The sequence below is a fragment of the Platichthys flesus genome, chromosome 23 (assembly GCF_949316205.1).
Source record: "Platichthys flesus chromosome 23, fPlaFle2.1, whole genome shotgun sequence".
Lineage (NCBI taxonomy): Eukaryota > Metazoa > Chordata > Actinopteri > Pleuronectiformes > Pleuronectidae > Platichthys > Platichthys flesus.
The window spans coordinates 15,734,214-15,806,302 of record NC_084967.1 but is presented as its reverse complement, the minus strand read 5'-3'; positions in this window follow the sequence as shown (position 1 = coordinate 15,806,302).

Genomic DNA, 72,089 nt, shown 5'->3' with positions numbered 1-72,089 from the left:
TGTAATTGCATTTATTAAAAGAAATTACATCCCTCTCAAAACTCCGCTGCTGAAGCCTGAGCTGCCTCTGTGGTGGGTGATGGAGTGTGTGTGTTTGTGTGTGTCTGTGTGGGTGGGTGTGTGGGCGTATGTGTGTGTGTGAGTCTCAACGAGAAGCAAACATCTCCGCTGCAAACTGAACGGCTCAGAAAACACCACTTCAAGCTAACCCCTCCTAACCCACCAACAACTTGTATTTTCCCACATTGCTCACTAGAAAGTGGACACACACACACACACACACAGACACACACACAGACACACACAGGTTGTTTCAGTCTTCTTGATACCGAGCGTCTCTGCAGAAAACTACATTAACACATCAGCCAATTTCTGAAGAGATTAATCTCACAAGGTGTGTGTTTCTCACTTATTCATATACTGTAATTCACACACACACACAACCACGTAGTATATAGACACACCTTGGAACACACAAACACACACACACATCTGAATGTGCAAACACGTTCATGTGTGGCTGCAGGATTATAAAGAATTCAGAGGCATGAACAACAGGAGTGTCTTAAATGGTGGACACATGTATGTATGTCTGTGTGTGTGTGTGAGTGTGTTTGTATGTGTGTGTGTGTGTGTTGGCACAACGTCAGCCACCTTAATCCTGCGCCTGCCCCCCCCCTCCCTTAGCTTGGCCACAACTAAAACAGGTAATATACACTGACTCCATCTGAACACACACTGCAACCAAAACCAGACTCTCTGTCCCTGTGTGTGTGTATGTGTGTGTCTGTGTGTGTATGTTTTGTGTGTGTGAACAGCTATTTTGGAGAGGGATGTGTTGGCTAAATAAGAGGGAACATCTTCTCACAACAGCGCAGGTGCCACCAACAGTCTTGGGTGTTGTCCAATTTGGTAGCAGGCTGCTTGTCGGTGTGTTTGTGTGTGTGTGTGTGTGTGTGTGTGTGTGTGTGTGTCTGTGCATGTGTGTGACTCGTACTATGTGTGACATGACCTAGCTGTGGTTAAAAGCAGGAGTTGTCAGTGAAGTTAATAAAAGCGTTTGGAGCAGCGTCTTCCTCTGGTGGTTTGATGCCCCTCTGCTCTGTTTCCTTATTTTAAGCCTGTGTGTGTGTGTGTGTGTGTGTGTGTGTCTGTGTGTGTGTGTCTGTGTGTGTGTGTGTGTGAGGAACACATCAACACCTGATCACTGGTCTGGGGGCCCCAGAGTTTCAGTTTCTCAGTCTTTTGATTTTCTTCCTCTCACCTGCACGCCACCTCGCCTTTCTTCAGTTTGAGCCAAGAAACAATAGCACTACAATATTTGAGAATTAAATTCTGACAGATTAAAGAATATCTCAGGATTTAGATTGGAAAAATAATAATTATACTATGTCACAGTGGTTAATACAACATCATTTCCTTTTCAAAGATTATCAACATGTTATTATCTGCAGGAAAGGTCTTGTTACCGATTCTTCTATTTACTGTTTGTGTGTGTTTAGGTTTGGGATGAAGATTGATATATTTGGTATTTACCATCAATCCTGCTTATCTCCACAGAGGAGGTTGTGTGTTCACCCTGGTGTGTTATTCGTTTGTTTGTGTGTAACATCCTGAAATAAGGGACTGATATCTATGAGTGTGTGCGACTTGGTGCAGATCCAAATGAATCTGGGCACTGATGTCTTATTTGTTGTTGTCTTCGGGAGGAACCCACACAGGCCCTCGTCTCTCTGGGTTTTTTAGGGGATACAGATGTTGCGCAGGGTTGCCTGCACACACACACACACACACACACATACACAAATGCAGACAGTACGCACACATTCACATCATAAAAGTGTCAGTTTACCTGAGCCTGCTCATCTTATCAGTCTGTATATCTCCCCCCCCCGCAGGCTCGAGTTTGGTCAACCCAATTACCACAGAATCACCGCTAATGAGGGCAGATTACCCCCGTTAACCTCACCTGGCCGCCTGCCTCCACCACATTTCTGACTCTGATTCACCCCGACAGGTAGCGACGGAGCAAAAAATGCAGCCCCGCCCACCCCCGAGCCACCGTCCACCAATCAGAGTGCGGCAAGATATTGAGTAAGTGTAATTAGAGCCACAGGAGCCTGGAGTGATCAATCAGAGCAGGAGGATCACTCAGGTCAGTAAATCTTAAAACAATAGAGACGCTCTGCAGAGGAGGGGCTTCATCAGCAGATCACATAACTGAGGTTTGGATGAATAAACATCTAGATCATGAAAAAGACTTCTCACGTGAATCTAGTGAAAAGTGTAAACACTGTTGAGACGTGTTGTTGTTTACAGAGCATCGACTCCGACGTGGGCTCTGTGTTCACACCTCCAGCCCCCTGTGGAGGAACTCCTGAGGATCTGCAGAGTTCAGTGCACGTCTGAGAGCAGCTTCTGATGACTCATGTGCAAACACTACACTACTTATGTCTTTAAGGGTCCGTGTATTTCATTCAGCCGACTCTGCACCTTCACAGGGACATTAAACACATTTACTTCCATTTGATCTGGTTAGTTTTGGTTCCACATTGTAATAAGGGCCCTAAAGAACTTTGTATAACATGCATACATCCTGACGTGGGCCGCGTACACCTATAATTGACCTAGATTGTTTTTTTCCTAGGACCGCATCATAAACACAAAGTACCTGGATTTGTTTACACTCTCTTTATCAGCCCCGATGCTTTTTTCTGCTGATCTGGACGATAGTTTTGAATCGTGCTCAGCTCGGCACCGAAAGGCAGAGCCGCTCGGTTTATATGCGGTTGCCTCTATTTACTCTGCCTGCCGACGGTGAGACATGACATGACATGCAAAGTGTCAGGGAGACAGATTCACTCCTCTTAGGAGGTGCAGGGAGGAGGAGGCCGTTGTGCAGGGAGGACGCTCGGAGGACAAACAGGACACATGTGCATGAAGGGACAACGTCAGAATATCCACACCTTCCCCTCTTCTCTCTCTTTTTCTATTTCCACCCGGTTCCTCTGGGTCCCGGCGTGTAGGGAATGAAGAAATAACAGCACTAGTTAATTCCCCCCCCTCTGAAAGGTGCGACATGTTGAAATGTAATGACTTGGCTTGCTGAGCTGAAACCGAACACTGCTTTAAACCACAGAGGTGTCGTGGATGGGAGCCGAGAGAGAAAAGGGGCACGGAGGCAAAGGTTCCTTATCCAAATTAATACAGAGCCTCGCCATTCTTTATTGAGTAATATAGACTGTTCCAACTCACAAAGGCTCTTTCAACACTCTCTTGGCAAAAGACTGCCGCGGATTCGTGTCCTCTTCTTTTTTTTTTTTTGCACAAACATTTTCCTTATTTCCTGCTTCTATCTGGGAGCCGGCTCCTGCTATTCATCTATTCCCCTCGCATCTCGCCTTTCTGGAGCCATCTTTTCACGGCCCCTTCATTGACAGTCTCCCACTCCACCACCTCCCCTGGTCACCGGGGAGCTCATTCATCGCCGCACAAAAAACGTCCGTCACGGATTGCCTTCCTCCCGTCCGCCTGTGAATTAGCCGTGTGATTACACTGAGCCGGTGGGGTAAAGCCCGCGGTTGGATTAGGGGCTGCACCGGCTCAGGCCTCTGATTGGAGAAGCCCGGCAGAGTACAGACGGGGCCGACCGACAGACGGGGCGCACGCTAGCGGGCTAACTAGCCACAGAGGAGCGGCGGGATCCGAGCGGCGTGCAGTTGTCGCGTTGGCACATCGCACTGATACTGGCTGCGGGGAAAGGCCAGCCAGATAGAGCGGCTGCCAGGAAGCTGCAGAGAGGACACTGTTTGGGCTGCGGGTCGTTATTTGTGGTTTTGGATGAATGGGGCTGGGGCTGGGGGGGTGGGGGTGGGGGGGGGGTGGCTGACATTAATGTTAAGTGGAACTAGATCCTTCTGAGCAGTGAAGTTCGTCCGACAAATTGTTATTGTTTGTGCTCCGTCATGTTCAAATGTCAGGGAATGATAAGTAGGTGCAGGAGGTCAACAACCGGCCAAACGCTTAAAGAGCATTTCTTCTGTCCGACAGCCACATGTGCAGCATCTGTGTGGGCGTTTAGAACGTTGTTGTGGCGTTTCTTTAAAATAAAGATGGTGCTACTTCTTCCTTCATGGCTACACATGTTCTGCATTTGTGTTTGGTTGTGTGTTTGCCAAGATAATGACCCTACGTATCAAGAAGTTGTGTAAAATCACAGGATGCAAAGTGAGAAACCTTCTCTGCAGCGATGTCGACACAGTAACGCCCCCGACCTTTGGTTTTTTATGAATTAAATTAGTGAATTAACGCACACACCATTCAGTCACATGACTACAGTGTGGGTCATAAAGCCTGTATCCTCCATGTTAGCGGATGGGACACATAAAGTCACAATAGCTCCACAAACGTATTTATATTCTTTCTTTTCTACCCTCGAGCTAAACCGCTTTAAACCTTCTAGCTAACTGCCAGTAAACAGTTTAAACAGTTTGTTTTAATTACCCTGATTCCACTGAGTTGATTTCACAACAACATATGAAACCCAGTGGGACCAGTCTCCTGACACCAGCAGTGGAGATTGCACCACTCGTCAGACAGAGACACAGTTTCAGGGGAAAACAAACCTGTAATTCTGTAAATGGTAATTACTGTATATTCAGTGGTCAAAATTACCCTGCCAGAGATTTGTTGAAACACTAATGCACGACTTCTTTTGAACTTTACAGGCAATAAACTCTTAAATTGCTTCTCTCGTTCTCCGTGTAAAGACCTCGACTCCCCTCCGACACCGAAGAGAAAGAAGTTCATCCGTTTCTCCTTTAATTAATATGCTTAAGACTTTTTAATAATGCGCACATGTCAACGTCTTATGTGTCAAACGGCTGAACCTCTTTGAAAAGTACAACTGTGAGATTTATGGCTTTGGGAAGGTGCAGAGTGGATCAACGTGCCGCGCCACTCCCGCAGTGTAACCTCCCTCCATTGTCGGTCCCATGATGCAGAGCGGGAGAAAGAAGAGCACTCATTTTTATTTTAATGAGTCTGAGCCATAAATTAAGAAGACAAATGAAGTTGTGTGCTTGTCTGTGCATGTGTGTGTCTGCTCGGCTTCACGGCTCCCAGTCATCAGCAAACAGCGCTTTGGAACACGGGGCATTCTGGGAAAGGGAATACAAAAAATATAAAGCCCATGCTGACCCGTCTGACCTTGGCTGAGAAACGGAGGAAGAAAGTGAGGGATGGGAAGAGAGACGGATGGAGATAGAGGGAGAATGAGAGAAGGAGAACGAGGAGCAACAGCCACAGAATCATTCCTTCAACATCAAGGGCAACAGCGATTATGAAGCTTTCCCCGGCTCTGGCAGAGCAGTGAAGTCTGTGTAGAAGTACAATAAAGATAGCGAGTTATGACTGAGATGTATTTCCCGCCTGCTGAGAATGGGTATCAGTGAGGAGTCCATTTGAAAAGCTGCGTTCATTACCTCACGCAATTTGAGTTTTGTGAAATCTAAGCAGAATTTTTAATGGTATGCCACACTGCTCAATAATTCCCCTGATAAGAGCCGGGGAGAATGGGAGTGCAATGGCCTGTGTAAATCTGTGACTGAAGACATTGTGGTTATCGCTCTCTCTCTCTCTCTCTCTCGCTCTCTCTCTCTCTCCCATCCCCTCGCTCTGTACTCATCCTTTCCCATCCTCCCTTCTTCTCCTTCTTCTTCCATCGCTCAGGTTATCCATCCCTCTCCCTCTTCACCTCCCTTCCTCCCTTTTGTGTCTTGTAGCGACACACCGGCCTATACATGCCCCCCCCCCCTCCAGAGCGTCTGGGTTTCGCTCTGTGATCGATTGTCCTTGCCTTTTAGACGAGCACATTTAAATACGTTTTTTTTTATCTCGTCCGAAGCGTTTCCACTGCTCGTTGTCCTCTTTTTAATAAAACCAGATAAAACCAGGCTTCATTAAAAAGGTCACTGTTTATGCATTGTTGTTGTTGTTGTTGTTGCGGAGGCGGGGGGCTCGCACAGGGACCTTGGGGGTATATCAGTAACAATCAGGCAGGTGGGGGGGGGGGGGGGGGAACCTTTCATTACACTCCTATACTAATAATGTTAAAAAGCACACACACGCAAAGGAGGAGATAAGGCTCCCCCCTTTAAAAGCGGATGCATTATTTAACACAGCCGGCTAATGGCCCAGATTGTCCTGTAACAATTGAATAACATCGGCAGATAACGGCGAGCCTTTGCTCCGCGCCTCTTAAAGGATGGACCCTGTGAAACCGTAGATAGTGGCCTTGAACCGATGAAGAGGAGGAGGAGGAGGAGGAGGAGGAGGAGGAGGCCACAAAACACTGCTCCATCAGAAAATAAGATCACCGCCAGAGGTCCAGAGCAGAGACGGAGAAGAGGAGGGAGAGGGGAAGGTAGCGCGGGGGGGGGGGGGGTGGAGGTGGAAATCAATAACATGTTGGTCAGTATTAATGTGGCATCAATACAGCCTGTATCTTTTACTTTTCATGGTAATGGCTCCAGTGATCTTCTAAAGTGCCTCTCAAGTGCTTAGAGGGCGGCTGATAGCATCTTATCAGGGCCGGAGGAGAGCACTGGCCGGGGGAAGGTAAGAGCAGTGGGGGTGGTGGTGGTGGTGTGTGGGGGGGTATAGAACCAACAGGGTCCTGGGACAGTTAACAGAAGGCGGGGTATGGCCTGATGGATCCTGGATGGCAAGAAACTCATTTCTCATGGCGGCCCGGGTCATATTTTGTTTCCTGCAGGACGGACAGAACTTTTCCTTTTGTCTTTTCAGGCTCGTCTCTACGTCCTCTGTGGTGGATTTGCTGGGAGGACATCGAGCTGGGTCCCAGTGGCTCTTTATTGGGATTACGGATGATGTTCTATCTTTTTTCTGGTGCAAATCAATTGACTGTGCTCTTGATACGGAGGCTGTCAGTTTGTGATAAGTGTCGGTAACAGGCTCTGTTACTGTTTTAACACGTGTGGTGTTTGGATTCATGGTGGCGAGGGAGAAACTACACAGAGATTACGACCACTTCCTTTTATTAGCTGCCTTTCTGATTGGCTCCTTTACAAAAGGGATTTATTTTACATATAGGCTTAAACCCACAGACTGAACATCTGTATCTACCTCAGCCAAGGAGCTTGTTTTCACCTGGTTTATTTAAAAACCACCAAACATTGTGGCTGTTGGGCCTTTGCGATGGTATAAGCGTCATAGTGGTTTCTTATCATAGTGTCAAACCGAATTATTAAATTAAACTACATAAAGAAAATAGTTCTAAGTGACTGAACGTAGCCACAGTCACTGTTCTATATCTGGATTTGATTTAGATTGAATATCTCAAGAACAAAATATATTTATTTTGCTCTTCTTCCTCTTCTTCTTCTTTTAAAGTGCTGCACAGAGACGTATTAGCGCGAGCAGTTGACGGAGATGATTCCGATGCCAGTCCTTTCATCAGATATTTGGCGAGATGACGAGCTGCTGTTTATTCTTATAGGAAGCTCATGATAGTCACAATCATTTAAAGTGTTCTTTACAGTTCTGCATCTGGGGATTAACTCGTCTTGGCCCAGCGGTGAGGTCTCACTGGCTATGTAATATGATTTTTTTTTCTTTCCTCCCCCTGAAGCCATCATCCATCTGCAAAAAAATGGAATCCCAGTGCGACCAGTGTTCTCTGACTGGCTGACGGGGAGTGGGGTGGGGTGGGGATGCTCGGGGATGTGGTCCACCCTTCAGGGTATATGTGGGATTTCTTCAGGGAGGAAGGCGGGGCAGATATAAACGGTGTGTGTGTGTGTGTGTGTGTGTGTGTGCCAGGCGTTGGCAGTGTGCCCTACTCACTGATCCTGTTGGATGCCTTCCATTGGCCCTCTTCCCCTCAACTCCCCCATTCCTCCCTCGTTCTCTCTCTCTTTCTCTAGTCCTCCCTCTTTTTGTGTATCTCACCGGCGGCTCTGGTGGAGGCCCGAGAGTGAGCGGCACTCCCGCCTGTAACATGATGAAAAACAAAACCTGAAGAAAAGCCACAATTAAAACACTATTCATCTTCTTTTGGAGACGGATAGAAAAACATACATGCTCGACACACACACGTTTATATCGCACAACGTGTTTCTGTTTCGTCCGCGGCCAAGTCTTGTGCAACGCCAGTTAAAAGAGAAACCCAGTATGATGACGACCAGTGGGATCTCCTCTCCTCTCCTGTGTCTTCTAACAATGAGAACACTCGGCTGCAGAGGCCCAGTGTTTGGCCATCGCTTTAGGAATTACTCCTTCGAGCTCCTTTTGTCTGGGGGCCGGCTTAGCGCCGCAAACTGAGGGACATCTGAAATGCCCCCGAAATGCAGTATATCTAATGAAAATGTTTTTAAATCTCTATGCCCATATAAACTATTTGGGATTATCCAATATCTTTACAAATAGAGCTGATTATCCCATTAAGCTGAACTCTTACTATAAATAGTTTCTTTTAATACCGATGTAGATTTGCGGGGGCCGGAGTGGAAGGGGTGGAGGGGATAAGTGTTTCTGGCGATGTTTTTTTTATTTGATGCCCCCTCCCTTCCTCAACACACACACACACAGACACACACACACACACACACACACAACAGCTCTCTTGTGCCTGTGGTCCTTTCTGTACACTGTGAATATTCTACACTAATACCATTCTCCAAATGTCAGAATGGGAGAGCTAAAAAAAAAAAAAAAGACACGTTGGCTTTATGATTTTATTTTTCACCTCCAGTGAAAAAGTCCAGGAGAGGGAGCTTTCTTTTATTCCCTCTCTCTCTCTCTCTCTCTCTCTCTCCATCTCTCCCTCTGTCCGCCGCGCTCAGTCTCTCTATTCCTGCTTCATTCTATTCCATTTATTCATATTCAACAGTCCATCATTTTCTGAAAAAAAGAAAAGAAAGAGAGAGCGGTTGAGGGAGGGAGGGAGAGGGAGACAGACAGAGAGAGAGAGAGAGAGAGAAATCCGGAGATTGCAGATGGAAGTGCTATTTTTTTTTTTCATGTTCTTATCCTTCCGCATTTGAACCAGCGATGTGGAAAAGCGCTAGGAGCACCGCTTTACATAGCAGCCTCCCTCTCATCAAAAGCCGCCAATCGGGCCTAAATCAGCATGCAAAATGCCACTCAACCCTGTAGCCTTTATTAAAGTTTGCAGGGACTCAATTTGAGATAGCGATCGTTCCTATTAAAAAGCCAAATGTAAGATAGTTTTTTTTATATAAATCTCAGGGTGGAATGGAATTGTTAATCAGCATAGGCTGATGTGATTTCTCTGTCACAAATCCTGCCCAGGGCTCAGCGGCACACCAGCTTTACCGCAACTTCGGGCTTAGCAGTCACCACGGAAACCAGGGGGGGAGAGGGGGTGTAGGGAGGGGGTGGGGGGGGTGAGTGAGTGAGTGGATTCGGGTGGTGTGTGTGTGTATGGTGTGGTGTGGTGGGGTGAGGTGGAGGGGTGGAGGTTGGAGGATGGAGTTTGGGGCAGGAGGTGGTGGTGGTGGTGGTGGTGTGTGGGGTGGGGGGGAGGTCGGCTTAGCCCTGACAACCCCACCACCACCCGCCTCCATCAGCCGCCCCTCCTTGATGAGACGAGAGCTGATAACGCAGCTTGATTGGATTTGAGGCAAAGTGCTGCAGTGAGTTTTTTATTTGGACGCAATCTCTGACCTGTGGCCTGTAAATAAAAAGAGAGAGGGAGAGAGAGAGAGAGAGAGAGAGAGAGAGGGCGAGCCACGGCCGCCGTCACCTGACTCTCTGAAATGTTTGATCTTTTGAAGTTGAAGAAATTAGAAATATGGCCGAAGCCGTTAAACACCATTTCCACTGGAGTTTTTGTTTCTCCCAGGCTTGGTTGTGTTATTTTTTCCTGGTTGTGTGTCTGTGTAACGGAGCCACGCCGGAGAACACTGTGAAATGTGTGCGGTTTTAAAAAGGGATGAGAGTGGTTGTCGTCCCTTCCTCTCTATCCTCCACCTCTAACCCCCCCCCCCCCTTGGCCGATGTCCTGCCTGGCACGGCCCTCTATTTGTGGGCTGAGCCGCGGACCCTTGGCCCCCCCCCCCTCCCCTGACCCGGAGCTTCTCTGGATTGGTAGAGAAGCCCCGGCTCAACCTCCCGAACAACAAAAGCGCACATAAAAATACACACAGACACGCACAATGGGAGACAAAGTGTACACATGTGGGAGTTGGATTAAGGAAAACGCACAATAAGGAGAGAATGAGCAGAATCCTGGCTGTGTCAGTTTCCTCTGATCCAATTTGAGGAGCCGCCAGAAGGAGGTCATCGCGTTGTGAAGACGACGGTGAACAAATGAAGATCGAGCTCGCAGCTGACTGGTTCTCATTGGCCGGGCCAAGGGGAACTCGATCCCATGATGCATAGTGGGGCCGCCTGGCCAATGCCCTCCTCGGCCTCACATGTGAAGAGCCCGACTCCCGCTCCATCGGGGTGGAGGAGATGCAGCGAGGCGGCAGATCCCATGAAAACACGAGCGAGCTATGCATCAGAACGTGGCAGAGGCAGATTCTTTTTAAATTATCTCTGTGTATACGCATGTGCCAGCACATGTCCTGCATTTGCAATCATAATTTGACGAGCTAGCCATTAGCAGAACTGCTGTCTAGTCAATCTCCCCAGCCTCTTGGTAATTGAATGTGATTTTAATGATGAGAAGCCAGTGCGCTCTGTAATCCAACACCAGAGACGGGGAAATAATGCCAGCGGCTGTCAGGGGAAGGGTTGCTTTGACTGGGTTGAGTCACATGTCGGCAGAAGGTGGAAGATTCCTCAACGCTGGCGTGAAGATCGTCTCAAACTGGGAATTATGATCCTCAGATCTCATCTGGCCAGTTTAGGACGCGACCTGAGAAAGGTGGGAGCTCCATTACAGCCATGGAGTTGTTGGGGTCAACAAAGAGCTTAAGAGTTTAAGAGTGTTTGTAATGATGCACATTCCCTGCTTTTGTCCCCGTCTGTGTTGTTGCAGTCTGTGGTTTGGATTAGCAGCTCTCTAACCTGGCAGGCAGTCAGTAGCCGTCTCTGTCTGATGATGTCACAAAGCTCTTAGCTGATGGTTATCTGCCGGGTTTGGCCGAGGCCGCCGGTTTGGCTTAGCCGCAGTGTCTCGTGGTGTTGTCAGCGGGCTGGTGGTGCACGGGGTCGGTGATTGCATTCATCGCGCTGCCATCGGACGCATTATCGAGCGGAGTGATTGGATAGATTGTAGAAAAGAAAACCCTGGACGTTTTCGTGTGAACCCCCGAAAACCATCTGGCAGGGGTCAAGACTTAACTAAACAATCCCAGGTCTCACTGGGATCGTCCAAATAAGAAACCTAATGGCACTGGGAAGAAGTCAAGTGGGAACAACAGAGGTCTCTGAACTTCAGATCTGTGTCGCGAGGCACGATTTATGAACAATTTAAAAGAAAAAATCATAAAGGAAGAATAAAGCATAAACACATTAAGTCAATGCAGACGTTGGGCATTCATCACCTTCTTCTTTTCCAATCAGAAACCTCATTTTACGCAGTTTACAATAAAGAAAATAACAATATTCTTATTTGTTTAATCTTTTGATATGAGTTTCTTTGCTCTTTCAGTCTCTAAACTTCACTTATTATCTTTCTTTGGCTAATTGAAGACTAAGTCATGCAGGTATCTGTTTCCAATGCTCTGCACTTAACCTCTGATGTTTTCAAACTGCAGCTCCCTGAATCATACTCTATTCATCTTGCACATTTTGACAGCTACGTGAAAATAAAATATGAAAATCAACGATACATATTCAAGTCTGTGCATCGCTCACTAAATTCAACTTTAATATATTTTACCACGTCTCTACTTTTAGGGAAAGACAACAAGAAAATGTAAGAAAAGTAAAAGTGAGGACATAGAATCAGTGCGGATAGAGAAACGTGTCTATAGATCTAAAATATTCAGTTGATATTCTTCCGTCATGAGCACACAGAGAGGATGTATTGATATCAGCCCATATGCATCCCAGCCTCCTCACATGGGCACAGGGCTAGAGGACAATCTGTGTCTCCAGTCTGAGGCAGAACACACGTACACACTTGCAAAAGCGGCAGCCAGACAAACACGCATTGCTTTTGGGAGTGATGTTGTAGTATATTTCCTCTTCTCTCTTCTCTGTATGATATGTTTACCAAATACCTGTTTAGAATGCGGCGGCGGTGGCTGTGCCGCGCGCTCCCTTCCAGTCCCCCAGGAGGCTCGGCGGTAAATGGCGGTATTATTTGTCAGCCCTGGCAGTGTCTTGAGGCTGCTTCAGAGAGATACAAGGAGGCAACTGATAAGGAGAGCATCAGAAGGGCAGTTAATTGCCTCCAGTCTCCGGGAGCTGGGGAATATTTAAAATCTATGGGATTAAAGACAGATTAAAAACTGCAGAAGCAGTGGGCCCAATGGCGCTTAAAGATTGCAATCAGCAAGGGTAATGGCGGAGAAGAAGGAGGGGAGAGAGAGAGAGAGAGAGAGAGAGTGAGGGAGGCAGAAAAAAAAGAAAACACTGAATGTGGTGGCTGGGGGGGGGGGAGGTGGAGGAGAGGGAGGGTGAAGAAGAAGAAGAAAAAAAATGACAGATAGGAAATTCAGATCCGCTCCTAATGCCCAGGGTTCCATCTTGTAAGCACGATTCATCTACGTGTAAATCGTTTTTTTCCCGTCTTTCGTTTTCTTCCCCCCCCCCCCCTCCCCTCCTCATCCGAGGCCTGCTTTGCTAGCGTTTGCAGCCGACGCCGCTGCTGCTGCCTCGCTCGGCGCCTCTTATCAGCCCATCGGTGAATTAAAAGCGCTTCTACCCTGTGAGGATTAAGGAGGCTGATTGAAGACGGTACGAAAACTAGCTAATAAGTCGAAAAATGTCAGAAGGGCACTCTATCGAAACTGTGTACTTTTCATAATAACGCTGACGAAAAAAGAAAAATAACGGGGAAGGGAAGGGAGGTGAGGGGGCGAGCGAGGAGAGGTGGGGGGGAGAGAAAGTGTCATGTCAGATGTGGCGGATGGTAGGACACTGGGAAGAGGACGGGAATCCTGTTGGTGGCTTCAAATTGACAATGGCTACCGAGGGAATAAACAAAGGTTAAATGGCAGCTTCCTCTGGCCCAGTATGGAGAGGCCCCGCCCTCGCCGTGCAACACGTGCAGAAGGAGTAGGGGGCTATAATGTTATCATTAGCGATATTAATGGCATCCCGAGCTTATCGGGCAGGAATCTGAAGGCATCACGAATCACAGAAGAAAGAAAAACATGGGCCACATACACTGATATGTCTCTGTTTGGGTTAAAGAGGACAAGATGTGCCAAATCCTGAATTGTTTTCCCACCTTATCGGAGGCCCACTCACTTAATCCTGTTAATGACTACACGAGATACTTAAGGTATCATCTTGGAAATCAGCCGTTCGCTTCACGTATCAGCAAAAAATCTGCGCACACACTTTTTTTTCCTGTCTTCATAATCCATTTTTTCCCTCTCGCACACACTCTCCCTCTCCCGGTCTGCAGTCTTTGGTTGAAAGATTAGCCTTATAAATTATGCATTGGTGGGTAGTGGGGGTAATCCGAGGCAGAGATAGAATCGCCCGAGTGTTGAAGGGGGCATCGCAGAGGCAGCGCCACCATCATAAATATGAAACAGATGTTGGGTGACATTTTAAAAAGTGAATCCAATCCCCTCCTCTGCTGCGTCTGGCGTTTTATATGGAGAGAAAAAACCTGACATCCATCGCTCCCTCTCTCTCTCTCTCTCTCTCTCCGTCACTCCGCCTCGCTCACGCCATCGCTTCCCACCCCTCCGCTCTCCCTTTTTTTCTCGCCCATAATCCTGTGGAACCAGCGATGCATAGATTATACTCTCCCTTTATTCGGCACGTGTCTTATTGGTGTGATTGAGCCAAGAAAAACCTCTAAATGCCAGTTTCATCAATAACATCTGAAATGGCATCTAATCTCCCCTGATTAAGGTCTATTTTAAAAAACGATCCTTTTAGGAAGAAAAAAGTCCGTGGAAAATACACATGTGGGCGTGTGAATGTGAGGGTTATGTAAATGTGAGATGTCTCCGATACGACGAGATGCTGTGATTGCAGTCGAGCGTTAGCGGGAGCCATTCAGAGCTGCAGCGGCGGCAGCGACAATGCTCCTCTAATGTGTTTGGATGGGCGGCGTGGTCGCGGCGCCCGGGTGTGATTGTTCCGCGGCTGGCAGCGGCCCTGACGAGTCCTCACCGCGGTGTCTTTCATGGCAGAACGAGAGAAGACGCCACAATGAAGATCGTCCCTCTCATCCCACTTTGTCTCGTCTCCTCTGCCACTTCTCACAACAGCCTCAACTCTATTCTGCCACTTTCCACAAAGGCTCCTGTTTGTGCCGCGCATTGTCAGCCATTGTTTGGTGCTAGAAACGGAAGATAAAGCCGGTAGGAACAATGCAGCCGCCTTTGTTTGTGTCTTTCTTTCCTTTGCATTCGTTTTTCTAAATCTTGCTGTGGCAGTGGAAACACACCTTCTGGCTTATTCAAGGTTATAGGTCGAGTTCTTGTCTGTAACAAATCATCGGCCTCTAATGTGTCTTCTCTGTGTATTGAAAAAAGCCTCATTGCTGAAGGAAAGATCGTGAAAAGACGGAAAAAAATAGATTTATGATTAATAATTGTCATACACAGGCTACAGGGAAACTCAGGCTGATTTAATCTGGTCTGGATTGTGGTTGTACCCAGATTATGTGGCCGTGGGAGCTGTTCTTTAACTTTCTGAACCGCCTGCAAAATCATCTCTGTCACACCGATGATCATCAAACTAATATTTGCGGTTGAAAACTGAGACGATCACGTCCGAACAATCTGAACGAGCTGAACCACAAGTTACACTCAAGGATCTGAGGCTAACGTCAGCCAGCATGCTACTGTTGACAGATTATTATAAGAATAGATAACAAGACTCTAATGTTTATAAGCATTAGAGCAGGTTCAGTGTTGGTGTTGCGGGCGTCGAACACGTAGAACAATCTGAACAGACACAAATCAAACAGAAGAACCTTTAAAACAAACAGACGTGTGGTTACAGCTGAAGCATCGGCCAGGAAGCAAAGTCATGACTCAGGCAGACGTCCTGGTTTCTGTTGATTGAAGCTCTGCACAAACCTTTTCTGTGAAACCAGAGATAAGTCTTTGGTTTTTACATCAGAATAAAATAGTTGAGACAAACTACATCAAAGTCTGATGATGAGACGGGACGTGTTTTAACAGCCTGATGCCAGGATGTCGCCAAATTACATTTTATTGCACAGTTGAATTTCACTCTCTGGTAGATATCAGTCCTCCGGTGCAGAGGGGTTTGTGGGTAAACCTGCGGACAAACAAATGATCTCGATGACGACAACAAGACGCCAAAGATGTGACACACACACGAACGCTGGAAACAAGAGTCGAGGGTTTCATTTAAAAAATAAATAAAATACTTGATAGGAGCGGAGAGCGAGTTTTAGAACCAGGTGATGGAGGGAGGATGGAGAGAATGATAGAGGCGGAGCGAGAGACAGAGAGAGTGATGGCCTAGAGAAAGTGTGATAGCGGCTGGGCAGAGTGATGTAGGTGTGTGTGTGTGTGTTTGTGTGTGTGTCTCAGGGGAGCTTTACTGAGCCCTCCCCCGGCCTGTCAATCAAAACCGAATGAGGAGGTCTTATCTCCTTCGCACACGTGACCTCTAACCTGACCCCCCCCCCCTTCCCTCCTCTTCATCACTCCCACCTTCCTCCCTCCAAACGTTTACCTATTCGCCTGCATGTACTCAGACTTCCACACCTCCGCCACTTGAATCTTCCATCGCTCCAAAAAATATTGTATTCCCTGGGTATAAAAAAAAAGAAAATATGAAAATCTCTGAAGTGAAACTCAATCGTTTCTCCTGCATATAAATAATCCATAATCCATATTTAAAAAACTATAGAGAATATCAGTAAATGCATGTGGAGTGTCTGTGTGTGTGTGTGTGTGTCTGTGTGTGTGCATGTGCGTGCTCAGATACGGGTCCCTCACCTGAGGCAGTACCCAGCTCGTCCCACAAGCCTCAGCGACAGAACTGTAAATCAAGCAGGTCATCGGCAGTATCATGGAGCAGACACACACCTGCACATACACACACACACACACACACACACCTGCACACACACACACTACAGGTGCTCCACAGGTTGTACTCGTAACTAATCAGGTGGTTGTATGGGCGTCGGCCTGATGACGTGAAATCTGCTCTCACCTGCACAAAGCCACCGCCAAGGTTTTTCCATTTGTTTTTTTTGTGCGACTCTAAATAAAGTATAACACAACAACGTTTATTAATCACCTCTTGAAAATATGAACCATTGTGAGCTTACTGGTTCAGAGCAGTTGTGCTGGATCACACTGGTTCAACAGCAGCTGCACCTGATCCACTGACACATGAATACAGTGCCTCGGATTCAAACTCTGCACCGTGTCAGCTGTAATCTGTGAGGCTGCTTTGAAGTTTCACACGAGCAACACACACACTCACAGACACACACACACACACACACACACAGACACACGCACACACACACGTTTGTTCACCTGTCGAGGCGTGTGCGTCCGCCTCAGTTAGTCGTCCTATCAGTGGTCAGATAAGATGCAATTAGACAGGGGGCAGGCAGCCATTAGCCGCAGTAGGACACGCCCCCAGCCTCGGGCAGGAGTTCTCTCTGCTGGTGGGCGGAGTCACAGCGACGGTGTGATGTCAGAGCGCAGAGACCACAAGGACAGTGAGGTCATGAGAAGAGAAAACTGCTGATCTAACTTTAAATTACACTTCAATTAGTCAGCAGCTGTGTTGATATAACTCGTTAACTTTAAGTTGATAAATTAATTATCAGTGAAGTTTTTTGTTTTTTTTAATTAGTGGAAATTGAGCTAAACTGGTGTAATTATATTTAACTAATTAACAAATGTAAGATTTTAGGTTCACACCAATTATAAACTTCTCTTATTCCCTCACAAAAAGTAAACAAAACACATTCAGAATTTGTAATAAGAAATTTCAACTTCAAAACTTAAAATATATTATAATATAATCCGTAAAATATGACGATTTCTTACAATTACAGAATACTAAAATTGATCTATAGTGTTGATAAAAACTTTTAAGGGGGGAAAGAAAAAGAAGACTTTTGAATCATTTAAATTTATTTCAGTGTATATAATTTCTAAAGAACATATTTTTTCAAATAGAAAAACTCGGTGAACAACAAAGATGAGAGATATAATTTAGTACGTGAGTTTTACGTCTGTATATGAATTTCTGTGAGATTTATTGACTCTAGTTGAAAATCTCTATCGTGCACTCGTGATATAACATCATCTTCTTCACTTTCTCTGTTCGGCCGATAAATGACGAATCAGCAGGAAAAACAAAATAAACAAATTAGCACAAGAACGACCAAGTGTTTGAAACTAAACTTCAGAGTCGATCCCCGACTTCTTTTCCCCCCCCCCCCCCCCCTGCCAACCCGGCTACATATTTACCCCACAAAACTTTTTTCTTGCTCTTCGTCTTCTTCCTCGTGTCTTACTTTCACACGCAGTTGATGCTGCGGCGGCGGCGGCGGCGGGGGGGGGGGGGGGGGGGGGGGGGGGGCTTTGTGTCCATCAGAGGAACTCGACAAATTGTCAGATTGTTTGAACAGCGGTGGAGTCGTTCCATCCTCCGTGTGGATCGTGAGCGAAAACACTGCAGTGGGAGTTTTCCACTCTCTCTCTCATCCCCCCCCCCCCCTCCCAGTAAAAACAAACATTTGAAGGCTTTTGTGTCGCCTGTCTGTATTTTTACCATTTCAAAACCTTGTCTTCTTACGGGTGATTCTAAACTATAATCCACCTTGACATCCGTCAGGGCTCCGGGCATGAAACAATGCCGCCCGGCTGCTCAGAACTGAACATCAATAAGCTTAGAGGCACGCCGCCTTTCCCCCGACGCCGATTTACACTTTAATGCAAATAGCCGGCTTTGTACTCTCCATATGAAAGGTGTTATTAAAATCCTTATTTCTGGGGTTCGGGGGATAAATCTATCAAAGGGTTCACAATTCAATAACTTCTGGGTTTTTTCTCCCTCTCCGTTGTTTTTATTTATTCAAAAATTTTAATTAAGTTTTGATTCCAAATGCGTCGGGGGGTAAACGGGCAGCTAGTGACAGGAGAGAGAAAGAAGAAATCCCTGTGAAGTCTCCCCCCCCGCCCCCCGCTCTTCCTCCCTCTCTTCCTCCCACAGCTTGTTCCCATTTGCTCACAGTCAAGAGCACTCGCTGTCCTTTCTTTATATTCTGTGAAGGATCTGTGGGACGGCAGCGGGGGTGAGGTCCAGTCAGCAGGTGAGGCGGGGGGGGGGGGGGGGGGTTGTAGGTCGTCCAGACAGGCCTCAGGTTGCAGCTCTGCAGGTCAAGCGAGGTCAATCCCTCCTGAACCCGACTCATCATGTTGTAAATTTATGGTCCCCCTGCAGGGCCCCCGACCCCCCCGGCCCCACCCGGGCTACTGTAGGAGTTATGCATCCGCCCCCCCGGCCTCGTGGATCAACTGCCGCTTATCAACATGACCACGCAGGTAAGGTCATGTGACTGCGGAGGAGGGAGAAATTCTCTCTATTCTCCCTCTCTCTCTCGCTCTCTCTCTCTTTATATATGTAAATCAGTTTCCAATGAAAACCACAGATAACTCAAGTTTTAAATAAAGTGAAGAAACACTTGAAAAACTCGGGATTACTTGGAATTTTTTAGTACTTTTTGAGAGTTGATAGATAACATTTATAATTCATGGATCTTGATGAAATAAAGTCTAAAAAATATATGTGTTATACTTATATTATACATTGTGTATACTTTATTTCAAGATTTCCCACGCTGTTGATTTGTGACATGTTGACGATGTGTTTGAACTCATATGAATCTCATTAACTTCAGTCATTTGTCATTTATGACAATGCTAACAATGCTATCAATGCTAATAATGCTAACAATGCTAGCAATGCTCTTTCCTGCAGCTGTAACAAGACGGATCTGTTCCGTGAAACATTTTGGAGACACGAAGTTAAGTTTGAGTTAAATGAGTTTTATTCAACATCTGCAAATACTTTTTACTGTATTCTCTTTGTCTGTGCTCAATTTGTTAATTTCAAAGTTATATTTGTCGTATTTTTATTAAATTGAAGTAGTTTTTTTTACTTTTCTAGAATTTAACATCAAATGATTATTAATACTTGTGTAAAATCCTAACTTCTAAACTAAATTTGCTGCTGTTACATTATTAATAAACACAAATCTCTTTAACACCACACGTCACATTCTTCTCTTCAAACACATTCACACTCCTCTTCTATAATCACACATGTGGGGGTTCAGCAGCTTCCCCAGAGGAGTGCGGGGATCGAACCTGTGACCTTCTGGTTAGTGCCCGACCCGCTCTCCTCCCGCGCCCTACTACTGGTTAAACCTCACGTTCAAGAGGTGTCAGGAGTAATTTGGTGTGATCTGTTTTCTCTTTGTAACCGGTGCACCGGGAGCACGACCCGGGTCCACGTACAACTGTGTGACTGTAAAGAGAGAGGTCCGTGTGTGTGTGTGTGTGTGTGTGTGTGTGTGTGTGTGTGTGTGTTGGTCTGAGTGGAGGTGTCAGATGTTGGCTGTGGTCTATGAAAACAGCCCTAAAAGCCTTGTGCTTTCAATTAAAACATCCATCACGGATTACTCACACAAAAACATACCTTCAGCCCGCTAAGAGTGGTGCCTGTTACTTACAAAGGGCTTACAAATCCCACCTCGCTGCCTCGGGCTACGGCATCTCACACACACACACACACTACACACACAGACACACACAGACACACACACACCCTGCCTCGCTCTCCTCTCCGCCTCTACCTCTTCTCCCCTCTGTCACTGTCCTCCTCTTGTTCTGTCGCTCGCTCGAATCCGAGCGGCGGTGAGGAACGACCCGCCGAATGAAGCGATAACCGGCCCGGGGGGGGGGGGAAGTTATTTATAACTTTTTGACGAATGGCGGCAGACGATGAGGTGGCTCGCCTCGGCCTCGGCCGGCGCTGGAATGCGGGGGTTTGCTTGTGACGTGCTGTCAGACCAGTTGGGAAACCCACACCACTTTATGGGACAATGCTTCCAGCTCTGACTCCCCCTGCCCCAACCTCCCATGGCGCTGCCCGACGGGCTGGTTAGAGCGGTAACCGAACCCCCGACAGTGTGTGTGTGTGTGTGTGTTTGTGTGTGTGTGTGTGTGTGTGTGAGGGCGGCAGACATGCCTGCCACATCATCCGCCATGTTTTTTTTCTCCCTTTCACAGGGGCTCAGGTAACCCCTCGGCCCGGAGGATGCCAATTTGAATAAACCCCGTTCAGCTCAGGTGAGGAAGAGGAGGAGGAGGGCGAGGGAAACATCTTGTTGAGAAGAAGTGAGGAAGAAGACGAAGAGGTGGTGGTGCTGAGTTTGCAGTAACCACATCCCCTCCTCCTCACCTCCTCCCTCGCCCCGGCGCCCGGCCCTCCCTTCTTCATGTATCATATTCATTTGCAGATAGACGTGCTCGGAGGCTTCTGTTGGGTTCGGAGATACTCTCCCGGCCGTCGATCCATTCTCCCTCCAAACCTCCCTCTCAGATCAGCCCGTGCTTACATAGCATTACCATATATTAAGCCTCGCATTTTCATGCAGAGTGTCCCTGTCGCAGTTCTGACAGCGGCGGAGAGGGGAGAAGCAACGAGAGGCCCAAAGGGACGGGAGCAGCCCCGCTCCCTGCTATTGATATTCATTACAGTGGATCTACAGAGGCTGAATCTGCCTCCCACCCCCTCGGGGACAGAAACACTTTATGTCCTTATCAGTGTTGGGAACAAGGATTTTCTCCTCAGCTAACAACAACACTGGCTGCGGCTACACCGGCTCTGCCTCCGCCCGCGTTTCTTTCGGCCCCGGCAGTTAGCGTCGCTTCAAAATGTGTTTAATCTCTGTGAACACAGCCCACCTCGCTGCAGATAAGGTGAGGCTGGGGCGTCTGCAGATGACCCCCACCTCCCGACGATGTCCAAACACACACACACACACACACACACACACACACACACACACACACACACATGCATCGGTATCCCCAATCAGTTCCCACGTATCCCTCCACACCGCGCTGCACATCTCGGAGCAGCCCCGTCACCAATCTCCCATGAATTAGCCGCAGCTTCCTGAAAGCAAAAAGCAATCACACGCGGGTGTTTGTGTGTTTGTGTGTTGGTACTTGTGTTGACTCGGGTTCAGCTTGTGGACACTGACCTATGGAGAAGAATCTGATACTAACGGACGGAGGAGGTGGAAGCGATGGCCGCAATCACCAGAGGTTCCCTGAAGTCAGACCGGGTTCAATCCTGTTTTTTTTTTGTCTTCTAAAACAGGACCTGTCCTCAGAGGAATAAAAAGCTGTGCAGAGCCGGTGTTTGAATGTTTTCCTCTCAGCTCATATTAATCAAGTGACTCATTTGGATTCAGCATCAATCATATATAGGTGGATACGTCATGTCCTGCTTCCTTCTACTCTTCTCAGGCTCCTCCCCTCGATTGAATGCTCCCAACATTCTCCAGAAAAAGTCCCAAAAATTGTCCAGATCCAATTTTATGGACATTTTTCCAAAGTTCATGTCTGAAAATAGCTTAAAAAAGCTAAAGACAGGAGACGGTGGAGGAGCCAGAATCAACGGAAATTAAAAGTTCTTAGAAGAGGTTTAACGTAAAAATTCAAACACTCAAAAACTCATGTCTGCAGATTTATAACAAGGATGAATCTCCATTTTTACTCTTTGCTCTCCTCTTCTATGTTTTATGTTTATTACACATTAATTTGATGCGACTATACATTTTTAATAAACTTTTCTGCCACTTTCAAGCAAAATTCTAAGCTGCTTCTTCAAACTTTTCAGTTTTTCAAAACTCTTGGAAAGTTCTCAAACTACACAACAAAAAACAACACTCAACTAAATATTTCATATATTATCTATACATTCACGTATAAAGAGAAAAGGCTGTAGTTAAAATAAGAGTCAACAACATTTAAACTTTTAAAAACTCTTCCTCTGAGTCGGATGAATCATCCTGAATGAATAATAGTTATGAGGGTTAGTGTGAAGTGCGAGAAGCAGGTGGCTGTTCACCTGTTCTTGACACCCAGCGAGGAGTGAGCCTGTTATCTGTGTGTGTCTGTGTGTGTGTGTGTGTGTGTGTGTGTGTGTGTGTGTGTGTGGTTTATCAGTTAAGCCTCAAACAGGGAAAGTTCATCCTCTGTATAGATCATATCAGGGAGCGTTGACAGCAGCGAGTCTTGGGTAAGCTGCTGTGTAAGCATGTGACGAGCGCCGTGACTTTGGCTTTGTGTTGCTCCAGACACGTTTCACAATTAATCACCGCTCTGGCTGGAGCTCCCTCGCATGCTGCAGCCGCCGCTCAGACGGAGGAGCCCCTCGGCATCGAACCGGTGACTCCAGCCGCGCGGGCAGAAGTGAACCGACCTGTTGTCGCTCACAATTCAGAGTTCTGTAATATAGGTCATAACCCTGCCTCCTCCATGTCAGCAGATGGGACATGGACTTAAGTTAATAAGTAGAAGTACATGGTAAAGATAGTTTCTGTTATCTGAGGTAGTTTCTTATCACATGTTTCTGATGAGTTTGGCTTTAATTAGTTATTTGATGATTCAAACACAGGCTGACGTGTTATGATTGACAGGTGACGGAGACAGAATCCACAACAATTCGGCCTCACTGGAAATGTGTTGTTGATATTTATGCATCTGAACATAAGTGTAAAGGTTTGATAAGAACATTTATCAAAAGTCACAAATTTACCAACTTGTTGCTGTATATTGAAATTTAATAAGGAATAATTGTTTCAGTCGCTCAATCGCCAGAATAAGGACGATAATATTAATTAACTCTAATGGGAATATAATCTGATCAACAACACAGCAAAATATTTTTGTTGTGTATGAATCAATGTAAAAATACATCTATTGACACTTTTTCAGCTTTTCATTAATATTTTTAAATTGCTTCATTATAAGTTCTTAATATATCGGATGTGGAAGAACTGATTTCAATAAGTTTCTGAAAACGTCCTTTTTGATAAATTAGCCTAAAGACAGTCAAAAACATTAAAGCTGATATTTGTATTTATTGGTATTTAAAGCATGAGACTGACTTTTATTTTTGCAGATCTTTCAACTCAAAGTTACAGAAAAGTTCACACATGCTTCTTAAAGTTTACAAGTTTTCTGGAGAAATCAAATAACCCGTTATCCCTGAACACACATTCAACTGAACAGGAGCATTTTTCTTTAATAATACTTATTTTCCGCGGCTCACGACATGACAGACGTCTTCCTGCTCGTCCCTCTGACAGAAGACAGAGGACAGTTGTCTTCAGAGGAGGATCTCTACCTTTCTATTAGAAGGGGAAAGACACAAGCCTTATTATCTTCCTGTGACAGCCACAAATTACTGCTGGCTCCCCGGCTCGGCCTCCACATCCACGTCCACATGCATGAGTGCACAGACACAAGCCTCTCTCTCTTTTTACAAGACGCTCCTCCCGCCGTCTTTCACTCAGTCCAGACCTGCGTCGCTCGGCCGACATCGAGATGCTCGGCCGACGTGCAGCTCCTCGTTGAATCTCCAACCGAACCGAGAGGTTAAAAGTTAATATTTGGACTTCGAGCTGCCTTGACGTTAAGGTAAGAGTTCAAGGTTTTATTCAGGATTCGTTATGAGGTGAATAACGACTCTTGCCTGATGATACAAACATTTGTTGTGTGTGTGTGTGTGTGTGTGTGTGTGTGTGTGTGCAGGTAACCCAACCCTCGTCAGGGCCCATCCTGGGCGGCCCTAATTGGTCCTAATACCGGCCTCGGTCTGCACTGCTTTCATGGCTGTAATTAGGCTAATGGAGGGCGCCAGTGCCAGACTGTGAGCCAGACCCGGGGTCAGCAGCCAGCGGGCCGGTGGGCCGCGGCCGGGCAGCCATGCACCGGGGAGAACAAGGACGCCTTTGGAGGGCGGGCAGAGGCTGAATGGACGCCGGTAATGGTCATAGTGACAGTCAGGTTGGCGAGGGAGGCCGTCTGGAAGGGGGGGGGGGGGGGCAGCCGGGGGGGTCAAGTGCAGCCGAGCGATGACGGACAGGATGCCAAAATGGCGTCGACTTCCTCTCAGGTGAACCTTAACGATGAGGCTTTATTTACAGGTGCTTATTGATATGGGCCAAGAGAATAATTCATTTATATTTAAGGGACTGGAACCTAAAAGGGTTTTTTAGTTTGAGTCGTGTTCGACTGCAGGAACTTTGTTTTACTTGTTGATATAAAACGTTAAATTGATTCTGATCCTGCTTCTTGCTGGGCAGCTGAACAATATGATTTTTTTCTCTGTTGCTAATACACAACACATTGATTATAGGATATTTAAGAGACTGGAATATATTTCCCTCAAACTCCACCATCTGTCAAAGTGGCAGATTTCTTTTTGTTGCCCGAAGCCATTTCCCAAACACACCACAGCCGAGGATCTCTCAGGATCTTTCCCTCTGACATGTAGAGCCCGACGCTGCACAGTGATCCATCACGAGTCAAGAGCTCCACTTCTCTCTGCAGAAATCTGTCTCTCTGAAATGTCCTCGGAGGAACGAGGACGCCTTCTGTCCCCTCAGTTTTCTAATGAAGCAACGTTCTCGTGAAATCAGCGCTCGAGCTACACCGCCGCATTTGTGTGTCTGCGCACAAGCAGGAGGAATCTGGATTCATAAGAGTGTTTTGTAATCTCAGAGGCTTAGCACCGCGATGCCTCCGTCCGCCACCACCCGGATTCCGTTTCAAGGGTTTCAGCTGAAAGTCTTACTTATTTGAGGAGAACAAAATGACTACACTGCATATTTACCCCCATCAACCCCCCCCCCCCCCCCCACACACACACACACCCTATCTCCCTCCGTTTTTTTTTTTGCAATATCCAATTTCAATTAGCTTATCTCTCCCACCTCCCTGTAATGGCTCTTGTCTTCTGTTATCACCTTTATTGGCTCACCTGCCTATCACTGTGGAGCCGGGCCTTGACTGGTGACAGTGTGTGTCTGCGTGTGTGTGTGTGTGTGTCTGCATGTGTGTGTGTGTGTGTGGGGGGGGGGGGGGTACAGGAGCTGATGGTGGACACGAGGAGCAAAGGTGAATAAACACAAACAGACACAGATTGGAATCATAGAGTGATACACCTGAACTTCCTGTCGAAAAATAACAAAGCTACGTTGGATGTCAGTTTTTATCCATCGTTTACTTTGCCTTCTATGCTGCTATAGAATTAAGAAAATAAAACATTCGATCACTACATGTTTGTTATCTGTATATTTCTAGATAATGAAATAAATAAAAGAAAACTCAAATATCTCCAGTAATCTGCAAAACGGCTTTTCAGACTCACACTGTCACATTTTTAACCCGAACTGAACCCGACAGGAGTTTTGTGCCCCAACCAGAATCCCACAACAGGTTATGTAACACCCCCCCCCCCCCCCCGGTTACAACCCTGTCCTGAACATTCTCTAGAAATTGAGAATATTCCCTGTAGCATAACATTAAACTGTAAAATGCCATGTGTGCAGATTAGAGAATTCTCTGCAGGGGAACTTGTCAAATTAGCATGTGTTCTAACCCGAGCTAACGTGTGGGAAGTCAAAGGGCTTGGATGTCATGTTTTCCATATATGGAAACGCCCAGGAATGTAAAGCATCCACCTTTCCTTTGATCACTTTCAGGATATTTATACCTCCTCCATCTTTTATCCACCGGGTATCGGACGAGAGACGAGATTATTTCAATTCATTTTGAAGTTTTATTGACTCTCTGCTACATCGAGGGGCGTTTCTGTGTTTGCGTCACCGCGGCATTATTTATCAGTCCGGATATTCAATTTCACAAATAGAGGAAACGGAGAAGGGGGGGGGGGACAAGTGGTTTGAGGAAGGAAGCCCGAAGACGCCGGCTGGAGAAAGAAGCAGGAAACAGAATTCTTCCTTGTATCTTCTGGCGGTTTAGCTTTTGTTTGAAATGAAAATTCAGAGTGTTTGAGGGATTACAGTGGATTGGCAGGCCCATGGGAGCCCAGCAGTTATCTGTACACCAGTAATATGGAGTATGGTAATCATTGTGCTGTGTGTGTCTGTGTAGAGAAATGTGTGTGTTCCATTATAAACCCACGAGTGGCAATTCAAACAAACACACAACGTGGTCCCTCTCCCTTCGACCACATCTCCTCCTTCACCTTTACCGACGATGTTGAAATTCCTCAAAATCTGATTTATGTTTTCCTCAATTACACGTTTTATTCTCTCCTTCACTTGTCGCCCTCTTTTCTTCTCTCCTCCCTTCATCCATACGTTCACTGCTTCATCCCTTCTTTCTCCCAGTGGGACAGAAAACCCCCCCGACACGCTCCATCGGTCGGGAGAGGCAGTAATTTTAGGTTTGTGTCAAACTTCAGATTAATGGCAGTATTTTGACTTGTAGTTGAGGAGATGTGTGTCTGTGTGTGTGTGTGTGTGTGTGTTTTAGGGGCGTCACACCCTTCCGCTGACTGCTCGCTCACCTTGTCCATTAGGGGGGTCAGTGGGAGGTAATGTTGTGGTTGAAACATACCTGTGGGGCTGACCTGGGTACGAACATAAACACCGGCTTTACAAAGACACACATCTGACATTCCACAACACACACACACACAGACACACACACTCTTTGTTCTCTCTTTCAATTGTTTTTTCCGATTCATTTATTTTACTGCCGCTGATTTTACAGAAACGGGATAAAAATCTGTGTTTTTTTCTCAGAAGTTTAGATATTAAAACAAATCTCTAACTATTAATAACTGAGGATTATCATCTTTTGTTTGGAGAGAAATAACTTCCCGTATCGCAAACTTGGAGATTTCATAATCCTCTTACTCGGCACATGTCGGACCAGTTGTTGGTTTTAATCATTTTAAAGATTGAAGTATGTTGTGTTTTCCAAAAGAGGTTTGAAGTATTTTGTTGCCCCTCAACTAAGGAAGGTCACGTCAATACAGTTAAAGTGATGTTACTCCATTTGGCTGCCTAACTGTCTTATTGTCGGAAGTTGTGTTGATGTGATCACATTTGATATCTTTGTATTTGTGCGACTTGTTCACAAACAAACAGTTTCTCCATCAGAATGAGTTCAACCCTGTCTTTTACTTCTGCTACAGTTCCCTGCAGGTTTGTGTTGAGCTCCTTCAGCTCCTGTTGTGTGTAGACTTTATAAAATCACCCGGCACACAACCACACAGGTAACACACTACACCCCCCCCCTTCCAGTTTTATCCACATCTCCACTGATGTCTCCGTATTTGTGTCCAAACACGCGGTAGTATCCGTCTCCAGCTCGGCTGTCTGTGAGCGGCTTTAATGTTGTGTGCAGACAACAAACTGTCGCTTCCACCTGCGCTGTTGTTGCATAAATACGTGTCGGGGCCAAAGTATATTTGCCCTGATGCAGTATTGCAGTTTTGGTGTGTCCAGTTTCATTTTGTGTTTCTCTGTCCAGTGGAAACAGTTTCTCGTGGGTAAACACAGCAGCGGTTCTGAGCTGCAGGGTCCGGTGCACACCAGAGGATTTTCAAATCTTAAAAGAATCGTGAAAACGTTCGAGGCAAACATAACGACCTAAGATTTAACCAATTATTAATATTTACAGTTTATATAACATCAGAACTATGTCATGAACATTGCCAAGTACAAACTGTTGTCATCAATGCATTTAAGACCAGGTGAGTTGTGTTTTTTCGCTGTCACGGGCGACAACAGGGTTTTTAACACTACAATAACAACGCACTGTGTTTTAAGGCATTTGTCTCTCAAGTGTAATTAGAGTCATTACACTGTAAAAAGAGTGTTATTACTTTTAATGGAGCGATGACTTTTCATCTCCAGGTTTAAGAAATTGTTTTTTTACGAGCTGGTTACGACAGGTTTACAACAGGTGAACGTGGAAGTTGTGTCTCAAGCTCAATAAAATTAATCAACTTCTAAACTCATTAAAAATGTGAGGTCGGTTTGATGCAAGTAAATTTTAATAAGCAAAGATTTTTAACACCTCAGTGCAGAACATTACTACAGATCTACAAAGTGCCACTAACTTCTATCAGATCTGATCTCCAGTCTGTTGTAAATGATTAAAGAAGCACCAAAGCTCACCTGAGGCCCCCCCCCACTCACCCCCCCACAGATATCTGATCTATGGCAGGAATGTAAGAACGCGCCGCGCTGACCGGGATTAAAACCTCTGAGCAAAGCGACTTCATTAAAGCTGCAGTTTAGTCTAATTTGCTAATTACAGGGTTTGTTCTTCTGCTTCTTGTTTCCGGAGCCGGGTTGTGTGTCTTTGTGTCGGCGTGTGATTACATGTATGAACACGCTGCAACTTCTGTGAAGGCTTATGGGCTTTCAGTGCTGGTGGGGGGGGGGTTCACTTGTATGTTGCGTTTTTTGTTTAACTGAGCTCTTACACCATCAGGGGATCGAACTCTAAACCTCACACATGGTTCAATGAGATTCTTTGAGCTTGGTCCGTAGATTCCTGCAGGTTTTCAGTTTTATTTGATGATAGAAAAACACGACACATTTGTTATTGTCAACTAAGACTGTGAGAATGTGTGTGGGGAGAACTTTGCATTTCCTTCCTGATTGGTTCTTATCAGTCACGACTCGATGTAGAAAATGAGTAAACAATCTACTTCCTGTTACAGGTGATATGAACGTGAATTTTCAGGGACGCAGGTTGTTGTGTTTTAGTACAGACGTGGATTTTACTTTATCAAATAAAATATTCACGTTTACTGACAAATTCCACCTCATTCCTGTACAAGGCTGCAGTGTGGGTCTGTGTGTGTGTGTGTGTGTGTGTGTAGCTATGTGCTCTCCCAGGTCATTAGACGTGTGTCAGTGAGCAGAGAGCTGATCAAAGTGTTGCGTGTCGGTGGGCTGGCGGGCCGGACGGCCGCGGACCGCTCTCTAATTGGCTGGGGAGGAAACGTGTAATGAAAGGCTATTAGCCCGGCCTGGAACCCTCGGAGCAGCCGGGCGCACGCCAACAGAAATTGCTTTTTGGTTAATGGACAGTTTTTCTCCTTCCTCCTCTTTCATCCTCTTTGTGGAAATAAAAGCAACTCCTTGTGTAAAAAGATCTCAGATTTATTTCTCCTCTTTATGTTTGCAGAGCGACAGAAAATATGAATTACAGTCTCTTTCCCTTTTTTGTGTTTTGACTACTCCTCAGATAAAATAAAGAAGTCTACCTGAAGAGGAGGAATGACCTTGACCCTGTCTTTTCTGTACCGTGGGGAAAGCGGGAGCGGAGATGAAGGTCACCTACATAACGCTGCTTTTGTCACTTCACCAGGAGGAAGTACAAAAAAAAAAGGAAGACAAAAACCCTTGAAACAGACGTGTGGGGAGAAGAGGAAGAAAGACGAGGACGGCCGCTCTTCTTCTTCTTCTTCTTCTTCTCTCCGTCCTTCTCGCTCCGTCTGGTCGGCTTTGTTCACCACTCTGGAGTTATATATCATTCACACGATGCATGAAGTTCACCTTGTCAGGGAACGCCAACACAACCCTGCCGCCGCCGCCGGTCACCGTGAGTGTGTGAGTGTGTCAGTGAGTGTGTGTGTGTGTGTGTGTGTGTCTGTGTGTGTGTGTGCAGGGTTCGGCCGGTCATGGAATGCATAATACAGCTCAGTTGTGAGGCAAACCTGTCATCACCCCCATTGCTGAGATTGCACATGACCCTTTTGATTCCACCTCCTTTATTCTACACTTTACTTTCTCCTGCTCTTTCTCTCCGGCTCCCTGTGACCGCGGCTACACGCCTGTAATCTGCCTTGATGGAAAGCTCGGCACAGATCTTCATGCCCCCCCGTCTCCTCTCCGCCCCCCCGCAGTGAGGAAGTGCCTCTGCCAGGCTTCGCCCAGGGTGAACCTGCCCAGTACCCTCCACACACACACACAGACACACACTCTCTTTCTCTCATCTCCATTCCAACCTGGTCTGGATTCTCCTTCACACTCTCATTCTCACTTATCCGTGCATTCTGTCCAGGCAATCTTTGAAAAAAAAAAAAAATAAAGAGAAAAAGAAAATTTCATTTTTTTTAATCTGAAAGTCGTCTCCTGGTAGATTTAAAAAGACATAAGGATGAAAGAGTCGCCTTTCAAATCTGTCCCCACTTCTTCTCCTGCACACGGACGGGACGTGAAATCCGTGAACTGCAGGGAGGCTGCACGAGAAAGAGAGAAAATCATCACCGCAAGAAAACCTGCATCACTTTGATGACGCCCGATATGATGCATGTTATGAATTTGAAGCAGAAAAACGATTCAAGTCGAGAGGACGGAGCGTTGTTGATTGTGCGAAGTGAAGCGAGACAAAGATCAAAACTTCTCAGTTTGAGCCTCTGATGATGGAAATGTGATTTAAGAGAAATATTACAAAAACCACAGAATAGAAGGACATGAGGTCCTTTGTCCCACACACATGAACTACACGTGTAATTAACCTGAGTTTTTATGGAGCGTCGAAAAATACGAAAAAAATCTGTGCTTCCTCTAAAGAATATCTCGAAAACAAAAGAGCTAATTTACCCTCGTCAGGCGGTTTATCGATTTAAAACACACACATACTGAAAGGTCAAGAGGGAGGTCAACAGGTCAAGCTGATGGTGAGCGCCCCCTCCTGGGCCACGAGGTTAACTGACAAAATAATCGGCTGAATTCATTAGAATGCAATAATCACAATAACCGTAAAAGTGTTTTTATTATTTTGTGAATTATGCTTCAGAGAAATTGGTGAAATGTTAACATTAATGTAATCGCACAATAACAAAGAGAGTGATAAATAAATACCGGATCTGCACCAATGTTTTTATTTTTCTATCCTCCCACAGAATATCGTGGAAATCCATCCTGAAGTTTCTGCTGGACCTTATTTAAATTTAAATTTGTTTAAATTTATATATATATATAAACAAACAAACCAACAGTTGTGAAAATCTATAAGAAGCTCAAAACAAATGATTAAAAGAAACACACTTGACGTATTCGAACATTCATTCCTCGAGACGACAAAACTCCAAACTCATATCTTTCCTGCTACACAACCGCTACACACTTTGTCATCACGGCTTTATGATTGAGCGGGGACATCTCGAGCAGCCTCCCCTCCGCAGCCCCCCCACCCGACAGCTTTAAGCAAACACACAATCACGAGCCCATATGATGCAAGTACAGTGAGGCCCCCGCACAAACAGACCGACAATAACACCGGAGCTTCTCCTTCAGAAACGGAGCCAGCGAGGCCTTTTCAGATGGAAATATGTTTGTGTGTCATCCCGCCGCACAAAAGGGAGGGAGGGAGGGAGGGGAGGGGTACGAGAGCGGGGGTCCGACCAGTGATTACCTCTTAAATACATATGGATGCAGCCCCCCCCCCCCTTCGAATGGCGGCCTATTGAGCGGGAGATTGGGTTAAATTAGATGTTAATCATTTCCGTTCTTCTGTTGGTGAAGCGATAAGAGCTTCAGGACCACCCCTCCGCGAGAGATAAAAAAAACTCCCCTACACACACACACACAGACACACACCTCGTTCCCTTCTCTTTTTTATGCTAATGCAGGGAGTGTGCCTCCCCCCATTTAGATATTTTGACTCAGTCTCTGTGTCCCTCAGAGAAACGCCGATCGCTCGCTCGCTGCATTTAATAACAAAGAGGGAGATAAGTTGTGCAGCTCAGACTGAGAGCAGCCGGGAAACACATTTACTGGTTTTTTTTCTTTTTCTGCAAGGTTGAAATAGTCCAAGTCAAACCAGTGTGGGGGGGAGGTAAAAAGAAATCATAACCAACCCCCCCTCTCTCTTTCAAAGAAGGGAGAAAATAAGACGGCGGTGAAAAGTGTTGTGTGAAATCCTTCAACTTGTGAAAGCGCGGCGGACAGAGATGATTGTGCGACTGGATCCTGTTCACTCAGTCAGGACACACAATCGAGAGCTCCCGCCCGGGCGATGACATATTTATATATCGGGGGGGGAATATTCAGTCATTATATTAGTCTTCAAACATGGGTGTGGCCCCGGCGGAGATATGGAACGTGGGATTAGAAGACATCATTACACCCCGGGAGATGAACTAAGAGTGTGTTACTTCTGACTCACAATGTTTCTAATATTCTTCTAGTGCACAAAAGACAAAATTGTCATATGTCAACCCCCCCCCCCCTGCACTTGAATCTCTGACATTCCATTTTGCACGAGTGTCTAATGACGTCTTGTTGTGTTGTCTCCAGACCGGATGGAAAGAAGAAGAAGACACCACGAGCTCCACTGGAAGTTCCGCTGATGGACTCTTCCGCCCCCGTGCAGCAGGTGGCAACGTGCGCGGTGGGAAAGACACTTGAAAGGTTCACGCTGGTCTTTTAAGGGCGACTGTTGCGACACCGGCTCCGAGTGAACGAGGGCGAAACCGCAGATGAAACCGTGTGTGAAGACACAGGTGCACAGTGAAAAGTCAACGCACCCCCCCCGCCCCAACCCCCGAGCCTCCCTCCACTTCTTCTTCTTCTTCTGCTTCAAGCTGCTGCGTCTTGTGTTGTGTCATCAATAATTCATCCCCACATCACCTCTGAGACACGAGCTTAATTACTGTAAACAAAGACGACGGTTTACCAAAAGATTAACAGACGCAACAGTGGAGGTGTCTATTTTTTCTGTCCAGTTTTGGCAATTAGGTCACATTTGTTTGTTGGGAAAGTTGCTTTATGAGCACAAATGATATAAAACAAGCTCCTGTTCCAAAGAAGAAGAACAAACTGTAAAAACACAGATTTGCTCGATGGCACAAAACGTTTGATTCCAACAGAAACTCACTAACGGTGGAAGTTAGAACAAAACTTCAAGTCAAGAAAAATAAAAATAAAAATTTATTTACACTAAATTTCTCATTTAATTGATTCTTCTTCAAGTATCTCAAAAGTTGATTACAGTAATTTTAAAAGCAGAAAATATGAATATCTGATGAAGAATTTTATGCTTTTGTTTATAGTATTAAAACAATATTTGTTGATTTTGACATGTAATGGTATCATTAAGGTTTTATTGATGGATTAATTTATGAATTGAGATAGAAGTGGCAGATGACTCATCAACATAAACAAATATTTAATATTAAACAACATATACAAGGATTTGTACAAGGATATATCTCTGTTTATCATAAAGTAAAAGCACGAGTCGTAGAGATTTGACACTTTACATTTACATCACACAACATATTGAACTTTTGACTTTGCATTTGTTTATTTCAGGAATTAATATTTTAAACACAAAACCAAAACACCTTCAACATTATAAATTCATCATTAGAGATTTAAAAAAAAAAGTGAAATGTTTAAAATGATTTCTCCCAGACTCTGCTGATGTCACTAAAATGAGTAAACATTTAAAGGAACCACCTTTATTTTGAAGGTTTTGTCCCTTTAGCAGTAAAAGACGTGAGAGGAGCAAGGAACTGAAAATGTTCTCAGTCACGATTCAGTTTGTTTACGGTAATTACACACACACATCACCGCTAATTTGACAATGATGCATCACCACACAGAGTTCCCTCATTGTCTCCCATCCAGATTCCTCCCTGTGAGTAAGTGTGTGTGAGTGTGTGTGACTGTGTGTGAGTGTGTGTGTGTGTGTTTCCCCTCCACCAGCTCTTTCCTCTGTGACTTCATGCTCCACAGTTTGACTGTTTCAGGTCAGAGGAAGAGAGATAAGAAGAAGTGATTTTTCTTACCTTGGTCACCACCTCCTCCTCCTCCTCCTCCACCTCCTCCTCCTCCACCACCACCATCCCTCGCTCCACTCCCAGCCCTCCGACAGCCGGAGTGACAGGCCTGCTGCGTAAGCCTTTATTTACATTCGCCGTAATACTACAGGTGATCAAAACAACATGGTCGTCTCCCACGATTAGCCGGCTAAATGCTAGATGTGTTATGACAAGCTGACTCCCACTCCCACCCAACACACACACACACACACTTATCCTCTATCTCACAGGCCAAGGTGTTATCTGGATGCATGTGTGTGTGTGTGTGTGTCTGTGTGTGTCACGGGCCTTTGAGTATAATCTCATGTATTTTAAAGAATCCTACGTATCTCAACGGTAAATTACGGCTTAATTTCTTCTTATTTTAGCTAAAAATCACAGATAGGAACAAGCTGCTCGTGTGAGTCACTTAAGCTTCTTATGAGTTTCATCTGAGTTGAAATATGATTTTTCAAAACTGTTGATCCGCTCGTCAAAACGACACATTTAGACGTGAAGGAACCACGATGCCTATCCTTCTTTGATTCATTTCTCTCTCTCTCCACTGTGGGAATGAATCGTATTGATCAGTGTTTGATTTCCACCAAAAAAACAAAAAAACGTTTTCATGTCTCTCGCTCAGAAACAAAAAAAAAAAATGAAATTAAAGAACGAATGAGCGAAATTAAAAGGGAAAAATAAAGACCCAATAAAGAAGGACACTTCTGAGGCTCGTGTGACAAGATACCGAATTTCAATTTGAGTTTGCGGAGGCGTGGAGGAGAGAGGCGTTGTGTTGTGAGCCTTTGATACCCGACGAGCAGAGTCCTTCCCCAGCTGTGCCGGCTAATTTGTTCCCTCGCTCCTATCTCGCCCCCTCCCAGGCTCCGTTTAGCATTATTAATCAAATTACACCCACTAAACTTTCTTTTTCTTGTGTTATTGAAATTGTCTTCCCCTCTTTTTTTTCTTCCTTTCCTCTACTTTCTTCTCGAGCATGTCTCTTCATGTCCCCCTCTCACTGCCGGTGGAGGCTAAGTTGGGGAAAGAGAGAGAGGACTTGTCATTCAGAAACAGTGGCATCAGGTTAATGATTTAATTTTTTCAATTAAGATAAAGAAGCACTCTCCCTCCTGACCTGCGGGGCGGCGCTGCACATCAAAGCACCCCCGCTCTTAATTGTTTTTGTACTCGAGAATAAAAAAATTTCAAAAAAAGACTTGGGCGTGTGTTTTGTGCACACGCGTGGTTGTGTGTTAGCGTGCTCCGCCGCCATCTCCGCCCAACAGGGGCCCGTTGGTTTGAATCCGCCCGTTCCCTCCTCAGCATTAGTGCGTGATATGCCACTTACACCAGCGCCCGCAGCGCCCCCCCCCCCCCATGCACGTATAGGACATCAGTGTCGTGCAGTTCAAAGTTCTCGCCCGTACGTTCAATTAAAAACAACCTTATTAAAACCGTTTCTAAGCGGGAACAGCGCTCTGCCTATCACGCCGCGGTATCGCCCGCCCCCCCCACGCGCCACCGCCACCCCGGCGCCCAGCTTTGTCTCTGGCGCCGGGGAAGTTGATGGCCACTCTCGTGTATGAAATTACCTTTTTGCCAGATGAAAGTCATTAGGAAAACCATTTGAATATGCTAATTCCAGCTAGATTAAAAGCTGCTGATGAGTGTGGATGTGGAGCGGAGGAGGGGGGCGAGCGGGACGCGCACTTTTTTTATTATGAATGAATTATTATATTTCATGAACTCTTTTCGATTTCCAGGTTTCGCACAAACACGATGAGAGGAAGCGTGTTGAGCGACGGGATCAAACCGAGTAAACACGTCTTTGATATCTGTCAGCAGCTGTCAATCATTTATCTGCAGATTGACGCGGACTCACTCCATGTTCATTTCTGCAGCATTTCCCCCCCGACTGTTTACTCGCCTGTAAACACAAACAACAAACACACACACATGTTGGGATCCATCTTCCACAGACGCTGTGTGTTTCCTCATCGCACTGACCACGAGGATGATGGTGTCGTTTTGGTCACTGTTCAAACCCCCCAGTGATGCAGCGGTACAGTGGGAGCAGTGGGAGCACTGGGAGCACTGGGTACAGTGGTGTGAGTCATATTAAAGATGATGTGTGCTGCAGGGAGCAGTCACTCGCTCTTCTCTCGTGTGTAGCCGAGCATTGCCCCCTACTGAAACCTGACTCCTTCATCCACTCGCTCTCCTCTGCTTCTTCCTCTTCTCCTCCACATCGCTCACTTCTCTTTTCACCCTCGTCTTCATTCTTTTTGTTTTCACGAGGAAGATGTCGATTTTTCACCCGTTAGGTTTTTTGAGGAAGTTGATAAATAAATAAATGAATAATTTAATAATTAAATGAATGGTGAAACAAGGAGGGGGGAGGGCAATGTTCCAGAGTTCAGGAGGTGAACGGCAGAGAAGACACAAGCGTGTTCTCCCTCTCTCTTTTTCTCTGTTTCACTCCATCACACACACACACACACACAGACACACACAGACACACACAGACACACACACGGTTTCCTGTGATGACCGTGGCCGAGCTGCGTCAGGGCGTGGCAGAGGAAAGGAAGTGTTGACATTCCCTGGATAATTACAGCATTTCACCGAGGAACAGGTCACAGACACATTGCTGTCTCTCTCTCTCTCCCTCCCTCCCTCCCTCCCTCCCTCCCTCCCCTCCTCTCTCACTTGTAACCACCACTAATACCCTGCACGCCCGGTAACCCAATGCGCCGCCTCCAGCCGTGTTGGAGGAAGCAGAAACGACCGATCTCCTCGTGTTCAACGTCCACAATCGAACATCACTCGAAACAAGATAGTGAGATATTCTGCTCCGGTGTGAAAGTGCAGATTCTCTCACAGCCTCTCGGAGGAAATCCTTGACGTCCACATTGATGAGATTGTACGTGTCTGAGTGTGTAAGTGTGTGTGTGTGTCTGTGTGTGTGTTGTCGGAGTCGGGGCGGCTCCCAGGGCTTTTGGGAGGCAGTGGCTGGTGCTGGTTAAATCCTCAAAGTGGCCTGGCCGCGTCTTGCCAAAGCCGCCCGCCTCAGTCCAGAAGTAATCCACAGCAAATTCCTTCAGCCTCAGTATCACAGGCCTGCGCTGCCAGGGGACTCGGGGGTTGTGCGTGTAAACGTGTGTCTGTGTGTGTATGTGTGTGTGTGTGTAGTCGTCCTCCTGATTCAGAGCATGAACAGCGTGACAGGGTGAATGTGTGTGCATGTTTGCTGGTACGTATAGTGCAGCATGTACTTGCACGTTGTGTGTGTGTGTGTGTACAGTGTGTGCGTTTGTCGGTGTGTGTGTGTGTCTGGAGCCAGCTGACATTCAGACTTCTTGCCTCTCCTCCTGGCCGCTCTCCCAGCCGGCGGTTTGTTGGCGGCCCGGGAGAAGGAGGCGGCGGCGGCTCTTCACCGGCCTGGTTTAACATCCCGGGTGCTCGTCCCCCCGGTGAGGAAACATCGGCTTCTTTACGAGGGGGTTAACGGACACGGGGGGGGGGGGGGGGGGACGATCTGCTCAAGAGTCGCTTCACAAATTCTTCTTCTTCTTCTTCTTCTTCTTCTTCTTCTTCTTCTTCCCTCTCTCTCCGTCACCTGTAACACAATTCCTTTTCTCCGCATGGCTCGTCTTGCCACTCCGGATTCTGTTCTCCCTCCACTGCAGATATCAAACTTGGGAGTCTGACTGGAAAGTGTTTGATGGACAGCGGAGTGCAGGACGGGCCAAGACCCGAGTCTTCAGTTTACATACGTGTCATGCATGTTCAACATCAACTGAAACAGAGACGGGACTTTCACCAGCTCGTGTGACGGCAGCGAGAAAATGAAAAAAACTGCTTTCTGCAGCAGATTTAGAAAACGGGTTTGAAACTTTTGTTAGAGGTTTGTTTACTTCAACAAGGAGGTTGTGTTTTCACCTCAGTTTGTTTGTTTACCAAATAGATTTCCATGAAACCTTTGATTTGGACAAAGAGTCAGATGCAGGAATTTCGTTACCAGGTTCTTTAACATTGAGATGAGGAGTTATTAACATTTTCACCAGATTCCCAGAGAGTAATTCATGGATCTTGATGTGGGGAGATTTAATAAACGCTTTTCTGTAAGTGTCTCATTCGAGTTCTTTTGGAAACTGATTAAAAAGAGTTTCAAACTTTTTTTTAGAGGATATTTGGTTCATAACTTTGCAGATAAATCATAAAAACCTTCCAAATTGATGAGATTGTGTCTACATCTATTCATCTTCAAAACGTTGCAGAATATACTGCAAAACTAGAATAGTACTAATCTGAGCACATAGACCCATCTATCACTCTGCTTACATCCACCAAACCAGACAGTGAAAATGTTGAAGGACGTTAAAAGTCGCTGGAACAAAATCTTTGCACCAAACTTCTACGATACCTCTCTTGACCCACGAGTCATGCTTTCAATTTCAACTTTATTTAAACATTAAACTACATAAATACATCAAATAACGAGAGCTTGTAAAAACAGGGTAGACACAAGTTTTGTATAAAATCTGTTCGGTAGTTTTTGTGAAACCCTGCAGACAAACAAACAAACACCAAATAAGAAAAAGGCATTAACGTGAACTTATTGCAGTTAATTATCTTTTCATTGATGTAAATTCACCACTGATCCCCTCCTCGAGTGTAACGTTAAACCCCCCCGACCTCCTCCTGGTCACTCGTCCTACACGAGGAGTCTGAGGAGTCGTGTATCTCTCTCTCTCTCTCTCTCTCTCTCTCTCTCTCTAACAGCAGAGCACAATGTAATAAAGTGACTGGTGACATTTAATGAGTTGTCACCGGGTTTCTTCTTTCTCTTCCTCTCTCTCTCTCTGTTGGACTTAAGCCGTTTGGTGGGAAAGAGAAATCTTTGAAGTTAAAAACAAGCAACCTGGACATTAGTGAATCCTGTTCAGAAGGGCCTGGATGGAGGAAGCCTTAAAGACACACACTCGGGCGCCTGGTGCTTTTTAATGTTCACAGCATCCCGGCTTCTTTCATGTCCGCGCTATCTGGAATTAATTGCTTTTTCAAAGTCGGTGTGTTGGTGTTGGTGTGCACGGAGGAACATGTGTGTGTGTGTTTGATTGTGTGTGCACGTTCTTCTGTATTTGTATACCTTTTTTTGTGTTGTTGTTGCATTCTGTAAATGCATAGGAAACGCTTTTGTACGCTGGAGTGTGTGTGTTCTTATTCACACGCCGCTTTTCTGTCGTGTAACCGGATCACGTTTTAGAGCTCGGACCAATTTCCCATTCCTGTATTTGATGTAAATGACCAAATCCTCTAGACTTCCCGTTTTGAATCGTCAGGTCAAACAAGCGGCTGAACGACCGCAGCACCTCCGGGAGGCCGAGTCAGCAATCAGACGTCTGAGGAGGCTAAAGAGGGAGCGACTTCAACCCAAACACAGGCTGCTGAGAACCAGAGAATCCCTCAGACGCTCCCTTTCCACCATTTTTGTATAAAATGTCAGCTAATGCAGTGTGGGCTGGCGCCAGCAGTGTGTATGGCTGTACGTTGGTACTGTCGGTAATGTGTTTATATAACATCCCTCACATTCCACGCTAAGAGCCTTCAACTCTCCCAAGTTCATTCAAGCAGGACACACACACTCACACACACACACAGTCTGAGCGCATGTGCACGGGGAAACTACACAGAGCACATGCAAACACACTTAAAAGTCAGACAGACACAAACACACACACGCTCCCATTCTCAAATATCCATCGTGGCCTTGCAGAGGGGATCCCAACACGCAGCAGCAGAGCTCTGGGCTGCAGAGGACGGAGTCGTTTAGTTTCTGAGGACATCCATCATCGGCAGCCGGCCGTCAGAGCCCGGCGCTCAGGGCCTCCCTCTCTGATGCCATTACTGCCGGTCGGCTCACGCTGCCACTGAAGGGCAGCGGAGGAGGGACGGCTGCAGCCCGGGTAAAGAGATTTACTCCAACTAGCTTTAAAAGACGGAGGCTGAGTCGAGTTAAACTGGAGTGACTCCTCTATCCAGAGCGGGGGGGTGTTAGTGGCTCCGGTGTGCAGGTCACATGGTGTGTTTTAGTTTCAACTGATGATTTTCTATTGTCTGGATTCAATGCTTGGATTCAAGTTTTGCAGAATTAAAAGAAAATGAGTTTAGTGAGACATGAAAATGACCCAACACTTAAGAAACAATAAGTAGGATTACTTCTGTCTTTACTCGACATGTGAAGTACAGCCGGGTTCTATGAGCTTTAATATTTAATGTTCAAGTTATGATGTATAGTGTGATTCAGTGGCCTTTTAGAAAAAGCGTATTCAAATTGAACAACCAGAGGGAGGTTTCTTTCAACGTGAGATCTGGATCCAGATTTGTATTAAAAAAAGACTAAAATCAAAGATTAATATTCAGTCAATCGTCTCAATGTTCTGCAGGTATTTCAGATTTCGTTGTTTTCCAGTTTGCTTACAGGACCTCCACACTTTCAGATGTTCAGCCAACCGGAGGAAAGTGGACTTCTCAGGAGGCCTCAGCTAATATTGCTTCAATCAGACGCTAAAACAGGAAGTCTGACATTTCTGAACAGCGACATATTTAAACGTTTGTCCCAGAATAAAAAACACAACAGCTAAAAATGAACATACAGCGTCTCCTTTAAGTGATTTGTGGTCCCACCACAGCCTGAACCACTCAGATGGGGAGAGAATTATTCTGCAGATTTCATCTCCAGCCGACAGAAAAACCAAGAGGGCCGATGTTTATCCCGAGCGTCACATCTACGCCATCTCGCTCTCTCTTGTTTTCTCCGGCGTTCCCACCGGTGCACGGACCCGTGTAAACAAAGCCTGTGATGGCATGTCTGCCAGAGGTGTGGAGCCGAGCCGGTTCGAGAGCCACGGCTCTTTGTGGCGCTGCCAGCCTCCGAGACTCTTTGCCACGCTGCCAAATTCCTCCTGCCGAACACTCGCCACCCCTTCCCTCATCCTTCCCCCGCTCCCTTCCTCCTCAGACGCTCTCGGGCTCCATCTGTTGCGCTGGAATCGACTCCTTCGTTCTCATCGGTGCTTTTTTTTCCCGGCCTTCTTGTTCCTCGCGGTAGCCGGGGGGGGGGTTGCTGCTGCCGCGCCCGGAGGCCGATGTCACCGACTTCCCCGAAAAAGTGGAAGCGAAACAGGAAACAACCTCTGCCACCTTCTCCGGAGGATAATCCCCGACTCAGAACAAACTTTAACTGAAAAATGTTTATTTTTCCAAAGTGTATAAATATTTTTCAATAAACCTGTCGCCATTTTCTTCCTCTTTTAATTCCCCATTGAGCCTGATAAATAAAATAGAGTGGTTGACAATAGAGGACGTCAGAAATCAAACACAAGGAGGTGGAGGTGGAGGTGGAGGTGGGGGGGGGGGGAGGCAGAGTCAAAAGGCATTGAGTTCCCTCAGCCATTGTGTGTGTTGACACCCTAATCCTCCACAGCAGCCGTGCAGGTGTTGTGCAGCAGTCAGGTCTGTGAGGCGGCTCTCAGCGGCGCCCTGGCACCTCTGTATTCACCCTGATGTCTCTACAAGGAACCAGTGGATCAGTGTTTCAGCGACTCACCGTCAGCTGTCACGCAGCCTCTGTGAGACGCACATTTACAGCACAAAGATCCCCTTAGAGCGTCTTTGTGTCAGCATTGTGCCGCGGCCTCTTTCTCCTTCAGCCATTATGACGACTGATTAAATCCCGGCGAGTTGCCTTTCGAATGCTAGGTGTCAGTCTGGCGGGGCACAGGTAAGCCCCTCCGCCAGGGTGAGGGAAGAGAGGGCGGAGCCGCGAGAGTGAAGTGTTTCTGATGAAGGGTTTTTTATCGAGGTGTCAACTACAGAGGGAGGCTCATGAGGAAATATGTATCTGTTTATTCTATTATTCCCAGTGTATGTTATTGTGGGCCTGACACGTTCAGAACGCGTGTCAGCCACTGGTTTGAGGTTTGTGTTTTTTTTATTGGATCTCGGCGAGAGCTTACAAAATGGATGTGTTTACCTTTTCCCCACGAAAGTGTCGCGCTGAATACCTGCGTGTCTGAGATGAGGCTTATTAAATTTGATGAGTAAAAAAACGTCTTAACGCTTTATCTCTTCTTTGTGTCGTCCCGGTCGGTATCTACCGGCAGCCAGGCTCGCTGCTCAGGATGCCAGCGGTGGAGGGAAAGATAAACAGGCCCGTGTTTTCCTCCTTTTACCCCCGGTTCTATCCCCTCTTTATGAGACGCAGTCATGTGCCCGTAGCCCCTTGATAATTGTGTAGTCAGTCAGGAATCCTGAACGGGAACTCAGAGTTTGCTGTATCTGTCTGTGTTGGGTTGACGGTGTTTGGGATTTTGGCGTTTCCTCCTTTTCTTCTGAGGGTGATGGATGTTTGAAGGTTTGATCTGACACGTCGAGGAATCAAAGGAACATGCAAAGGAAAGTGAGCAGACAGGTTTCTATTTATGAGCAAACGGACTCCCGAGGAAAACACACCCTGGCTTTTATTCTGCTCATATACCGTCGTATGATTGTTCCTCAAATCCACAGCTCTATGTGCTTATCATTGTTGTCAGGTGGGAAAATATGAGAAATCTGCTCAGAATAAACATTTCATGCTTTGAAGTGACGTTCTTCAAAAGGTTCTGGTGCTCAAAATGATAGAAAGTACATATAAAGAGGATATATCATTATGATTTATGACCTGTTGACATATCAGGGATCCACAGGAACTCACAAAAGAGTTTTTCCATGAGTACAATCTTCTGCATTTCAGTAGAAGACGTATTAGGAACAAGGCCGTTCATGGACAGCACCTTCACCATCAGATCTTCAAGGGCCCTGATGTAGTTGGCTCTAAGACATCTGGATACCTGAAGTAAGTTGCATTGTGTACTGGAGGTACTAGATTGAAAATAAACCTGTGAGAATTGAAGGATTTAAATTCCTCAAATTGTTGTATAAAGTAAACATCAGTTTATCCTCTGACTCTTCCGGGGATGGACGGGTCACTCCTTTATTTTTTTCCAAGCCTCGACTTTGTCATTTCCTCGTCCGAAAGGATAAATAAGGATTTCTACAAACAAATCATTCCTGCAGCTTTCAAAAAAAAAGATTTAAGGTTTATGCGTCTGCTGATTCCTACAGAGAGACGTGAGTCCACACAGTGAATCTAAGAAGCTTAGCAGCCGCAGATTTCCTGATCAATTTACAGCCTCGTGGTTAAGTTTTTGCCGCACGATGTGAGAAAAGTTGGACACAATGGACCAACAGTGAATTAGGACGCAAACTTTTTGTTATTCAAAAGCTAAATCCAAGGGCGTTCAGACGGGGAGACAAAGTTAGCCGCCGGAGAGAGAGAGAGGGAGAGGAGATCTGTGCTGTGTCAGCACTGTGCTTAAACCAACTCCAAAGATTAATCACAGGAAAACACATACAGCACACACACACACACAAGCACTCGCTTTCACACAGACACACACATACACACAAACAGACGCACACACAGGCACATACCCACAGTTGTATATCTTGCATTCCCAGCAGTTCAAAGTGTGGTTGGTTTGAAACAGATTAAAAACTGTCTATGAAGTGATGCATTGCAATTGTCATAGCGAGGGTGGGAGAGATCTTTTTTGCATAAAAATCCTCTCTTTCTTCCCACCGCTATCAGCAGGGAGATGGAGAACTCACTAATCCTGCTGTGGTCGCATTTGCATCGGTGGCAAATAAACAAAAGCACACCATTTTTCATCTCCAGCCTCTATATTAAAAAGGAGACGGTGGGGGTGAGGGAGGGAGAAGGGGAGGACGGAGGGAATGAGAATGAGAGAGGGGGAGGTTGGGGGGGGGAGAAGGGGGAGAGGGCACCCAGGCAGACCCTTTGGTGTCAGGAGATATGCCGGCTGATGTTTGGTCTTGGTAAATGGAAACTACTGTGGCGTGTTCGCCGCATCCGTCCCTCCTTTCCAATTCCAGATGTGCGAGAGGCAGAGGTGAGAGATGTGCATACAGGTGGGGAGGGGGGGGAGGAGGACGAGGAGGAGGAGGAGGGGTGATGAAGATTAGATACAAGAGGACTTCACCTGACACACAGAAGAAGAAGAAGAAGAAGAAGAAGAAGAAGAAGAAAATCTTGAAATATGGAAATGGAGAGGGAGTGAAGTGTGGAGGTGCAGGAGCTGGGCGTCGACCTTGAGCCTTTCAGCAAGGCACTAACTGCTCAATGAACATTTATACAACAAGTGAAGAGGGTTGAAGGTTGGAGTCGACTGAAAGGAACGAGAGAAAACATCTTTCCTGTCAATCACGTGGAATCGGATGCACATGATGTTAAATGTTGGTTAAACGTATTTGGGATTTGGCACAAACACCAAATAAATACCAAACACTCTAGAGCTTCTAAAAAGTTAAGCTCATTGTGTTGATTATATTAAAATCTTCTGAAATGGAAAGAAACTGATTGAAATCTGTAATTGTTTGATCAAACGTTTGATGTCAAAGACATTTTGGACAGAAGCAAAGAATTAAGACTCAGATCCAGGATGTGAGACGATTGACATTTGACTGAAGTGCTAATGAGGACGGAGACGGATGTTGCCAGCAGCCAACTTACCGACTCGGTAACAATAAGGTGGTGTTGTGTTAAAACTTTACAAATAAAACTGACCTTTATCTGAAACGAAACAGAAAATGATGTATTTATTGTGTATTTACTGTATAGTCCAAACTAGTACTTTGTATTTCACTTTACTTTCTTTGCAGTACTCCAAACAAGTGCCAAAAAGTATCCAGAACTTCTTCATCACTATCACCAGCATCGTGGTTTTTCCGTCAACAACACCTGCGAGACACAATTTCACTGTGTTGTGCCGGTTTGTTGTGTGATCGGCGCCACTACACAAACAATTTGTCGATTGGCCGTGGTTAAACCCCGGCAGCCGCCGTCGCCTTTCTTCCCTCTGACCCGTGAGAAAAGAGATTAGCTATTCAAGGCAGCCGGCGGAGTGACAATCGCAGCATCGGATCAATATTACTTATCTCCCCCCCCTCCCTCTCTCTCCCTCTCTCTCTCTGCATTACACCGGCGGTACAGTAATACACCTGGAGGAAGCCGTGAGTGTGTGGTGATTAGATTAGACCTTTACTGTACACAAGCAAACTACCGATAAGAGAGAAGCTGCTCTGCCTCTCTGCCGTGTGAGGACGATCAAGACCACGAGTCCGGCGTGTTTCTGCAGAGGAACCTTAGAATGTCACATGGTATTTATGTGTGTATTTATACTTTGGGGACAAAATCATGCAGTAAAAGTACATTTTTCTTTTTAATGCACCTACTTGATCCGGATGCTCAAATGAACCGGGCCACAGCCAAACAGTTTAGAGTGAAACCTTGATCTCAAATAATAGATTATCGATCACAAGAGGCCACGAGCACAGTTCAATGTCAGAACATCCTTTAATTTGAAATCCAGATGATTCCATGTACTTAATGCGACGTTACTGGTAGAATTGTGATTTCGTCAAAGCTCTTCAGGACTCATGTGGGGGTCAAATCACATATTATGACATTTACCAGTTAAGTCACAGTTCATGTTAGTCTGGATAACCAAATATCAATGGTCAAACTTCTAAATGATTTATTTGAATCTGCTCCTTGAATGTCTTATGCCAGAGATCCGGCAAAATTCAAAACTGCTTCGCCCTTTACCCGCGAGACATTTGAAGTCTGTCTGTCTTCGTCTCTCGTCTCCTGTTCTCATGGACGCCCTCGGTCTGTCCCTGTCCTCGAGGATGATTTTTGGACGAGCGGGGGGAGCGGGTCGTGGGCTCCCCTCCTCAGCCGTGTAAATAATTAGAATTCCCCGGCTGACTGCGGCGCCCGGACACTTCCATAATTACATTGTCAGTGCAGTGGCTGATTAAGGCCGGGCTGTGAAGTATGGTATTAGCCGCACTGTGTCTGCATGTAGAATAGAATGGATGACCCGTGGCTCGGCTCGCTGAGCAGGGACTCGCACTGCGGCGCCACGGACACTGGACGGCGGCGGATTACGTTTGTGATCGTGACCACAACGAAGGCACGTTAGATATTTATCAAGTCGCAGTTCCACGGATAACCTTGGGGGGCAGTGCAGCGAATAGTTACAGCGATATCCCCGTAGGACACAAGGAAGACCTTTTAACGATGGTGGAACTTTTGGACGACAAACTTTTCCATGTTGTTACTTTGCACGGGTTCAAGGACAAAAGATCACAAACCCTCTTCAGCCAACGCCACGTTCTTCAGAAGCTATCGACTCTGCGCTGTCCTCTAGTGGAGGTGATGCTTAACAACCACGCCAGGCGAGCACACACACACACACACAAGTTTACATCGTTTGAAACGGACAAATCTCCTTCGGTACGTAAAGCAGTCTTTAGGATCCGAGCATTGTAAATGACAAACTCTGGGTTTAAGACTCTTTCCTCCGTCTCTCCTTCACGACCGAACCCCCCGAGCGAGAGCTGCAGAGAAATGGTCGCCTCTCAAACGATAAAGATGATGATGGATATTTACCTCTGACCACACCCGCTGATTTATCACAGCCCGATGAGTGTATGACAGGCAACTGTATCATACATCTGACGGGTGAAGCTCCCACTGTAGACCCTTCCCTCCTCATCCCCCCCCCCGTCCCTCCCTTGCTCTCCTCCCTCCCTCCCTCCCTGCCTTTCCCCTGACCTTGCAGCTTTACGACTGCAGTAATGCGCTGCAGATGAAGAGGGGAGCAAATCCACCGGAGATAATAGACAAATCATCTCCACGAGGTGGTGGAATAAAAAAAATCCCCAGACAAACAGACAGCCTGTGTTCTCCTGGACATCCCTTTAAGGAACTCTGGTGGTGGGAAGTAATTACCCCCCCCCCCCCGGCCCAAAGGCATGATGGGATTCACAGAGGGAGAAAACATTTGTACAATGTGTTTGCGGCGTCGACATTAAATCTTCAAAGATCGGATTGCGGAGTAAAAAAAAAAAGAAGTGCTGATCTGTAATTAAATTAAGATCACACATGCACGATTCTAAATGCATGTATGTATTTAATGCCACTTGTATGTACTTTATGTACACGTATAATAGCACTTAGCCCAGGCTTATATCTATCTTTTCCATTAGCTTCGCTGCTTCCACTGTAGTCAACAATCAACTTAAGATACAGGGGGTACATGAACTTTAAACATCTAGTTTAAAGTTCATGTACATTTTCCTCCACAGCTCTGAACCGGTTCTCCCGCCTGTTCTCAGAAATCCCCGGTGTGGTTTTTACCTCTGGCCTGGTTTCCCCGCGCTGACCTCAGGTGGGAGAGGCGCGGCCTGCGTGCCTGTCGCAGCTGCAGGAATGTGAAGCACGAGGAGAAGCACCTCTGCTGCTGCACTCGTGTTAACACTGCAGCTATGTGAGTGGGAGGAGGAGGAGGAGGAGGAGGAGGAGGAGGAAGAGGAGGAGGAGAGCTACTGTAGGTGATGCAGTGGTATGTGTGTGTCAGGCTGAATGCACTGACAGTGATAAGTGTTACACTGATATCCACAGACATTTTCCAGTTTCCCAGAAGGCACGGAGCCGAGGGACTCGAGCTTCTGCACCTGAACGATAGAAAACGTTTCTATAACAAAAATCACATTTGAGACGCGGACGTTTTTCCTCAAATATCAGGTCATGGCAGCGACAGCCACAAATATACATTTACCAATCAAACCTACAACACAGATAGATGAGGAAGAAGGGAAATTACAAGAACACAAGACTCACACACACATGCACACAAAACACAAACTGATTTAGGTGCAGAAGCAAAGAATGTGTAAGAATAAAGGTAAACAGGTGAATGAGATGATTCTCCTCTCTCTGCAATTCCCAGAAAACGTGTCAGACACGTGCTTCACAAACTGGTATCTTCCCAGGGCTTGTCAGAATGTAACTGGTAAAACAGTAGCAGGTTTAAAAGCAGTTCATCTTGTGGTTGTTCCTCTTCACTGGACTCACACAGAACACCTGTCAAACTGGATTTCTTTAACTGTGGAGACTTCCTTTAAAAATATTGTTTTATGAACGTTGTGAATGTGACATGTTTTTCATTAGTTCAGAAGCTGGAACCGTGCTAATGAAAACTTCCGGGTTCAGTCCCTGAGTCCTTTATTCTCTAAACCAGTTTATATTTTGTGTGTCTGTGTCTGTGTGTATGTGTGTGTGTGTGTGTGTGTTTATAATATATTTCCTTATATGTCCTGCATGTTACTTCCTGCAGCTCCACATCACAGATCAAATTCAGTTTGCAAATGTTTCCTGCTGATAAAGCTTCTGTATTTAAACCAGGAATCTGACCTTTAAGATAAACTTGAAATATAAATCATAGATGTATTACACACGGTTTAGATGCTGGAGGCTGCACGAGACAAATCACTGCTGTTATGATGTGATCACTCAGAAACAAAGCATTATACATAATGCAGGCCTTTAGTTATTTTACTTGAAATAAGAAAAATAACTTCACTTCTTCGGGAGTAAAGGACGAGAGAAACGCTCCGTGTTGACCTGAAAGTGAGACAGGTCAGGGGTGGAGGAGGGAGGGGGAGGGAGGGGACGAGGACGGGCGGGGGGGGAGGGGGAGGTGTGCTTGGAGCCAGGAGAAGACGGTGGAGGACGGGTGTCAGGACGGAGCTCAAGGAGCGGGGAGAGAAAATAAACAGATGGGAGCTTTGAGGATATTCTAGCTGAAGCTTAGTCCTGTTGAGTATAAATACGGTGGCGGGTAAGCCATGTAAATAGGCCTGTGTTTACCTGTCTGCCGCGGCCAAAATTAATCACCCACGCCGCCACGAGCCACTGGGGGAGGCGGGGGGGAGGGAGGGGCGGCCGGGAGGTGGGGAGCCGGGAGTGTAAACATGGCTAAAAGCTACTGGTTGGCACCGTTTTGTTTTGGTTAGGATACAGAGTGAGTGATTAGGCGACTCTGCTGTGATGAAGGGGTGGCAGGAGTGATGGAGGACCACTGTCTGTGTGTGCGTGTGTGTCTGTGTGGGTGTGTGGGTGTGTCTATGTGTCTGTGTGTGTCTGGTTTTTTTGTAATTTCGCCATATTTAAGTTGTGGTCATCTGAAACCAGATGTTTCAAGTTGTTGTTGTTTCGAGGTTTGAGACCAAAAGACTTTAAAAACATTAAAACAAAGACGTGATATCTTATAACAAATATTCAATATTCAACTCTGGTCACTTCCACACACTGATCACATGACATTTGGATAAAACCAAGAACGTTATGTTTTCACATTTGTTTGTGTGTCAACAAGATCACGCTAAAACTTCTCTAATTTGCCAGATTCGTGGATCTTTGACGTCCTTAATTGAATTCAAATTGGTTCGTCCATTAATCGAAGATTGCTGGTTCGATCCCCGGCTTTTTGAAGTGTCCTTGCACAGTATACTTAACCCCACATTGCCCCCCCGACATTGTATAAATGGTGTGTGATAGAGACAGGGTAGTGTGTCGGGGGGGGAATGCGATGCGGTGGATAAAAACTGGAAAAGCAAAAATATGAATCCAGTCCATTTAGCCTGAGCTCCGCTGAGTGACATTCACGTCGTCGGATGTTTTGAGACAAGAACAATATCTGCAATCGGATCTATGGCTCTAAACCCGTGTATGCGTCCGTGTGAATTAACACAACACAATTCCGTGCTGCATAAAAAACGCGTTCGTGACTTGTGGCGCCATTGTGGTGCACCTCCGCTGATAGAATAAGGAGTCAGATAAGATGTGGCGCGGTGAAAGGAAAGGCCAGGGGGGGTGGGGGGGGGGGGTGGGGGTCATAGCATTTGTTCTGGATTTTTCCATTATGTGATTTGGCACGCTGATGCCTTTCATTTCAATCATTAGAATTCAGCCGGGATCAGGGGGGCTTTCAGGTGCAGGAGAGGAGCTGCGTTTGGATTAGCGGGTCCACGTCGCCGCGGCAGGATAGACTCCAAACGAGGCTGATTATCATCCCTCATACCTGAAACGATTAAAGCATTTTTTTCCTACTTCTTCTCTTAAAAAAAGGGGGAAATGGTTTAATTTAATATATGCTTGGTGTTTAATCATAAGCCCCGCGTTTTAGGGCTATACAGAATGATATTAGTGGTTTGAGAGCGGCGTAGGCCACCGTGACGGCTTCTGGTTGCTTCAAGTTTTTCCAAATGCCGGTTCTTCAGAACGTTTCAGGAGGAAGTGAAAGGTAAGAGTTGGGAATAAAGGAGATATCCTATCAGGCGGGAAGGAGATTTATACAAAATTAGGGAAATCTTACAGATTCACAGGAGTGGAATCTGCAGCCGCTTCCAGTTTATCATAACTTCAAAGTCAAACAAGAAAGGGAGAACTTTAAACACACAAAGTCACAGTTAGAAGTGTCAATGTCCGATTGACTTGTTGGAAGAACAAAAGATTCTTAGTCTCATCAAATATGATCCTGTGCGAAGGAGGAAGTCAACAAACATGCAAGAGGCTCAAAAAGGTCCAAGCTTCCACCAACTGGAAACCAGCAACATCACTGGAGAAGAGTCCCACTCACAACAAACTATTTCTCCAGTAGTGCTGAGGTTGTCACAGCTGTAGCTACCTCCACCAACACATTCATTTAGAAATACAGATGATTCATTTGTCATAAAACTACAAGAATATGAGAAAATCTCCTGGATCCAGCAAGTCGGTGGAAATCAGTTTGGAAGTTCTTGGAGTTACTGAATAATACAAAACTCCACAAAAGTAAAAAAATAGGGTCTGTAAATATACACTTAAAAACATTTATATCACTCATTCTTGCCAGATTTGCCTGTCGAGTACTTAAAACTGTATATACTAATTTCTAGAGTGAGTGCTCTCACACTGCCACCACAGATACCAATCCCCTCAATGTTCATTAAGATCCACGATTCATAAATTGGTTCAAATATAAAATCTCTTGCAAACGTGCACAAATTTGGCCATAATCTACTTTTCCTGCAGAAAAACCAACAAACAAACCAACTGACCTCTTTCAAGGACCCAATAAGGGCACCTATTTGATATATTTGATTAATGCACAGAATATAAGAATATCTGTTGTTAATATTTCAAACCAGCATGTACAGAAGCAGTAACTCCAGCAGTCCCAGTGGCATTTAGCCTCTTCCTCTGACGAGCCCCAGCTAACTGAACATCCGGCCTCATAAATACAGTAAAGCTCAGGAATTTCTGCCTTCGCTGCAAAAACTTTTCGGATTCCCGTGATTTTTCCAGGACGGCGTGAGCGGAGAAGAATGGAGCTGTGGCTTCACGCGAGGGGGTGGGGGGGTAATGCCTTTGAGTCCCTGTGACATGTTTGTCTCGGGCTAATTCCTCTCCACACCACGACGGGCCGCGAACCCACAAAGTCAGCCGGCTCTGTCACACCTCTTTTCTCTCTTGCCGGGTCTATCTCCTCGTCACTCTGCACCGGGGACGGGGGGCCAAAGGGTTTTTCCTTGGTTCCTTGTGGTGTGAAATGCAAACTGTCATTAACTGGGAGAGGGTAGGCGGAGGGGCTTAGGGGGGGGGGGAGCCATCAATACTGATGATGAGAGCGGGGGGGAACAGAGAAAGCCTCTCCCTTTTATTGTGTCTCAATAACTTTAAAAAGGAAACTAATCCATTCTGCTCTTAATTGCATGCCACGTCCCCCGATGTGTGTTCACCCAGCCCCCCCCCCCCCCCATCTCGGCACAATGTGGAGGAGGCAATATTTAAAACAGACTTCCCAAGATTCCCATTTCAAACGCTGTAATGAGTTTTTAAAGAACATAATGGTCTATATTATATTATACTTTTTTTTTTGCGGGAGGTGAGAGAAAAAAAAAAGAAGCTTTCCCAGTTAAAGTGGGTTTTTGTCTTTTCAGGGTCGAGGGGTGCGATGTTTAAAGTGTGTGACAGGGAGTGTGTGTGTGTCTCTGTGTGTGTGTGTGTGTGTACGACACATGTGACGGGGACATGAGAAGAAGTGAGCGGCGCAGCTCCGTGGATTAAGGTCTAATTTCTCCTGTTCTTTCACTGAGACTTTTTTTGCAATCCAACAGAATGATTGGGACTTTTAATTACACACCATTAATTATGGGGCTAGATCTCGCATTTGAAAAGGAAGAATTAAAGTTCACTTTGCTTTGGCTAATTATCAAAGCTTGTCCTGATGCACGAGTGTGTGTCTGTGTGTGTGTGTGTGTGTGTGTGTGTGTGTCCGACAGCGACGCAGGACCCTGGATCACAGACGCTCGGTAATTAAGGCAAAAAGGTTACTTTGGGAAATAAAAGATGAGCGAGCTTATTTAGGGAGAAAACACTCTTCTGATAGGAGGAGAATCGGATCCTGTCTTTCATTCCTCTAATTCCAATTCTGCCGGATCTGGCTCCACGTTCTTTTCACTATCAGCAACTCGCCAATTACAACATTTCACATTCATCAGCCCGGCTCACGAGAGACGGCAGAACAGTAGCTCGTCGGGTAATTGGGTTGATTTTTTTTTTTTTTATCATCCCTCCCTTCCTCTCCCCTCGATAAGTCCAGCCGCCCCCCCCCCCTTCACCCCCTCCCCTCGTCTCCCTCGGCCTCGTCCAGTCAAATCTGCTCTTGCTGACATGCGGCACAGTGGCACTATGCTCCCTAATTTTTACATTACATTGCATTAGCTCCACCAGGTTTAAGAGGGACACCAATACATGGAATCATTTTATGGTGTAAAGCAGGAGCCGGCGATTTGGACTCGGGAGTCAATCTGGCGCCCGGTGATGATGCCGGTGGAGTTAGCGGGTTGGCAGGCCCCGATTAGACCGTCTTAGGCTGGGGAGTCATATATGTGCTATTTCGCTGATAGGCTGCGAATCTGGATTTCCTGCTCCAGTGCTCTCGTGGAGCTAAACCCATCCAACCGAGGAGGCTAGGCAAAGTGGGGAAGGTGATTTTCCTCCATCTCCTGCTCGCACACTCACACAGACACACACACTCAGAGTCGCATACGTGAACACCATTGCCGCCGCACAACCTCATGGAATCTATTTGAAAGTGTCTGTGTGTGCGTGTGACAAAGAGCGAAATGTATTCATTGAAGGATTCTGGGGGAAAAAGATCAAATTTACTGGACTGCAGTGGAAAAAAATTAAAATTAAATTTATTTTTTAGAATGTTTCAAACTCGGTGTCCCAGCGCGAGCTTGTGGTCAATCCCACCGCCGCCATTTCCCCAGCCGGGCCCCGTCTCTCTCCCTATCTTCCTCCCTCTCTCCCTCCCTCCCTCCCTCCCTCACTTGGGCCTTTTCTCTGTCGTCTTTCAGTCCGTCCGTCTGTCCGTCACCCGAGACGTCCCACCTGCCTCCAAGACGCTGCAGCGGCCCGTCCAACCATTTAGCTCGGACACAATTACGCAATTGTGCGAGCAGACAAATGCCGTGTAGGACAGTCAGGGATGGTGCAGGTAGGGTAACGCTACCCCCCCCCATCCTCGCCCTCAACACCCCTCCCTCCACACCTTCTCTACCACCCCCCCCCTCCTCTCTGTCATCCCAAGCTTGTCCATCTTGGCCCGGGGAACAGTGGGGAAGCTGTGTGTGTCGGCTCTTCCCAACAATTACCTTCAATTACGGCTCACTGCAGTGTGGCCTATAGTGAAAGGCTTAGCCATTAGGAGTCTCTCTCTCTCTCTCTCCCTCCCTCTCTTTCACTGCGTCTCTCTCACACTCCCTCGCTCTGCTCGCTCAGTTCTGGAGTCTGGCCAGGCTCCAGGTGAAAACGACCCAAATAGCCCCCTGCTCACTTTACACGCCCCGCAGCTCACTTTACGTGATCCAGCCCCGACCAGAGAACCTCACCGGCACTCTGTTAATTCACATCTTTCACTCCCTCGGTTCTCCACCCTCCTCCTCCTGGTGTCTTCTTCTCCTCCTCCTCACCCCTCCTTCGTTCCCCACCTGCCCATTCTTCACAGTCTTCTTTTCTCATACGCCTCCTCCGCGGGGACCTGATCCTGTTTGCGGTAGCTGGAGAGTTCAGGGGCAACAAGGACAATGGATACCCTGAGATGTGAAGCTCCCCGGTGGTTTGGAAAATACTGCGGCAGATAAACAGGCAGTAAGTTTAACATGTGCTCCGTATTTAAGGCACCTGAAGGTTTCACTGCACATTTACAGACTGTTTTTCTCCTTGTTCGATGCGAGACTCCCTTAGCGTGACCTTGTTTCTGGTGGTTTTTGGTGTGTGAGGTACCCAATCCATCTGGCCACTGTATCCAGTCAACTCGCCCTTATCTGATCACCTCAGCGGGCCGGGTGCGAACACACAGCGCCTTATCTCCGGGTGTTGTATTTCTATTCCAGGGATAATTAGCATAGCGTTTGTCCTAAACCCGCCGTGCTACACACACAGCTTAGTGGGAAAAAGGTACGTCTTATTTAGCATCTAGCGCCGAGGACGCTGGGAACAATAAGGTGTGTGTAAGCCCAGTGTCCGGCCCTCGCAGCATCCCGGTCCCCGGTGCGGCTCTGGGCCCGTGGACAAGGAGGTTCAGCTCGGAACAGGACAGCTGTGACTGGGATCACACTTCTCTGTTACAGAGGGGGCTGACCACAACCCAGACGCAGCCCAAGAACTGTCCCAGCAACCCTCCCTGCGTCCCTGCCTGCGTGCCCAGGAAACCCCTCCAGGGCTCCCCCCCGGCCGCTTCCAAACCTGGGCACCGCGATGCCGTTTGTGCCTCTCGCTTTCAAGGCCGGCCAAGAGCCTCTCCTCCTCCTTTCTGCTCGTTCTCAGCCGAGAGCCTCCTCCTGCCACCTGGCACCGCGGCTCGGCTCGCCGCTCTGAGCGTGCATTAGTGTGTGTGTGTGTGTGTGTGTGTGTCTGTGTGTGTGTTCACATTCGAGGGTGTACCTTTGGCTCTGCGTTACGGTATATGCCTGCGCTTTTGTTTGAGTATTGTTCGAGTAGGTGTGCGTGTGCACGTTACAGCATTGTACATGTTCATGACTCTGTGTGTGTGTGTGTGTGTGTGTGTGTGTGTGTGTGTCTGTCAATGTGTGTGTGTGTGTGTGCTTAATACCCCCGTCCTCTCCGGCACCGGGGGCTCTTTCTAAAACGCGTCAGTGATTTTGGCTCCGCAGCCGGCGACAACACGGTCGGTTTTCAGCACACCACCGGCAGGGCTTACCTCTCAGCCAGGGACGGCCAAGCAGACACTTTCCCTGGACAATCCCCCAGCCTTAACCGACCCAACCCCCTCTCACACACACACACAGGCAGACACACACACAGACACACACAACCCTTCAGCATCCTCTTCCAAGCCTGCAGAAACATGGTAAAGGAATACTCTGACTGATCCAACGGAGAGGCCGATTCCAGTTTCTCCTCGAGTAGATACCTTTATGATCATGGTGATGTGTGTGTGTGTGTGTGTGTGTGTGTGTGTGTGTGTCTGCGTGTGTGTTTGTGTGAGTCTGACGTATTTTAATGATCTGCATTCTCACAGTTTTGGATAGAAACATGACTGTGGGCTCTTCGGCTCTCTGTGAAATAAAAAGGTAGGAGGGTGTGGAGTCTCGAAGTTTATAATTTATCTCATTTTAATTTGATTTAAATGTCGCAACCGCCACAATATGACAGCTGCAGATATACAGTGGATCAATTCATGGAACAATATCTTTTATTAGATTGTGCAGCACGTCTTCTCCTTTCAACACCGTGCCACATATTGTGCGGATCTGCCAGCAGGCCCCCGTCACCGGGCTGATTTACAGCTGTTTTGCGTAATACACTGTAATGACTCTGTTTCTAAAGAATCAGAGAAGCCACCCACATGCACAATGTTCATATTCACGCAGCGAGCCAGTGATCAGCAGCGGCGGAGTCGATTAATGGAAACCAAACCGTCGGCCCGTTTGTTCAAGAGACAAAAAAAACTCACATTCAAGCCGATCAGTGGATCTGCCGCCGTAGAGGAGAAAGCTTCAGCTGTGTCTAGACGCAGCCCCTAAATCAGGCATTTTTCACATTAATAAAAGCAGTCGCAAAACTATCTATTAATCATAAAGTTGTGTGTGTGTGTGTGTGTGTGTGTGTGTGTGTGTGTGTGTGAGAGTAAACAAACATTTTTCCCAATTCAGACGAATGTGAATCCAATTTGGGACGTTATGAAACCGTCTTGTTGACCTGCGGCAAAGATCCTTCAGTTTGTGACTGTGTCATTACCATAACATGAGTCATGTACTGTATACCCCCCCCCCCTTTCCCTTGAGATCTCTCTCTCACACACACAGACACACACACACACACACATGCTGTTGTTTGCCAATTTAACAGAAAAACATTACACGATCCTTTGGGAGAGGTTTCTTCAAGCTGGTGTTTATTTGTCTGGAAATATCCTCTTAAGTATTTCAAAACGCTCCCGGCTGCTGCCAATAAATACACAAACTAGACAAAAATGTGACGTGATGGTGGTTTGTCTCAGTACAATTGTGTCTGTGTCTGTGTGTGTTGCCGGGTTTTTGTTGGACGCATTCCAGCCTCTGTCTGACACAGATTCTTTTTTAGGTTTGTGATAAGCCGCAAGTCGGGGGAAAGTTGAGATGAGCATCTCCCCTCTCTTCTTATTTGTGCTGTTGTTTCAGCCATGTCAGATTGTGTAAACACACTGCAACAACTGTGATACAACTCAGGGGTTATCAGATCTGTAATTGTCTGTGTCTCTTTTGAGAAAGCGCACCGCTGATTCTTTCGGGGTAATATCTACAAACATAATCCGCAGTCGGCTTGATGTGCTTAAACTGGCTCCTCTGTCTCGGAGTGGGAGCACAAGTGTGTGTGTGCCCCCCCCAAAAAAACACACACACAAAAGCACACACAGCACAGAGGTTGTTTGTCTCCAGATGTGTGTGTGTGCGTCCTGGAAGCGATGTGTGTTGCACATGCATCACGCAGCCCCTGATAAGATTTGAGCTGTTTTTCCAATTAGAACTTGTTGGAATTGTGATCGTTATTTTCCCCTCTAATAAACGATACCGCCTCCTGCAGAAGGAGCGTCTCATCAGTTTGTAATTAACGCCCTGGATTTTCTCTCCACTTCCCATTAAAACAAAAAAAGTAAAGCAGCTGCTTTTATACGCTCTTTACTGGGAGTATTAAAAGCGTCGCTGTGGATTCAATCTGAAACTAACTGCACATTTTACTGGTTCACGGACAGAGGGGGGGATATATCTGAGCTGCAGAGGCACATGGGAGGCCTGTAGTCATTAGCTGTGTGACTGGTGTTCAGATAAGGGAATATATACAATGCTATTAAAAAAAAAGGTAATTATAGTAAAGGAGGTAAAGCAGTTTGTGTAACGCTGGATTGTACTGAGGCTGCACAATCATATTAGTTTTAATACTGTGTCTAAAATTATCATGTCGATACAAAACTGCACAAAAACACAAAGAACAATCACAAGTCCAGTAACAGTTCTTACGGAATAATTCACATGAGTTTTTTGAGAAATCCTGTTAATTCCCATTAAATGTGGTGTCCTGGTTCATGCACCCGGTCTAACAACTTCTCCCTTTCACGTTCAAACTGACTCTGGTTCCTCAGAATCCCAGGTATGAAACCCGCCTCAGGCCGACCTGCTGCAGGATCGACGCCCCACAATCAATTTTCCTCTTCTTTGACGAGTTGGATCCGAGTTGTAAGAGCGAGCCCGTAATTTCCCTCAGATATATAATGAACGTCTAAGCTACACAAGCTTACACATGCTCCTCCTGCCTCTCCGCCGAGCAGTCAGTCAGTCAGCCTGTGGATAAGGATCTGGATGAGCTCAGGTGATTACACTCTTTAGGCCAATGCTAATTGCAAGGTCTGTGCTCTAAGTACTGTAAAAGTATTAATTAAAGCACGCCATTAATCAAGGCCTTTGGCAGCCGACTGCAGGGTGAGGCAGGGGGGGGGGGGGGGGGGGGGACTGGGGAGGAGAAGAGGGAGGTTTTCTCAGAAGGAGCAAAGACTCTCCTGCTGCTGCTGCTTCACTTCCTCTGTGGCTGGAAGTGGGCGTGTGACCAGAAGCTGCTCCGGTGTGTCAAAGGGTCTCAGCTGTCAATCATGATGTTAACCTCGTTGAATATGTCGCCTAATAATTAATTAAAACCAAATTGATCAGAAACGTGAACATGCATCAGTGTGATAACGAACAAACGTGAAACAAACCACTAATGACAATTATCTGTCTGTACTTTGACTTTTTAGTTTGGGTCTGTGTGTCCATCCACTAACCTGGAGGAGAGAGGGTCTGACTAATACTGCAGCCAGCCACCAGGGGGCTATAGAGAAGATTTGGCTTCACTTGCAGGAGCCGTCATGTCTTCCATCTTTATGTGAAATATATGTTTGTCACATTCTAACGCATCTGATCACTGCTAGAAAAGCAACAGCAGCTGGACGGGGACATTTTTAAAGACTGAATGATTCCAGATATATATTCCATTAGATATACCATAGTGTAAATTGTGTAATATTTTGACGAATACTTTAGCAATACTGTGTAGTAACCACTCTTTCCAACGGACAAGATTACATTAGAGGAAGAGAGTTCATGCACTGGACATAAAACAGAATTATACCAAAAAATGTCTTCTGCCGTTTGACCTGAATTGTCTCAGTCTTCTATTTATTATATAGAATAAAAAAAAATAATCATGGGATAGTAAAGAGAAGCAAAGAAACATTATTCTGCTTAAACATGTATAATCGTCTCACGGGGGCTTTGATGTTTGCAGTGACGTTAACGCTCATGAGTTCCTTCTCCGTCTGTTTCCCTCACGTTCCATCTCCAGCACCTGAGCTCGTGAGCGACTCATGAATAACACGTGTTTGTTCTTCAGGAAACGACTTTAATTTGTCCAAACAGTCGTGTTTGGACTCGGGGAGACGTTCATATCCACTGCAGTATTCACACGCCCCCCCCCCTCCAGACTTAAAAAAGTTAAAATTATACACCGCTTCTTATTAAGAGCTCAGATTATTGCCCTGAGCCTTAATTTATACATATGCATGTGTTTAAGCTCTGAATATGCAGACGGACGGTAAAGGGAAGAGCCAGGAGTGAAATCCTATTATCCCCTACCTGTTAGATGTGGAGTGGCGAGCCCCCTGACTCCCAGCAGAATGGGGCCGCAGAGACAAAAGGCATCAGTGCTTTAACGACTGAGGTGATTCTAATCACAGGCTCTCGGAGAAAGAAAAAAATAACATCTGAAAACCAATTCAGCGAACAAAGGCCTGAGTGTTCCCTTGTGGCGGGATCGAAGAGGAAGAAGAAGAAGAAGAGGACGAGTGAAAGAATGAAAGCGGAGGAATCAGGGGTTTTATCACGGTTTTGAGTCGGTGAACTAAAGGTTGGGGAGAGGAGAGGAGACGAGGAGGGGAGAGGAGAATTAGAACCCCCCCGTCCCCCGTCCCCCCCCGTCCCTCTACTCAGCCGGGATATTTAATTTGAATCTCTTTCTCCACATCTCCTCCGTAAACCCGATGAACATCATTTTCACGTCTGTTCTCACTCTCTCTTCTTTCCCGGAGCCGTCAAAATGGCTGCTGAGGGCTGGAGGACGATGCTCAATTTGTAGAGCGTCTAAAAACGTGAAAGAGGCTGTGAGAGACGGGGAGGTCGGGGTCGGGCTCGGGTTTCCCTAATGGCTGCGCTGGGATCGCTCCCATGTTCTGATTGGCCTGTAAAATGATTTTCTGGGCTCTGGGCCCAGTCCTGGGTCTTTGTCTCGCTCCAGACGGACACGGAGAGGAAGCGCTGTCCAGATAGGACGGCTAATGGCGGAGGGGGACGGACACGCCGGCGGTGGACGCGCTCCGGTGATCACACAGGGAGAGGGTTGTGAGGTCCGGCAGCGGAGGACGACTCAGACGTGAGGACAGACGAATAATCATCTGCTCAACGGATCGAAGGGGATTCGGTTTAGGATCCTAGAAGAAAGCTTGTACTTGTACATCAGTGATGAGAGATGTTGACATTTGCAACAACTTTGATATTTAATAAAAAAAAAACCTCAAAGACGTATTATCTCCGGGTTTCATGGAGCAAAAACTACCAAACTGGTTTTATTTAAAATATGAAGAAGATCTTGATGGAAACAAATCTCTGGATTGTGAAGAACCTTTGCTCCTGAAGATCATTAGTTCATCAGCAAATCTTAAATTTCAGGTGAAGCAGGACAACTTGGGCTCTGGGAATTTACCAAGAGCAACACTGGTCAAACTGGGAAACTGTGCCCCCCTCCCCCAAGACCCCTGATTGTGCAACAGTTGTTTTGCAGTACTTTGATTACCTTCTGTAGCCTCTTTAACGAAGTAGTGTCAGTTTTTCCCTGGTTTTCAATTATTTCAAATTCATCCCTTTTCCATACTGCACGTTTTCAGTGTCACAAGAAGCTAATGGCGCTAAATGAAGTCAGTTTACCAGCACGTGTCACAAACCAGTGGATCAGTCGGCGTGAAGCCATTTCCTGCTTTATTTTCTAAAAACCCAGCAGCCAGTGAATTCAGGTCAAAGGTCACGCCATATCTTAAACAATAGCTTCAATTAGAGCTGGAAAACTCTCGGCAGGTGAATCGGGCTTCGAGTTTATCGCCGTTAATGACGCAGGCGTTCGGCAGCGGAGCGAGAGACGAGCATTAATTGTTCATGGTCAGAAACTTTTTTAGACAATTATTTCCAGTCGCCGAGTTGAAAAGACATCCTGGAAAATTCAGCCCCCTGAAACCAAAATCTCATTAATCTCGTTTAATGTACAATTTAGCTCGAATGTAGGTTGGATGTGGGTCCATGAAATGCGTCTACACAGCAGGATTGTCACCGTGGCTGAGGAGGAGGAGGAGGAGGAGGAGGAGGAGGAGGAGGAGGAGGAGGAGGAGGAGGAGTGGATGGTCTGTTAGTGAGACAGTTCAGCGCAGGGAGATGAAGGTGCATTAACTCCTTTTCCCATTACTGTTTAACTTATCCACGCTCTTTCACAATCCCTTTTACAAGGTCAATGTAAAATTAACTTGAAATGTATACCTCCTCCAGCAATCACTCCTCTCAATTCGGAGGAATTTCTTTTATGCGGGGGAAATTGTGGGAGTGGAGAGGACGAGGAGAAAAGACCCTCGCAGACCCACTTTCTCTTATTTCTCCCTTCAACACAAAAAAAATCGCACAATTCACAATGCTGATAATGTGTGGAGAGTTCGCACTTAATTAAACTTGTGTGCGCGGAGCAAAGTTTAAAAAGGAAAAAAAAATTACACTTATGTCATGCTGTGAAAGTGGGCAAATTATCAAATACAAATTAATTAGTGTTTTGACTCCATGTTGGGAGCAATGAATTGAAAATTAAAAAGATACGGCCGGCTCCTCACTATATGACTGCGTGAGGATAATTTATTACTAGAAAGTTCAAAAAAAAAAAGAAGAAGAAGAAACACTGAATAAACACTGCTGCTGCTTTATATTAAGGACACTGGAGTGATTTTCATAATAGTTCTCCCCTAGGACAATACTCGGCCAAATTCTAATTAAAATAAAAATAGAACAAGTGAAACAGATACGCATCTGGTTTGGCATCCAGCAGGGAAACGCCGCCACAGGTTACACACGGCAAATCCTGTTTTTAGCGAAAGCGTGAACACGGTTTTTCTTTGTCCTCGCCATGAATAAAAAAAATAAGGTCAAACCATTTAGGGGAGACTTTCAGGTTCTGAATAATCATCACGACAACAAGTCTGCAGTCCACCTTTAAATCCAGGCAGTTTCCAGAAAGAGTGATACGTCCATCATCTCTGACATTTCACTCGGAGATTTGAATTTGAATGCGATGAAGGGAGGTGTCAGGGCTCCCCCCTTGTGAAAGGTGAGGCTGAGCGGGGGGGCGGGGGGGGTTTACGGCACCTAAAGAGGCCGGTGCGCCGCGCTCTGCCCACTCTTCAAAACTTTACAGCCTTATCGGGGCCCCTCCATTCAACTCTCCTTCAGACATCTTGTTCATTAAATCCTTTCATATCCTTCTTTTCCTATTCCACCGCCCCCCCCCCCCCTTCTACATTCTGCTGTTGCTCTCAGAAGTTTAACGGTTTCTCTGTGTGTGTCTGTGTGTGTGAGTGTGTGTGTGTGTGTGTGCAGCTACAGCACCATTATGCAGCTGCACACCGGCGCGGCTGGGTAAGTGAGCGGCAGTGGGGCCGGAGTGGAGAACACGAAGCTTTGAGTTAATTAACGGCACGTCGGAAAAGTAGACATAATAGTACACCTCCGAAAAAAAGACTTGACATTGAGATGGAGGGATAAGTCATTAATTGGTTTTCTTATTGGTACAATGGGCGGCGGCTGAGAGGAGGAGGAAGGTCACGGCGACTTTGACAGGGACCACAACTATATTATGCATCGCGGGGGGGGGGGGGGCGTAGTATGAAAGGGCACGGATGCAAAGTCGATGGCAGATAAAGGAAGCTGCGCCAAACAAAGTAATCACACCTGAGATGTGGCGCTGGGGCCTCGTGCACGCTGATCTGAGGTCAGGCTTTACAATCTGCAACCTGCACCCAACCTGGTTCTCCTTCTCCTCCTCCTCCCTTCCTCTCCTCTTCCTCCTCCTGTCCTCTGGGGGGTGGGAGAGTGCGATGGCGGCATCCAGCTGAAACACATATAATTCCAGCGGCGAGATGAACGCCGGCGATACGGTGAGACCGGGGGAATACGGCGAGATAATTACGGGTGATACTCGTGATTGTGAGCGCGGCAGTGTGAAAAGGTGGAGCCGCCAGATAAAACACTCATCAGAGAGGCGGCGAGAGAGTGCTGGATAAACAAACGCAAGGAAGAGAGGGAACAAGAGCGCGAAGGAGGGAGAGATAGAGGCGGGGAGAGGACGGCAAGGTTAACGGCAGAGAGATTAAGGTTACTGTGCACAGCGCCGGGATTCAGATGGTATTAAAAACAGCCGGGATGAGAGGGAGCGTGTCGTGTTGCGTTTGCTAATTCAGGCGCCGGGGTCAACGTGTTGTAATCACAACGCACAATCTGCAGCCATGACACTCTCTCTTCAAATCTGGGGTTCGGATTCACACTCTCCTCCGATTCAAATCGCTTTTTACTCCCTTAAAGTCAAAGTGATGATGCAAGTAGAAAGACAAGGAGAAGGGGGAGGAGGAGGAGGAGAAGAGCCGCTTTTTAATTTTCTCACGTCTCGACACAAAAAGGAGAAAAGAGAGAGAGAGTGAGTTTGATCAAAGTTATTGGCTGGAAGAGAACTCGAGGTTCATCTGAGGAGATAAGACCAAGAGGCCATCAGACAGAAAAGAAAAAAAAAAAGAACAGTTTGACTTCCTCTGTACTTTTTGCGCGACACATCTGTTTCATGGCGAAAGGGCCGCGGGGGGGAGATAAGCACATGTCAGAGCCGCGGCCTGGTTTGATACCCGTGTGTCAAGGTGCTGCATCCGTGTCCACTCGTACAGGTGTGTACGTGCACCAGGCCACAGCCGCAGCAGCGATTTTTATCATCCCTCCACTTTCTTTCTTTCCCTCCGTTCTCTCCCTCTCTCTCTCTCTGTCACAGTCTTGCGCTCTTTTCCTCTTTCGTGCAGAGACGCATGATAAGAGACACAGATAGCGCTTTATGGCGTGAATGATAAGGAGGCAGCACTCGTGTGTCCCGTCAGGGGAAACAACACAAAACCCAAATGAAGGCGGCCTTATCGCGGACATCTGACACTTAATGCAACTCCATTCTGAAGTAATATGTGCTCGGCTGTAGCACTAATGGATTTGAGATTTCAGGGGCGTTTTGAGTTTATTGATTCGCACACTTTGTCCTCTGAAGGATATTGCCGGCCCCCGGCCCTGCAGCGTGTGCAGATTGCAGCTGATACCGATATTACCGACAGTTTGTGTGCGTTGCGTTGGTTTTTTTGTTGCATGTTGCAATCGTCAACGTCAGCGAGAGTCGTGACAGCTTATTTCGAATTTGTTTTTTTTTAGTTGGGTTGTGTTTGCATGCGAGCTTGCGTGACCTCTCCGCAGGATTTATCTGATGTGTCCGTCCTGTTGCACAACTTTGTGTTATCAAGATGTGGTCTCGGGACTTTTTCTCGTTCTCTTCTCAGAGGATTTGAGTGACATGAAAGAATAAAAAAACTCCCAGTGAACAAATTGTGAGCGGGGGTGTCGTTAAATACATTCTATTTAAATAAATACAACACAATAAACAAAACAGAGGGAATACAATAACTTGCTAATATGTTTTTTTGATTTACGGTCTCTCAAAAGATTTCATGAAAAATGAAAACGGACTGTAACGCTTCCATTTCTCAGTCAAGATCATTACTCCCCCCCCCCCCCCCCCCCGTGAATGTATTTCTCCAGATAACAAATTAATTTATCAAACTGTCTTTAAATAAATGCAGTTGTCAGGCGCTGGTGAGGCACCGTGGAGGATCCATGATGCAGAATTTATTAAAACTCATCCCCCCCTCTCTCATCCTTCCTCCGCAAATGCATTCATCTTGGTGACGAGGGAATATGAGTGAGATCCCAATCACGCTTCAAGGTGCCTCATTGAGCGCTTCCCGTGTTTTTAAGGCGAATCCCTCCGCCGACAATCAGCTGGGCTTTCAGAAATAAGTAATGGCATCGACGGGAGATACTCCGCAGCCCATTTCATATCTGGAAATATACAGGTTATAAATCATATTTGCTGCTTTTAAATGTTTGAATTTCCTCCTGCGTTGACCTTAAAAACGGGTGATGGGGGGTTTGAGATTGCGGTGTTATTAGAGGAATGTGACAGTGGAGTGATGAAAAGGAATTTCAAATGGTTGCAAAAACGGAAAGGAAAGCTTTAGAAGTTATATGTGACTTTGTGATGTTTCCTCCTCCCCCCGAGAGGTGGATGTTTCTCAACCGGGATCCAAATGTAATATTATGGACCACCAATGTCTTCCTTAAGTGCTTGGCAACGCGTGCCCGGCTGGCCCACCTGTGTGTTTATGTTTGCGCTGCATGTGTTTGTATATCGTGCACCAGCTCGGTTCAAACCACTCCGTCGTCTCCTTTCTTTTTCAAATTCTCACTGGAAAACTCAGACGCAGATGTGTGCGGCTGGAGACTCCACGGAAAACCCATCCAGACATTATCTCCCTCCGATCCGGGCCCTGAATGGTTGGATAAACAAGTCCCTTTTCCGAATTGTGTTTGGAGAGGGAGTCGTGGCCGCCGTGCAGCCGCCGGGCCCGTGGCCGCGGCTAAGAGAGTCCACTTTGTGCAACACACCGGGCGGATATGAAGAGCAGATGTCCTGTCTGCTGCCATCCAGCTCCAGACTCCGAGCTGCACACACGTCACCGAGGATGACGAGGCCCCGACAGCTCAGAGGTTCTATTTTTGGGAAGGTGGTTTTAGCGGTTTGAAGAGATTCTGAGACGGAGAGCTTATTTGTTGCAGGCCCCCGTTCGCTGCAGCCAGGAGGGAATCCGCCGCTGGAGCGTGCACAACGCCCCTAGTGGCCGGTTGAGGAGAAGTTTGGTGTGGTTTTTGATCATATCCCAGTTATATCTAGTTTATTTCTTTCCACTGTGAAAGTTTGTTCTTCAGTTTCTCTGTTTTTCACTCAACTTTTTCAACAAAAAAAGAAAAACCTCACAGAAGCGATGCAGAATTAGCCTGGAAACCAGTTAAGAATCTCTTACACTTTTATAATTACCAGAGACACCATCTTTTCTCTGTGCTTAATTAGAAAGGTTTTCTGTCCATTTGCCTCCTATTGTTTCACAGGCCTGTCACCAATCCCCTCAGAGACTCCAAAGCTCCGAGTCCTTCCATCCTCCCATCCCTCCCTCCCTCTGCTCATTTAAACTTTTTTCTCCCCTTTTTTTTTTAGAATAATGCTGATTTTATCGCCATCATAATTGCAGTATAATTATGGGAGGTAATTCTCCCGTGGTGCGTGGCCAGGTCTGCTGCCGCAGCGTGAGCAGAATCTGCTCGGAGGTTAAACTCCTGATTTGAAATTGAGAGGCAGAGCGATGGCGAAGGTTTGACCAGGGCGGCCGAATGAAAGGTTATTTAATGAGGAGAACGACCTTGGATTCTTCTAACAAAGTGCTAGTCTAAAAATGTCTGTGTTAAAGCAAGTTTCCGTAACAAAAAATTAAATAAAAATGGCTTACAGTTCTCCGAAAATGAGGCCATATCAAGGAATCTATGTCCCGTCTGCTAACATGGAGGAGGTGGTGTTTATGAGCCATACTGGAGCCAGTCACCAGGGGCAGTAGAGACACTTTGGGAGCCGTTATCTCACATTTTTTGTGATTGCAACACATCTACTCTACAAACTGGGCCGACCCTGCAAAGATATTAAAAAAATTCGAATGCACTGTTTCTCCATTTTCATTCTACATTTGTCAACATTAGCCAATTAGCTCAAACTATGAAGAGAACAGACCTTTCAAAGATTGGATCTTTCTCTGTGAGAAAGGACCGTCTTAAAGACCAATGGGTGCCCCCCCCACCCTACCACCCACCCGCCCACACAGCTCCAGTACCTCGACCTTAAGCGACTCCGTGGTTTAGAAACAAACACGAGTGTGTGGTTGTTTTCAGTTGAGCATGTGCGAGGAGCTGCAGTTGCACGGCGCGTTGTCGACATGGCGGGCCAGGTGTTCCTCATGTGGGGGGGGGGGGGGGGGGGGTTAGCAAGCGATGACCACGGAGCCAGAGCCCGAGGGGCACATGGGTAAAAACCACACCTCTCCGCAGGGGGGGGGGGGGAGCTCACCTCCATCCAGGAGGACGGAAAAGTGGTGCAACTGACTCATGAAGAGTGTGTGGGTTTGTGTGTGTGTGTCTGTGTGTGTGTGTGTTTTCCCTGCAGGCTGCATATGCGTTTTTTAATGATTTTCAAAGTAAAACTGCTCAGATTTTTCTTTGTATTCGTGACTCTGTAATTCTTAGAGAGGCTTCTGAGCCCCGACATATTTCTGAAACGGAAAAATTATTCATTCAGTTAGCGAGAGGCACAAAAACCAAATCACATTCTGAGAATCAAACAGCAGCCGTCCTCTCGGTATGACTCCGGGCCCGAGGTGTGTGTGAAGGTGAGCATTCCCCCTCCTGTGTTCTCGAGCTCTTTTGTTCTAAGAAGCTTGTTGTGATCCCACATTCGACTCCGTCTGATGAATTATTTTGTTTAGCCACAAAAAAAAAACTACCTTGTCCCCGCCCCCGCCACCGCGAGCGCCATCCCTTTGATCGCCCGCCCACCGGGGGTGATCCGACGGAACCCAAATGTGAAAGTCAACCCGTCAGGCCCTCGTTAGCGCCTTCCTCGGCCTCTTCTGCCCCCCCACTTTCTGTTGCCCTTCAATAAACAAAAAGATCTGTGACCTTGTTGAGGATATTTCTCTCACACTTTCAATAAAAAAAATAAGACGTGTGGGGGCCAGAGGTGTTCAAACAGTTTTTCTTCTGTAACCTACTTTGTGCGTTTGTTGTGTGTGTTTCTCCTTCACAATGACACCGAGCTGGACGCCTGCAGAGTTCAGAGCCGTCTCTGTCTCTCTGTGTCTTTTGCGTCACGTAATTAGAAATGCAAAGGTAGGCCGCGGGTTGTTAATAATTCAGTCTGACAAAAAAAAAAAAGAGAAAGAGAGAAAGTAATGGCAGGCTTTTGTTTCATATTGCAGCTCTTGAGCAAACTTTAAATTGGGAAAATTAGAGGAATAATAAATATGCGTCTGTTGTTTTTGTGCACGTGTTTTTAAAATCCCGGCCCGGAGCTGCAGCCGAATCTCCAGGAGTGTCTCTCTCTCTTTTCTCGGTTTCCGTCGAGAGCTGCCGAAGCCCCGGCAGCCAGCATGAAGGTCACCGGCGGTCTTAAGTTTCCCCCGCACGCTGGTAAATACTTACAAGCTGCTGTGACTTTTGATCCCATATGTTATATATACAGTACACACACCGCTTCCTGTCGCTGAAGTGGCATTACAAAGGCCAGGTGTCGGCTGGAGAGAGAGAAAACGTCTGAGGGCAGGAAATCCCTGTTGACCTACTTTCAGCACAGAGAGAAAGTGATGAAGAGCGCGGAGGAAGAGGAAGCTCACCGTCATTCACGTTACGCTTCATTTATCAGAAGGATCCTTTACACGTTTCAATGAATTGATGATTTCACATTTAACGACAAATTGTGCAGATAAATGTGAAATAACACAATTAGAAATACAACTTTTAAACAAATTTTACCTTTAACATTAAGTTAAGACAAATTGGAGTCATGGTGAATTTTACCAGATTTAAAAAACCCTAATAAAATAGGTGAATTTGAATGACTGAGAGATTAAAGTTAATCTTGAATGTATTTATTATCAAGCACAATTAAAAGGTAGCTTATTAAAAGGTAGAAAAGCCACAAATACATGTATCATGAAAAAGAACAATAATCGAATTAAGTGACGTTAAAGAACAATTTTGCTAGAAACTACAGAAAAATAATTGCAATGATCAATCCATTGGACAACTCAGCTTAAGATAAGATCTCAAATTAAAATTACATTTACATTTAAAGAGCGATACAATCAACAATAAATAGCTTTATGCAAATTGTACCATATTAATGTGTTGACTTCACACACGTTTGTGTGTTTGTTTGTGTATTGGAGCCACGTCCGAGAAAAAAACAGTCAAACTGACGAAGCAGCACAGATTCAGATACAGTGGATTCAAATGTCACCAGAGGTTTCAGGTCACACGGGGAAACCACTCAGGACAGAATCATCTCTCGATTGTGATGCCGAGGCAAACCCAACCCCCCCCCCCCCCCCCCCACCGCCCACCCAAACCGGCCTTTCAGTTTTCTGTGTAATGTGGAGCAGCAGATTTCTCCTCCTCTGTTCTCAGAAGCTGCGTTCAGCCGACGGAGGGACACTGAGGGAACTGTCACCTGTTCTCAGGTCAGCTGCTCGTATACGTGGGCTAGAATTACCCAAGAAGACAGTAAAAGAAAAGTATTTATAAACTATATATATAAAAACTGTATTTCACTTATTCTCCTGGATCATAAACTAATTCATCCCTTTATACAATTAATGCAATTCATACTTTTTTTAAATTCCTATTCTAGTATTTATTTACCTTCTAACAGTTTTAGCAGTTTCTAATTACAATATTTATTTCCCCCAACAAATATTCAAAGGAGTTTTTATGTAATATAATTTTAAGAACCATTCTGCATTTTGTACATAGCACCTTATTAATATATTAGTATTAATTCATATTGAATGGCTTCCTATGACTTGTTGCTACCACCGTTATAAAACAGCAACACCTCCTCTTGAGGGTTATTTAAGTTTCAATCAGTCAAATTAAATCTTATTGTGTAGAGCCCATATCCACAAATTACAATTTGGTCTCATAGGGTTTATCGATCGAGCATGCCCCCCCCCCCCCCCCCCCCAGCTGTAAGGCAAACAGGAAATGATGCAACACACTCACCAAAGCACGTCGGCACGTTTCACGTCCGTGTGAGATTTTCTTTCGTCGTTTAAAATGAAATGAAATGAGATGTTCTGGAGATTTTCATCCGACACCAGTGACACACAGTACACGGTACTGTTCTTATTGTTACACAAATGAAAGTGCAGACCTACACACACACACACATACACAGACACACACACAGCAGCCTGTCAGTCAGCTGAGGGAGACTAAAGACTAAAGATGTGTATCAGACATTTCGCCAGTCAAGCATCACGTCTGACCTGGTCGGTGAATACCCACCCTGCTTTGGCCCTCTACCCCCCCCCCCCCCCCCACACACCTCAGTACCCATCATCCCCTCCCCCTCTACCACCACCCCCCCCACCCGGCTTCGTTGTCTGCCTGTTGGACGATGCTCAGCTTCTCTTTGTGCTCCGCGGCGAAAAGAGTCTGGAACTTGAGAAAGTGCCGGTTTGTGTCTCGGCCTGAAAGAGTCTCAAGATGCTCTTTCACTTCAGCTCTGCTCCCTTTGCACCTTGAAGAATTAACAAAGAACAAACTTTACATGTTCCTGTAGCCGCCTGTTACACCGACATTGTGTAGTGGAGCTTTTGCAGCCGTTAAAAGCTTTGCAAGCTTCTTGGTTTGTGTTGGAGCTGAAAGTGCATAAAAGCAACTATACAAGACAATAAAAGTAATTTCTTATTAATTTTTGTACACCATTTGTTGTTGAAGTTCTGAAAGTGTTTAAAAACCCTCCCCTCATTTTAAATACTTCAATGAAAGTACTCTTTACTGCTAAATGATATACTCTTTACTTTTCTGTTTAATCTTATGTCAACTGTTTGAACATGTGTTTGCTTTTACAGTACGGAAGGTGGGTTTCTAACAACTGCTTGTTATTGGCGGGGGGTGTGGGGAGAGAGAGAGAGAGAGAGAGAGAGAGAGAGAGAGAGAGAGAGAGAGAGAGAGAGAGAGGGGTGCATGTGCGAAGTGGAAAATGACGAGGATATAAGAGATTAGTCTGATGAGGGACTCGATGGAGAGATAACAGTTTGCGGTCCGACGTAACCTCAGCCCTGAATCCTGCTCAGTGCAGAGATGGGGGGGGGGGGGGGGGGGAGAGAATAATTTGTGCTGCAGTTAAATAAATAATAAAAGTTAAGTCATCCTCGGAGGGCGTACAGATTCACATTTGCACGGCTGCAGGACTGCGTTCCACGGCCTCGAGATAATAAGGGTGAAAAATCCTTGTCATTGCAGGGGAAGCTCTTTAGGTACCAATTCACCCTGATGAATAAAACCCTAATTAATCCACTTAATCTGCTGCATGAGATTATTCCCATTTTCACAACCCATGCACTCCGCACTGCCTGTCCTGAATAATAAAGAGGTCCAGGGAATAAGGAAATATATGGATGTATATATATATTTATATATATATACGGGGACAATTCCATCCAAACTTATGTGATAAGGTCTTGATCTCTCTATTATTTTGCCTCAGTTTTACAGTCTGTGAAAGTGCCATAAAAAGCCGGCGTGAAAGGGCAGAGAGCAACAGTAATCACACTTGTCTTGGAAGACTTGTGGCGGCATTGTGCTGCCCTCCATCGTACGTCTGCAGCATTTTTCATAGGAGCTGTAATATGACAAGCCGGGCCCTTGATTTAGAACCAGCACACGAGAGAGACTCCTCCTGGTTTATTCAGCTCTTCAAACGGAGAGTGAAGAAGAATAAAACACGTGCGTCTGCAGAAGAAGGTTTATCAAGAAGAAAGTCACGATATGAGGGAACTACAGGAATAAAAAAAAAAACACGACTATTTTTGTTGCAGAGGAAAACAAAACCATGCACACCAGTGGAAATCACATTTCACAGTATGAACCTGTGAAGTTTCCAGTGATTATTTAAAACCAGAATTCATAGAAAACATGCAAAGTGCTGTTTCTGCTCTCCTCGTGGCCGCCCCCTCAAACCTACTCACACACAGAAAGACACGCATATTGTCAGGTAGAGTAGAAAGTGAGACGCAACTAGTGTTTCTGTGATTGTGCGTCTGTCAGAGAGTGAGTGTGTGTGTGTGTAGCCGTGTGTGTTTTAGGTTACAGTCAGCCAGCTTCGCTCAGATCGCTTCCCTTGTCATCGAGCACCATTATATGGCTCAGGCTCCTTAAAGTCTGTTCTTTCAACAAACACACACTTACACACACACACACACACACACACACACACACACACACACACACACACTCGCAGCACTGTATTCAATTCAAACTGTTTACTCTGGAACTTTCAGCGAGGGCACACACACGCACACAAGCCGCTGCAGAGGCTTAACGCTTCCTCTCCTTTTTTTGTTTTCATTGCATTAAATCAGAATTTCAGTGTCAACGTCCAGCGAGCGGATTATAACTTTGCACCGAATCACGTTAAGCGTGTTTATCGATACAGTTTATTATAAAAAAGAGGATGTCTGTGG